At 40.5% G+C, this 72,089-nt stretch overlaps 1 protein-coding gene across 1 annotated transcript; it reads left to right on the forward strand.

Annotated features, from left to right (window-relative positions):
* The first annotated feature begins 16,251 nt into the window (after positions 1–16,251).
* On the forward strand, positions 16,252–56,448 carry siah2l (seven in absentia homolog 2 (Drosophila)-like). The gene is made up of 3 exons (XM_072271269.1): positions 16,252–16,574; positions 16,605–16,969; positions 54,823–56,448. Exons 1-3 carry the CDS (start codon positions 16,484–16,486, stop codon positions 55,372–55,374), a joined length of 1,008 nt encoding a protein of 335 aa, XP_072127370.1. The 5' UTR covers positions 16,252–16,483; the 3' UTR covers positions 55,375–56,448.
* The last annotated feature ends 15,641 nt before the right edge of the window (positions 56,449–72,089 follow it).

Raw genomic sequence — 72,089 nt, forward strand, 5'->3', positions numbered from 1 at the left:
GCCTAGTGGGAGATTTTGCACATATATTCTGGGACTGTCCCAAATTAAGGGAATTTTGGTACAAGGTCACTGAGGAAATAAGAAGACATACGTATACCCTTTGAACCTAGTCATTTAATTTTAGGCAACCTCCTGCAATCTGCATTAGAGAAGAATAAATTGTACATGTTTTGATTCTGATTGCCCATAAAATGATAACTGTCAACTGGCTTAAATCTCACCCACCCACTTTGGAACAATGGATACAGAGACTGAAAGAAGTGAACTGTATGGAAATTTACAACTGCAAGTTTACAACTGAAAATGGGCTCTTACTTGGAAAGATGGAACTCTGTTATAGTGCACCTGTCATAGTGAAAGGCCCATACAGGGGCCTGGTAAAATGTGGGACTTGAGTTGATTTACTGAGGACTGTGATTTTATTTAAAGTAGATGTAAATCTACATTGAGGGGTGATTTAAAGTAGGTAGATCATGTGTATGTATGTCTGTGTATGTATGTAATAGTATGTATGTGCTTTTTGTTTCTTCTTCCTCTTGCTCCTACTCTCTTCTACCCCTAGTATTGTTAATATGGGTATTTACCATTGTGCACTGAACTGTGGACTGATAGCCAATGCTTGTTTGTAGATATGTGTTTGTTCAATAAAGTATAAAAAAGAAGATAGTCTATGCCTTTATTCCTTCTATCAAAGTGCATGAACATACACTTCACTGCGTTATGTTCCATCTGCCACTTCTCTGCCTATTCTCTAATCTGTCTAAGTCCTTCCTCAGCCTCCCTCCTTTCTCAACACTACCGGTCTGTCCACCTATCTCTGTATTATCAGCAAACTTGGCCACAAAGCCATCAATTCTGCCATCTAAATCATTGACATAGATTGTGAAAAGAAGCGGTCCCAACACTGACGCCTGCAGAACACCACCAGTCACCGGCAGCCGACTAGGAAAGGCCCTCTTTATTCCCACTCTTTGCCTCCTGCCAGTCAGCTAATCTTATATCCATGCTAGTATCTTTCCTGTAATAGCATGGCTTCTTATCTTGTTAAGCAGCCTCATGTGCAGCAGCTTGTCAAAGAGCTTCTGAAAATTCAAGTAAACAACATCCACTGACTCTCCTGTATCTATCCTGTCTCAAAGAATACTTCCTCAAAGAATTCTAGCAGATTTGTCAGATATTATTTCCCCTTAAGGCAATGTGCCTCCAAGTACCCTGAAACCTCATCCTTAATAGACTCCAACATATTCCCAACCACTGAACTCAGAAAAACTGGCTTATAATTTTGATTCTTCTGCCTCACTCCTTTCTTAAAGAGTGTAGAGACATTTGCAATTTTCAGTCCCCCAGAACCATTTCATAATTTTGTAGTTCTTGAAAGATTATTATGAATGTCTCCACAATCTCTTCTGCTATGTCCATCAGAACCCTGGGGTTTAGTCCATATGGTCCAGGTGACTTATTTATCTTCAGACCTTTCAGCTTCCCAAGCACCTTCTCCTTCATAATGGCAACTACACTCACTTCGGCCCCTGGCACCCACAAATTTCTAGTATACTGTTAGTGTCTTCCACGGTGAAGACTGAGGTCTACAGAGGACGCCATCTCCACGGCACTTCATTCTGCCCTGACCCGCCTAGACAGCCCCAACTCTTCCGTCAGAATGCTGTTCTTTGACTTTAGTTCAGCATTCAATACTATGATCCCCTCCAAGCTGATCACCAATCTTCGCCAGCTTGGTATCAGCTCATCCCTCCGCAATTGGACCTTGGACTTTCTGACTAACAGACCCCAATCTGTTGTTAGACAACCTCTCCTCCTCCATTCTCACCCTGAATACCGGCGTGCCTCAAGGCTGTGTGCTGAGCCCTCTTCTGTACTCCCTTTTCACCTATGACTGTGTTCTTGTACATGGTTCTTACTCCATAATCAAGTTCGCAGATGATACCATGGTGTTTGGCCTGATCAGAGAGGATGACGAGATGGCCTACAGGGATGAGCTCCAGCACCTGGCTGCGTGGTGTGCCGTTAACAACCTGGCCCTTAACACCCAGAAGACCAAGGAGATTATTGTGGACTTCAGGCATGCTAGGAGCCACACTCATGTCCCCATCAACATCAACGGAGCTGTAGTGGACCGTGTATCAAGCTTCAAATTCCTTGGCGTCCACATTTCCGATGATCTCACCTGGTCCCTGAACTCCTCCATCCTGATCAGAAAGGCACAACAGCGGCTTTATTTCCTGCGGAGCATCGAGAAAGCTCACCTCTATCCCAGGATACTGACGGACTTTACCGCTGTATCATTGAGACCATACTCACCAACTGCATCTCAGTGTGGTATGGCAATTGTCCCATATCGGACCGCAAAGCACTCCCAGCAGGTGGTGAAAACTGCCCAGCGGATTATCGGCACCCAATTGCCCATGATTGAGAACATCTACCATAAACGCTGCCTGGGCAGGGTGAAAAACATTATCAAGGATGCATCTTACCCTATCCATGGACTTTTTACTCTCCTCCCATCCGGAAGGCACTACAGGAGCCTCCGCTCCTGCACCAGCAGGCACAGGAAGAGCTTCTTCCCTGAGGCTGTGACCCTGCTGAACCTCACATCACAGCACTAAGCAGTATTGCACCCATATTGGACTGTCTCAGTACTTTTATATTTGTATTCGCAGTGATTTTGTAATACTATGCTTTTGCACTTCTGGTCAGATGCTAATTGTATTTCATTGGCTTTGTATCTGTACTCGGCACAATGACAATAAAGTTGAATCTAATCTAATCTAAAATACTTATTAAATTTGTCTGCCATTTTTTATCCCTCATTACTACCTCTCTAGTGTTACTTTCCAGCAGCCCAATATCCACTTTTGCCTCTACTTTACTCTTTATATGTCTGTAAAAACTTCTGGTAAAAACTTTTATATTATTAGCTAATTTACCTTCCTATGTCATTTTTTTCTCTCCTTATGGCTTTTTTAGTTGTCTTCTGTTGTTTTTAAAAAGCTTCCAAATCCTCTAATTTTCCATTAACTTTTGCAATATTATATGCCCTCTCTTTTTCTTTTATGCTGTCTTTGACTTTCTTTGTAAGCCACAGTTGTCTCATTGTCCCTTTAAAATATTTCTACATCTGTGGAATGTATCTATTCTGCATCTTCCAAATTGCCCCCAGAAACTCCAGCCATGGCTGTTCTGCTGTCATCCCTGCTAGTGTCCCCTTCCAATCAACTTTGGCAGCTCCTCTCTCGTGCATTTGTATTTCTCTTTACTCCACTGTAATACTGATACTTCTGACTTTATCTTCTCCCTCTCAAACTGCAGGGTGATTTTTATCATATTAAGATCACTGCCACTTAGAGGTCCTTTGTCTTGAGCTCCCTAATCAAATCTGATTCATTACACAACACCCAATCCAGAACTGCCTTTCCCCCAGTGGACCCAACCAGAAGCTGCTCGAAAAAAGCCATCTTATCGGCATTCCACAAATTCCCTCTCTTGGGATTCAGCACCAACCTGATTTTCCCAATCCACCTGCACATTGAAAACTCCCAGGATTGTCTTAACATTGTCCTTTTTACATTTCTTTTCTATCTCCCATTGTAATTTGTACCCCACATCCTGGCTACTGTTTGAACTCACATCAGGGCCTTTTTACCCTTACATTTTCTTAACTCTACCCACAAAGATTGGACTAGACATCTTCCGATCCAATGTTACCTCTTTCTAAGAATTTCATTTCATTTTTTATAAACAGAGCCATCCTGCTCTCTCTGCCTACCTGTCTGTCCTTTTGATAGAATATGTATCCTTGAACGTTAAGCCTTGAACTATGATCTTCTTTCAGCTACGACTTAGAGATGCCCACATCATAGCTGCCGATCTCTACCTAATTCCATATACTGTGTGCATTCAAATATAACACCTTCACTCCTGTATTCATCACCTTTTTCAATTTTGCCCCTATGTTACACTTCAACTCATCCCATGGACTGCAAGTTTGCCCTATCATCTGCTTGTCCTTCCTCATAGTGTCACTTCACACTGATGGCACTACTTACATACTAACTGTCCCCTCTTCAGCCCTATCACTCCGTTTCCCATACCACCCCCCGCCCCCGCCAAATTAGCTTAAATCCTCCCCAAAAGCTCTACCAAACCGATCCACAAGGATATTGGACTCCTTGGGTTCAGGTGTAACTATTCTTTTTGTACAGGTCATACCTTCCTCAGCAATGCATTAATCTGACAAATCATTCTATTCTTACCCTCACTGGCTTGTGGCACAGGCAGCAATCCAGGGATTACTGACCTGGAAGTCGTGCTTTTCAGCTTACCACCTAATTCCCTATATTCTTTCTTCAGGACTTCCTCCCTTTTCCTAGCCATGCTGTTGGTACCAATATAAACCACGACTTCTGGCTGCTCTGTTCTGCACTACTGGCAGCAGCTTATCCACCATCAAAGATATTTATACAGAAAGGTGCTGGGAAAAGTTCAGGAATATCATGACCAATCATACACATATCCTACTTAAGGATTGTTTGTCCCACTCCCATCAGGGAAGAGGCTAAACCGTATTGATGCCAGGACCACTAAACTCAAAAGCAGTTACTTCCCCCAAGCCATCAGGCTGGTCAACATTAATCCGCACCACCAATCCCACTACTACATATACATCATTGAGCATCACTTTATGTACATACAATCAGTCCATGTATATAACAGTTACTTGTACATATTTGTATTGTATTTTATTGTGTTCTTTATGCTTGTGTTTTTTTATGCTGTGTCTGATCTGGAGTAACAATTATTTTGTTCTCATTTATATTTGTGTACTGAAAAATGACAATAAACAATTTTCAATCTAATCCCTAGTACAAACAAAACCTTCAATTAAGACTTTGTTCAGAGTAAACTTCTGTATTGTAATTCAGTGGAGGGTTTGTCTATAAACAAGAAAAGTTGGGCTTGCAAATTATTAAACTAGGACACATAGCAATTCTAAAAAGGAGTACTGTTGCAACAAGTAGATGGAGATATTGCCAATTTTCACATGAAGGGAGAGACTAATTTGAAAACATCAGCAACACACATCAAAGTTGCTGGTGAACACAGCAGACCAGGCAGCATCTCTAGGAAGAGGTACAGTCGACGTTTCAGGCCGAAACCCTTCGTCAGGACTAACTGAAGGAAGAATTAGTAAGAGATTTGAAAATGATTTGAAACCTGATGGCATGAACATTGACTTCTCTAACTTCCGCTAATGCCTCACCTTCCCCTCGTACCCCATCCGTTATTTATTTATATACACCATTCTTTCTCTCTCTCTCCTTCTTCTCCCTCTGTCCCTCTGACGATACCCCTTACCCATCCTCTGGGTTTCTGCCCCCCCTTGTCTTTCTCCCTGGGCCTCCTGTCCCATGATCCTCTCATGTCCCCTTTGTCAATCACCTGTCCAGCTCTTGGCTCCATCCCTCCCCCTCCTGTCTTCTCCTATCATTTTGGATCTCCCCCTCCCCCTCCTACTTTCAAATTTCTTACTAACTCTTCCTTCAGTTAGTCCTGACGAAGAGTCTCGGCCTGAAACGTCGACTGTACCTCTTCCTAGAGATGCTGCCTGGCCTGCTGTGTTCACCAGCAACTTTGATGTGTGTTGCTTGAACTTCCAGCATCTGCAGAATTCCTGTTGTTTGCGTTGAAAACATCAGGTGTGATGAAAGTTATCTCAACGACCTCGATTTTTATTTGATAATAGAAGTATGAATGATGACAGTGCTAAAAAGCAGCTACTGTTTATCTAAAATCCATGCTGGAACTTACGGAATGGATATGCTGAATAGTGGAGTAGATCCTTACAGGTCTGCATGTAGTTGAATAAGGAAATAAGTTTAGTGACATTGGGAGACGACCACAATAAATGTAAAAAGTACAATTTACCTTTACCATGGATCCAGCAAAAAAAAAGTTTATTTGCTAAAAATAAATTCTTAAAATCATGCAGAGAATTGATTATGCATGTATCTAATCATTATTAGACCATAAGACGTAGGAGCAGATTTAGGCCATTTGGCACATCAGTCAGCTCTGCATGACATCATGGTTGATCCACTTCACTTTCAGCTCCATTCTTCTGCCTTCTCCCCATAACTTTCATGCCTTGATTAATTAAAAAGCTATCAACCTTTGCCTTAAATATACCCAATGACTTGGCCAGCACAGCTGTCTGTGGCCAAGAATTCCACAAATTCACCAATCTCTGCCTACGGAATTTTTTTCTTTATCTATTCTAGATGGACATCCCTCAATTCTGAAGCTGTGCCCTCTGGTCCTAGACTGCCCCACTAAAGGAAACATCCTCTCCACATCCACTCTATCTAGACCTTTCAATATTTGCTAGGTGAAGTAGCAGGTTAATGAAGGAAATTCTCTGTGAACGTTCATATGGATTTTAACAAAATTGAAATTGATGGAATAATTAGGTCAATTACGACTCCCATGACAAGTGGGTTAAGGAAAGAAAAAATACTTTGGTGGAGATAGTTCTCAGTGTTGCTATCCGAAGACCAATACAATGTCCAGTGTTAATTTTGAACTTGCACAGTTTATTTAGATATTGCAATACAGAAAAGGATTTTAAAATCTGCTGATGAAACCAAACTTGCTTCAAGCGCATCGTGACACATGTACTGACAGAATGGGCAGACAACTGCAAAAGGAGTCTAATACAAGAAGTACAAAGCAATGTGTTTTGACACAAGGTTGGGAAAGAACCATAATAAGCAATGGCACAGTTCAGAAGTTTGTCCAGGATCAAATTTATGCAATTTATTTGCATGGAACATTGAAAGTGACAGCACAAACTGGGTCAATAGAAAAGCATACACAAAGTTTGGTTTCATAAATATGCATTGGTTGGGTCACATTTAGAATATTCTGTCCAGTTCTAGTTAGTCTAAAAAGAATATGAAGGTCTACAAGGTAATGAACAGAAAAACTGCCAGAATATTTTCAAGAATAAGGGGTTTTAGCTTCATGGTTTGGTTACAAAGACAATTTCTCCTTGGAACAAAACAGACAATAGACAATAGAAAATAGACAATAGGTGCAGGAATAGGCCATTGGGCCCTTTGAGCCAGTACCGCCATTCACTGTGATCATGGCTGATCATCCATAATCAGTAACCAGTTCCTGCCTTATCCCCATAACCTTTGATTCCGCTATCTTTAAGAGCTCTATCCATCTCTTTTTTGAAAGCATCCAGAGACTCGGCCTCCACAGCCTTCTGGGGCAGAGCATTCCATATATCCACCACTCTCTGGGTGAAAAGTTTTTCCTCAACTCCGTTCTAGATGACCTACCCCTAATTCTTAAACTGTGGCCTCTGGTTCTGGACTCACCCATCAGCGGGAACATGCTTCCTGCCTCCAGCGTGTCCAATCCCTTAATAATCTTATATGTTTCAATAAGATCCCCTCTCAGCCTTCTAAATTCCAGAGTATACAAGCCCAGTCGCTCCAATCTTTCGACATATGACAGTCTCACCATCCTGGGAATTAACCTTGTGAACCTATGCTGTACTCCCTCAATAGTAAGAATGTCCTTCCTCAAATTTGGAGACCAAAACTGCACACAGTACTCCAGGTATGGTCTCACCAGGGCCCTGTACAGCTGCAGAAGGACCTCTTTGCTCTTATACTCAATTCCCCTTGTTATGAAGGCCAGCACGCCATTAGCTTTCTTCACTGCCTGCTGTACTTGCATGCTTGCTTTCAGTGACTGATGTACAAGAACACCTAGATCTCGTTCTGCTTCCCCTTTTCCTAACGACTTCATTTAGATAATAATCTGCCTTCCCGTTCTTACCACCAAAGTGGATAACCTCACATTTATCCACATTAAACTGCATCTGCCATGCATCTGCCCATTCACCCTGCATTCTCATAACATCCTCCTCACATTTCACACTGCCACCCAGCTTTGTGTCGTCGGCATATTTGTTAATGTTACTTTTAATTCCCTCATCTAAATCATTAATATATATTGTAAACAGCTGCGGTCTCAGCACTGAACTCTGCGGTACCCCACTGGTCACCGCCTGCCATTCCAAAAGGGACCCGTTAATCTCTACTCTTTGTCTTCTGTCAGCCAGCCAATTTTCAATCCATGTCAGTACTCTGCCCCCAATACCATGTGCCCTAATTTTGCCCACTAATCTCTTATGTGGGACTTTATCAAAGGCTTTCTGAAAGTCCAGGTACACTACATCCACTGGCTCTCCCTTGTCCATTTTCATAGTTACATCCTCAAAAAATTCCAGAAGATTAGTCAAGCACGATTTCCCCTTTGTAAATTCATGCCAACTTGGACCAATCCTGTTACCACTATCCAGGTGTGTTGTAATTTCATCTTTTATAATTGACTCCAGCATCTTTCCCACCACCAACGTCAGGCTAACCGGTCTATAATTCCCTGTTTTCTCTCTTCCTCCCTTCTTGAAGAGAGGGACAACATTAGCAACCCTCCAATCCACAGGAACTGATCCTGAGTCTATAGAACATTGGAAAATGATTACTAATGCATCCACGATTTCGAAAGCCACCTCCTTAAGTACCCTGGGATGCAGACCATCAGGTCCCGGGGACTTATCAGCCTTCAGACCCAACAGCCTATCCAACACCATTTCCTGCCTAATATAAATTTCCTTCAATTCATCCATTACCGTAGGTCCTTTGGCCACTATTACATCTGGGAGATTGTTTGTGTCTTCCCTAGTGAAGACAGCTCCAAAGTACCTGTTCAACTTGTCTGCCATTTCCTTGTTCCCCATAATAAATTCATCCGCTTCTGTCTTCAAGGGCCCATTTTTGGTCTTAACTATTTTTTTTTCCTTTTCACATATCTAAAGAAGCTTTTACTATCCTCCTTTATCTTCTTGGCTAGTTTACCTTCGTACCTCATTTTTTCTCCACGTATTGTCTTTTTAGTTACCTTCTGTTGCTCTTTAAAAGTTTCCCAATCCTCCGGCTTCCCACTTGTCTTTGCTATGTTATGCTTCTTCTCTTTTATTTTTATATTGTCCATTACTTCCCTTGTCAGCCACGGCCTCCCCTTACTCCCCTTAGGATCTTTCTTCCTCCTTGGAATGAACTGATCCTGCACCTTCTGCATTATTCCCAGAAACACTTGCCATTGCTGTTCCACTGTCATCCTTGCTAGAGTATTGTTCCATTGAACTTTGGCCAGCTCCTCCCTCATAGCACCATAGTTCCCTTTGTTCAACTGTAATACTGACACTTCCGAGTTTCCCTTCTCCCTCTCAAATTGTAGATTAAAACTTATCATATTATGGTCACTACCTCCTAATGGCTCCTTTACCTCAAGGTCCCTGATCAAATCCGGTTCATTGCACAACACTAAATCTAGAATTGCATTCTCTCAGGTAGGCTCCAGTACAAGCTGTTCTAAGAATCCATCTTGGGGTCCAGTACCAACCTGATTCCTCCAGTCCCTTTCTTGGGGTCCAGTACCAACCTGATTCCTCCAGTCTACCTGCATGTTGAAGTCCCCCATAACAACTGTAGCATTACCTTTGCAACATGCCAATTTTAACTCTTGATTCAACTTACACCCTACATCCAGACTACTGTTTGGGGGCCTGTAAATAACTTCCATTAGGGTCTTTCTACCCTTAGAATTTCTCAGTTCTATCCATACTGACTCTACGTCTCCTGATTCTATGTCCCCCCTCGCAAGGGACTGAATATCATTCCTCACCAACAGAGCCACCCCACCCCCTCTGCCCATCAGTCTGTCTTTTTGATAGGACGTATACACTTGAATATTCATTTCCCTGGCCCTGTCCACTTGAAGCCATGTCTCTGTTATTCCCACAACATCATACTTGCCAATTTCCAACTGTGCCTCAGGCTCATCCACTTTATTTCTTATACTCCGTGCATTCATATACAATACTTTTAATTCATTACTCCCCTCACCTCCCATATCAATTCCTATTTCACTTGGCCATACTGTACGATCCCTTCCTGAGCTTTCTGCTCTGTTGATTCTGCTGTCTTTCTTAACTTTTCTTATTCTCACTTTCCCTTTATCTCCATCCTTATGTTTCCAGATTGTCCCCCCCCCCACTACTTAGTTTGAACACACCCGTGTTGCAGAGGCAAACCTGCCTGTCAGAATGCTGGTGCCCCGCTTATTAAGGTGCAACCCGTCCCTTTTGTACAATTCATCCTTACCCTGAAACATACCCCAGTGGTCCAAGAATGTAAATCCTTGCTTCCTGCACCAGCTCCTCAGCCACACATTCAGATCCATTATCTCCCTGTTCTTGACCACTCCAGCACGGGGAACTGGAAGCAAACCGGAGATAACCACCCTGGAAGTCCTGCTTTACAGCCTTCTTCCGAGTTCTCTGAAGTCGCACTGTAGAATGTATTTTCTCTTCTTCCCCCCGTCATTTGTGCCGACATGCACCACCACTTCTGGAAGTTCACCTTCACTCTTGAGGATTCCCTGCAATCGGTCCGTGACATCCTGGATCCCGGCACCAGGGAGGCAACGCACCATCCTTAAATCTCGCCTGTTGCCACAGAAACCCCTTTCTGTACCTCTCACTATGGAGTCCCCTACTACCACGGCTCTGCCTGACGTCTGTCTCCTCGACTTTGCCTCAGTGCCAATTATTGACTCGTAGACCCGTCCGCCTCTCAGACTGGCACTGTCTTCTGTCCCGACAGCTTCCAAGAGGGAGAACCTGTTTACAAGAGGCACATCTCCCGGGGTCTCCTGTACTTCAAGCATCCTTTCCTATCAAAACAGATTTGATAGGGGTGTGCAAAATTATAAGCACGATAGATAGAAAAATGATGAAAAGTGGTTTACATTAACTGATGCTACAAAGACTATGGACATGGGCTTTGGGTTTTTAGCAAGAAGTATAGAGAGTTTGTGAGAAAGAATTTTTCTTTTTGCAACAGGTGGTAATGACCTGGAACCCACTGACTATGGGAGTTGTAGAAATTGGATAGAGGTTTGAGGAAAATGAATTTGTAGGGTGATGGGGCTAGTTCATGGTAATTGGGCCAACTAGATTAATCCACGGAGAACTGGCATAGAATTGGGGGTGCAATGGTAGCATAGCAGTTAGCTTGACAATGTTACAACTCAAGGCGTCGGACTTTGGAGTTGAATTCCAACATCGCCTGTGTGCAGTTTGTACATTTTTCTTGTGAACATGTGGGTTTCCTTCACATTATAAGGACATCCTGATTAGTAGGCTAATTGTTCATTTTAAACTGTTCTATGATTAGGTTAGGGTTAAACAGGTGGATTGGTGGGCAGTGTAACTCGCTGGACTGGAAGGGCTGTTCGGTGCTATATCTCTAAACAAACAAATAAATAAATGGATAATCAGTGGGGCAGTTTATTTTCTTCTGTGCAACACGGCACATTAAATCTGTGTATCTTTTGAATGTGCATCACTCCTTTCCTGTCAGTAACTGACATTTTGCCACCAACCAGGAAGTTTCCAAATATTGATAAGTCTCTGTGTGCCTGAAATTATACTTAAACAGGCACAGAAAAGCGTAGTTCTCGGAAAATGTTGCTCTCATCTTTGAGCAACCAGGCACTTTGCTTCTATGACCAAGATCTCTTGAAAGGCTGAGTTTTTCCATTCAGGATGGTTGGTTATCACTATCACAGAAGATGCATTGGTCTCAACATATCTGAAGATATACAAAGGGCCAAATAGAAAATTCTGTTTCCCTTGCTTATCTGGCATGCAACTTTACTGCTTTTCCTTCACCATTGTCTCTAATTAACTATGTTCCTTGTCCAAACGTAGACCTGGGTGGGAGCAAACTATTTCTGATCACCGATTGTCTTTAGTCCCTATTACAAAAATTCTTCTTGAGAGATATAGCCCATCTATAAATGGATTATTGTCTGATTGATGCTGAACAGTCGAATGCAGACTTTAGCATCTTAATTGATTAGGAATGTTTTCTAAATTGCCTCAACATACAATGTCTCTTCATCTTCCTTAACTCCTCTGGTGCGAAGCCTTCATCTGTTATCATTAAATTTGGCAATTCTATAGCTCTGTCATCCTCCCTGCAACTCCTAATATATTTTGGTGCCAACTTTTGTTTGATAATATTTCTGTATAGTATGAAAAGTGAGGTATAAATCACAGTTGTTTTCTTCCTTCCATACGCTCACTGGCATTACTAAAGAATGTCTAGAGATTTACTGACCCAGTTTCCTCTCTGAAATTTTGATATCTTCCTATCTAAAAAAAACTTTGATCTTTGAAATGTCTAACTAAAATACAATATTATAAATGACAGAAAATATCACAAACAATTTTATCGATATAAGAAGGCAAGGTTACCTCGATACTAGAAAGCATTGGAAATAACTGATTCAGTCAATACAAGTTAACAGCTCAAAAATAACACTGAATAGAAGTCCTGTGATATATGAAAATAAATCAGTCTGAAATGAGCGCCTTAATTTGAGTTTAGAGATATAGTAAATAAACAAAAATTATATGGAAGTGGATTTGACAATTTCAGTTATGTGTGAAATTGCTGATTCTTACAGAGTACAGAATATTTAAAATGTATTTTGTTTGTAAGGTTGTTTGCTCAGCCTAGAGGTTAGATTGCAAACGTTTCCTCACTGGTCAAAGTGACATCATCAATGTGCAAAAGAGTGTTGTTTCTGCCGAGTGCTCATGTTTACATTGGTCCAACTTGTTCTGATTAGTTGGCTGTCACCTACAATCCTGCAAACAATGAACCAACCTGAGCCAGCAATCTTCTCTTTAATTTCAAAATGTTTCTGGGGGAATAACACCCTGAAACTTTTCAATTTCTATATATGAAGTAATTTCATCATTTCTTTCAAAGTTAATTTCCTTTTAATGGGTTAGTTACTTTAAATCTGCAGACAACTGTTAATAACTTGGCTTAGAAAGTCCACCATCACTGAAAAAAAAGTTTTAATGTGCTGGATTTGACAAAGTTCAACCATCAAAATCAAGTTTATTGTCGTATGCATCAGTACATTAGGCAAAGGTGCAACGAAAAACTTACCTGCAGCAGCATCACAGGCACATAGCATCCTATAAGCAGCGTTCAGAAAAAATATATAAATTTACATAAATTATACATATTTTTTACAAGAAAGAACATAATTAGCACAACAGCAAAACAACTTAGTGGACAGTAGTCATAGTGTTTCTAAACTGTAGTGGTTCAGATTTTGCTGGTTGGTTCAAGAACTGAATGGTTGAAGGGAAGTAGCTTTCTTGAATCTGGTGGTGTGGGACTTCAGGATTTTGTACCTCCTGCCAAATGGCAGCTGCAAGAAGATGGCATGGCCCGAATGGTTGGCATCTTGGATAATGGACATTGTCTTGTGTAGATATTATCGATGGTGGGGGAGGATGTGCCTTCATTGGGCAGAGTCCGCTGCTCACTGCAGCTTCTTATATTCAAAGTTGCTGTACCAGACCAGGATACAACCAGTCAGGATACTTTCAACAAAAGTTTGTTAGAGAGTTCAGTGATAAGCCAACCCTCCTCAATGTTCTAAGAGAGGAAAGATGCTGGCACTCTTATGATTGCATCTATATGCTGGTTCCAGGATAGGCCATCAGCTGTGTTAATGCCCTGGAATTTAAAGCTACTAACTCTCTCCACTATCCATCCTCCAAAGTAGTTTGGCACATCTTCGCCTCCTCCCCTTCCCCTTCCTGAAATCAACACTGAGCATTTAGTGAGAGGTTGTTTTTGTGCACTAGATATTTTATCTTACTCTGTTAAGCCAGTGCATTGGCACCTGTGATTCATCCAACAGCAGAAGTATTATTGACAAATTTGAAGATGACATTGAAGCCATATTTACCCAGACACTCATGTGTACATAAAGAGTAGAGCAAGGGCAAAGCGTACTCACTTTCCCACCAGATTATTCTAATCCTGTTCCCCCGATGTAAGGGGTTAACTCAGAAACAGCATTCTTTGTTTTCACTTTGCCTATGGAGAACAACGCCGTGGTGAATGTCCAAGTCTAGGAATGTTCCTGATCACCATCACTGATCTCTGCTCATTCTCCAAATCTGCAGCTCTGACATAGAATGATAACCAATAAAGGTGTATTAGGGTGATAACCAAGCTCAATACTCAGGGAGGAAACCTTCACCCAATTTTCCCTCTAGCTACAGGTGCAGCATTGAGATTTTCCTACATTGCAGGCTTTGTTAAAATGTTAGCATGTGAATATTATTCCTCACAAGGACCTGCCAAGCTGTCAGAAAGGCAGTGAGGATCTAAGTAGCCCATTAGACAAAGATCATACCTTCTGTATATGCAGTTGTTTACCAACCTACCTTGTCCACACCACCTCTGGGAGTCTCATGCAGCAATTGCAGAATGAGTCACCAGTAGTTAAGGATTGATTGCAATGTGAGTTATCCTTTTAATTGCAGTAGCTAGATGAATTACTTCCAACTACAAGAACCTGTATTAGGTCAAAACAATGCTAGGCACTAAAATTCACACAATACAGCATAATATGGGAAAACCTAAAACCCTGTACTGGGAAACTCACAAATGTTTCCAGGACTTTTAAAAATTGTGTTGAATCAATACGTTTTAATGCAAGTAACATTTCTAAAGAAATGCCTTAGCCAGTGAACTCTATTGAATTTCAAACAAAGTGTAAAGTTAGAATAATCAGCACAACTTTATATGCAGATTCAAAATTCAGTTAGGAATTGTACAGCCTGTTAGCCCATAAATGCAGCAGAATTACTGCAGTTCAATAGAGTCCCAGTGAGAGTGTATCTCGGATCCAATACACAGGTCTGATCTCAGAATTTGATGGCGGATGTACCTGTGACAGAGGAGAGTGCTGAAGACTCAGTTGGTTAATTCCTGGAATACCAGGTATGCTGTATAATATTTAGCAGATCGAGTTTAGACTTTTGAGAGTTTAGAAGAACAAGAGTTGATTACATTGAAATGAGCTTGACAGTGTAAGATATGAAGTTGACATTTCCAAGACCGGGGCTGTCTTAAAACAGAAATGTCTCCAGATGTTTCAAAACCAGGAATCAGCCATTCAACAAAATTAAGAAGAAATGTTCTCATCCAGAGATTAGAGAATCTTTGGAATACTCTATCCAAGAGAATAGTGACTTCCGGGAGTAAAGTTAAAATTTATTGCAGGCTGCATTTTAAAGGAAAACATAATTAAAACTGAGATATTTTGGACATTTCATGGTTATTAATGTTACATCTGGCATCGTATCTTGACTGCTCTGGTAGTAATATTGCAGGCTTTCTTCCGGATACTCCACAAGGAAACCTTCAAATATTTGTACAAATAAATTTAAAACAATTTTCAAAATTACAGAGCATAACCAAGCATTGTGAGTAAGCAAATATTTCAAGATGTTTTTCTAACATTCAGTCGGACATACTCCTTAAAGTTCTTAAGAGAAAAACTATTTTAATAATTTTACGAGTTATTTTTGTGTTATTTATTCAACGGCAGAATAAATCGAATCTCAGAATTTGTGACTCGCATTTAATTACAATCACCAAGTTAAGAAAGTGACATCTGGTGATTCCACTTTTCAACCGACTAATTATACTTGACAGTGATAAATAATGGATCTTGGAAAACACCGATATTGTTTGATTCTATCTTTTGCTTCAAAGGTTTATGGTTGACCGATGTTAACCTTTGTTTGGGTCAATACGATGACCACGATTTCCCACATACTCATTTTAAACAATGACTAACCGCCAATCGAACCATTCCTTTACTCAATAATTATTTTGATATAAAAGAAACGCATTTCCTGAAAACCCGATCTTCAAATAGAATCACGCTCAATGACGCAGACACACACTGAGCAAGGGTCGAGCACATAACAGCGAAGGTGCGAACATCAAACGGCTATGACAAGGCTTCCGTCCTCTCTGGGACTTGGAGTCCGATCCATTCCGAGCCCAGAGCCGAATGCGCAGACAGCGCCGCCTTTGAACTACTTTTCCCGAGAACCTCTGTGCGGCAGCCAGGCTGCCTCCTCCCGTTCACGTGACGCGGTGAACCTTCTGCTGACTGGAGCCACTCAGCTGGGCTGTTGACGAGCGCTGCTGCTTCTGATTGGTGGCAGTGACCGCGGGACTAAGCCTCCGCCCCCGGATTCGCTGGTGGGTTGCATCGGTGCCGCCATGTTTACGCACGGCCGTAAGAAGGGACGTAAGCTTCGGAAATAATAATAATAATGATGGCGTTAATGAGAAGAAAAGGACGAGGCCGCGAGGCTCGTGGTGCGATGTAGCTGGGAGTTGTGTTCGCTACGAGGCTCGCCTGCAGGTTTATATTGAAAGGAGCGGGGAAGACACTGAATGAGTTGCGAGCTGGCGCCTCGTTCGCCATGAGCCGACCTTCGTCAGCCGGCGGCGGGAAAACGGGGAAACACACGGCGACGGCCGTGGCTGCAGCGGGAGGTGGAGGTGGAGGTGGAGGTGGAGGTGGAGGGGGTGGGGGTGCTGGAGGAGGCGGCGGCGGTGGCAGCGGTGCTGGTGGCGGCGGAGGAGGAGCCGGTGGCGGCGCTGGCGGCGGAGGAGGCAACTCAGCAATCGCGGCAGCGGCGGCAGCAGCAGCAGCGGCGGCGGCGGCGGCAGCGACTGCCGCCGGAGGATCCACCCCACCTCAGCCCGAGCTCACTTCCCTGTTTGAGTGTCCAGTCTGCTTCGATTATGTTCTGCCACCCATCCTGCAGTGCCAGGCCGGGCACTTGGTGTGTAACCAGTGCCGGCAAAAACTTTCTTGCTGCCCAACCTGTAGGGGCCCGCTCACCCCCAGCATTAGAAACCTGGCTATGGAGAAAGTGGCTTCCACCATTCCTTTCCCATGCAAGGTGAGTTCACGTAGGTGCGGAGGAAGGAACAGGAGCGTTTTATGGGTAGCACTACTAAACCTATTATTATATTTATTATGTTTTTATTGCTGTGTTTTTAAATGATGCTGCTATAACGAAATAATTTACCACTCAGGATCAAGAAGTACGTTATTATTATTAAGCAGTACAGTTGTGTTTCCCGAGCTCGATTTCGGTAGGGAGATATATAAGTGTTGCACAGCTCTAACCTAGTTGTCAATACTTGGTGGTTCAAAATAAACTGGCTATCAAAGTATCATAGTGATTCATTTTCTTACAGGGTTGTTTTTAGATTTATTTAATTATATGTGGTATGACTATTTCATGATGAATGTAAATATCAAAGAAGATATGCAAAAGGTTAATATTTTGGAGTTCTAAATATGTTTTTTAATGTATAGAAGGATTCCATTGAAACTCTGCAGGTGTATAGCCCACGATTTATTGTACACCACCAGGTACTGAGACTGCATCTGTTCTGAGGTGATTTGGAGATTTGACAGTGTATGACATGTGTTTTATTGGTCATGTCTTGGATTGATAGTATAACATTTAAAATACATTTAATTTGGTATAAGAAGTCTCTAGCCTCTCCTTGGGATTATTTTGGATTGGCCTTTGCACTAGATTTGAGTCACACACACTTCTATATTCTTTGTTCCATGATCATTTTTGCTCCAGGTATCCTGAATGTTGAGACGTTCTTATTAATTGTCATGAGCTATAAAGTTAACTGACCATGTGCTTCTGGATGAGCTGGTAATTTTGTATGTGTATGTTTCGTAAGTCTATTGTTTTGGGTGTTGATTGTTGTTTGAATGAAGTTAATATCTTGTGGTGTTATAAAGAATGCTGCTTCCATAAATTGTATGGATGGGAGTCAGAAACATCAGCACTACAGATAGTGTAGACTTGCAACATATTGTGAAGAATAACTGGAGAGGAGAGCTAAGTGTATTGTTCATCTATTTGTCAGCTATCTTTCTCCTCTTAACGGATAACCTGAGAATGTTCTTCAGCCGTAAGTAGTAAGGAAAGGCTGTGGCTGAATTGGAGAATGCGAGATGAATGAGGTGAAATTGGGAGCGGGAATGAAAGTTGTGCACTTTGATGATGGTGGATGGTAAGAATAGTTGAACTTGTGCTCCAATGGTGTCTTTTGTGGCTTAAAAAATGGGAGAGAAATTGCTCAGTAATTGACAGCCAATACATTAACAATCAATGGAGATTAGGGAAATCCTAGAAAAGCTGGGCAATTACTGAATATGTGACATGCACTCCTGGTTGTATACCAGATTTCTGCTTGGCTCACTGCATTTCGATTTCAGTGAAATAGATTGCTTGAGTTTTATTTTCTTCAGGAAATTAGATGGGGTAAATCATTGAGTAGGAGGAAAAGCAGAGTGAAAATAAAATAATTACATTAAATGAAAGTAGAAAGGACAGTGAATAAAAGGTGATGTGCATTAACCTTGAAAGTTTGTCAACAGGCTATTTGGTCAGTGTTGGTATGTATTTTGTAGGTACAAAATAAATGCAGTACTCTTCCATCACAAAATCAAGGCCTGCAACTTTGATAAGAGCCCTTGGATTAATGGAAGAATAAAAACTTTGAAATTAAGGCAAATAGCAATGAATATCATGAAAAATACTCAATGCATTAAACTTTTTATATAAAATAAAAGTTACTGGCAGAAGGATCCTGATGAAGGATCTGGGTCCGAAATACTGACTGTTTATTCCTTTTCATAGATGCTGGATGACCTGCTGAGTTTTATATATGTTCTCAGATTTTTCAGCATCTGCAGAATCTCTTGTAAGTTACTGACATGGTGGTTGAGTCTGCAGATACAAGTGACAAAAGGCCAGTTGAAAGCAGCCAGGAGTAATTTAAGGGACTTTTTGCAATTTTTCAGGTGTTTTTGTAAGTCTTGTGGATCTTACGCTTTTAGCACTTGTTGAGTTAGTAATTAAGGAACTTGTGTATTTAAATTAAGTCTTGCGAGCAAAGTCTGAGCATCCATGCTTTGAGGTATTAAAAAAAAAGCACTTAGAAATGCATAACTAACATGATCTACTAATAGAAAGTCAAGTTGGTATTTTTGTTGGGGAAAGTTACTGAATGAGGAAGGAGGCGCAGGTATCAACGGTGCAGCAAATGTGTTGAGGAATGATTGGAATGCTTCTCCAATATTGAAGAAATGCAGGTGCCAGGAGGTTGAGAAAAAGAAATGAATGCGAAGTTTGAGGGGGCAAGATCATAAAGCAATTTGAAAATGTTGAGAATTTTGGAATAAGCTCAGACGAAGATGGAAGAAACATGTATCGTTGAGTGTAAAAGTACTGTAGGAGCAATTCTGATCCTGCTTTGAAGCAAGTGAGAATGTAGATCTGCCTGAGGAGTTCTTGGAACTGCTGCTACAGGAGCAACAAATTTCATGACATATGTCAAGTGATAATAACCTGATTTTGAGTTATTCTCAATTGTAGAAATGAAATTGTTGGATCTTGAACTAAGGGACATTTTCAGTAGTCTTGAGATGTGCATAGTCAGCCACAGGATTAAGACAGTTGTGCATGGAATCCTTTTAAGAATCAGAATCAGGTTTATTATCACCGGCTTGTGTCGTGAAATTTGTTAACTTAAGTTAGTAAGCTAGCTTGTACATTTGAGATGCTAGATTCCACAGTTCAAGAAAGAATTTTGTAGCTTTGAATTTCTATATGGAAGCAGAGTGTGCAATGTTACTGTTAAAAGTAGTGAAAAAATAGCAGATGTAGATTTTTAGGCATTCTGTGAGATGCTTTGCAAAAATAGTTTGAAGAGAAGAAAAATCAGGTCAATTGTGACCTAGTGAGCAGCTTCAAATTGCAAGGTGTCTATACTGCAGTGGATCTACCCTGGCCCCAAACCATTGATGCAATTATGAAGAAGGCAAGCCTGCAGCTATACTTAAGAGTTTGAGGAGATATGGTAGTCACGAAAGGCTGTAGTGAATTTCTAGTTGTAAGGTGAAGAGCACTGACCGGCTACATCACTGTCTAGTATGGATGCTCCGAAGCACAGGATGGAAAGAGGCTGCAGAGGTTGAAGTTTCACAGGCACATCAAGGATGTCTTCAAGTTGTGATGTCTCAAGAAGGCAGCACCCATCGTTACGGACTCTCGCCATTCTCTCTTGCACTGTACTGCTGCTACAATACTACAAATTTCATGACATGTCAGTGGTCATAAACCTGATGCTGATTGTATAGGACAAATTTAGCAGTATAAAGTAGCTAAGTGCATTGCAAATCCAGTATCAGCAATGCAGGCCATAACAGTACTGGATTGTTCTTTTATATAAAAAAAACTTGGCTGTATCTCTACCATTTGGCGCCCCAAACAGTCCTTCCAGGTGATACGACACTTCACCTATGAGAGTGTTTGGGTAATCTACTGTATTTGGTGCTCCCAGCATGGCATCCTGTATATCGTGAGTCCCAATGTAGATTGGGAGGCTGCTTCGCTGAGCACCTATACTCTAACAGAAACATTTACTCTATCGGAAAAAGCAGGATCTCCTGATGGCCACCCATTTCAGTTCTACTTCACATTCCCATTCTGACATGTCAGTCCGTGGCTGCCTCTACTGTTGCGATGGGGTCTCACTCAGCTTGGAGGAGCATTATATTCCATCTGGGTAGCCTCCATTCTGATGGAATGAACATCAATTTCTCAAACTTACGGTTATTTCCCTCTCACCTTATCTCCTTACTCATCACCTCCCCCTTTCTTTCTTCCATGGCCTCTGCCCTCTCCCATCAGATTCCCCTCTTTTCCAGCCCTGTATCTTTCACCAATTAACTTCCCAACTCTTTACTTCACCCCTCCCAGTTTCGACTGTTGCTGGTGTTTTTTTCTTCTCCTCCCCCCACCTTCTTACTCTTACTTGTCTTTTTTTTCTTCAGTCCTGATGAAGGGTCTTGGCCAAAAATCTTTCCCATAGATGCTGCCTGGCCTGCTGAGTTCCTTCAGCATTTTGTGTGTTTTGCGTGGATTTCCAGCATCTGCAGATTTTCTCTTGTATGTGATTGGACTTCCTCACTAATATTCTTCAGGGAAGGTTTGTTGTCTTAACCTAGTCTGGTCAATGTGTGAATCTAGAGCCACAGTGTCAAGATTGACCTGTAACTGTCCATTAACTGAGAGTCTTTGGGGATGGGGATTGTGTTCTCCTTTTGCCAATGATACACACATCCCATATGTATTTTTTTATTTAACGAAAGTTGTTAACAGATTGGTAATTGGGTTTGCTTCGAATAGTTTGGAGTGTCTGTAGCTACCATTTGTACTTGGATTCTCAGTTTTAATTCTTTAAAATGCAAGTACACATGGGTAAATATTTTAAAAAGGCAATGCCACTTATGTTTGATGTTAGAGTAATTTTTGTGTTTAGGTCATTTATACTTAGCAAATGGCTTTGGCCACCAGTCTTCTGTTCCTTGACAATGTACTATGGATTGAGTTTGTAACAATGCATTTCCTAGAAGCTGTGAATACAAGTCCAGACGCTGCTGGCACCGGTGGGATGGATGTAATCAGAAGGTGTGAACTTTGAATGTAGCCTCAAAAGAAAGCATTGTCTATACTTTGTAAATATGGATTGCCCTTTTGTGTTTAGCAAATAAATATTGAGCCCCCACATTAGGCCAGCAGAGTTTTCCACTGGAAGCACCTCGGTATGATGATGCCTGCTATACCTGGTTTTGTCGAATAAAGAAGCTGCTTTGTATCTACCAGTAACTCTCTGTCCAGTGATTTCATTCACGCAACAACATTTGGTGTTAGGAGTGGGATACCTTTGTGACCCATCGTGTGGCCATCCCTCTTAGCAGTCTAAGTGGGTGAGTATTTTCTAAAATAGCACTCACACTTGGATCTGCTTGGGTTGGTGGTACACGGGAACACAAGGTATCATGAACGCGGAGAGCTGAACTGGTAGATATAAAAGTGGTGTGTGTTTATGTAAGTGAGGAAACTTTTCGTGTTAACTTGGTAAGACGGAGCCACCAGTTGCGAAAGCTGGTAACCGATGGTTCGGGACACCAGAGTGGAGGCGTGTATATTCGTTCGGGGAGCCGTGTTTTAGTGTATACGTTTTGCAAGTCTGATGCAAAGGAATACAGCAGGCATCATGAGTTCAGGTACTCAAAAGTGGCAGATTGCAGAGTACATGCTTTGCACTGTTTAACTGGTACCCATCTTTTATATTTTGTGTAGTGTTGAGGAATTTCAGGGAGAGGTTTTACCCAGATATATCTGTCAGGATAGCACCTACTGAGATCAAGCAATGCCAGGTTGAGAACCCTGATGATCCAAGCCAACCCTTGACAATGATTACGACCATTCATAAGCCCTTCACCTCCGGGGAGAAACAGAGCATTTTGTCAGAGTTGTCTTCATTTAAATTCACATGTGGGAATTCAGAATTCTGGCGTAAGCTTGAGGAAATGGTTGAAATTCACCAGATGCACCCTGAAGATGTACAAGTGTTGGTAAAAGTGAAGTGCCCAAGGAATATGTGGACAGGATGGCCCAGGGGGTCCGGGATGGTACCTGGGCAACTACCGGGAACACCAGCAATGAAGAAAGATACTGCTTTTTTAAAGGGGAAGTGAGGCAGTAACTGGAGGAGGCGAGAGTAACTGGGAAGTGATAATGGCAGAGATTCAAAAAGCAGATGAGGCAGCCATAGTTTATTCAGAAGGTAAATATCGAGCATGTGAGGATTATTCAGGGTTGGATAATCCAGGGAAGGACGATCCAGTCTTCCTGAAAATGCTGAAGGAAGGCCTGAGCTCAGCCCACAAGGAAGTTTTAGATTTAGGCATAACGTTGGGGTCGACCTACTTTGTGATAGTTTCCTGGGCCACTGAGATAGACCGAAGAAAGTGCAAGAGAGATCGTAAAGTGGCTATAGTGGATGCAGCTGCTGTGATGTCCCAGAGGGTTTGTTTTGCTTCCCGGCAGCCAGGGCACAAAGTGAGGAACTGCTGGAATAGACGTGGGAGGGTAAAGGAGTTGATATGCTACAGGTGCAGCCTGTTGGGACATGGTTGGAAGCAATGTCCAAAACAGAGGAAAGGAAAACAGGTGAACGTCACAGCAGACACACAATCTCTCACCCCATCATTGCCCGGTCTGACCACTCTGACTGTCGATCAGATCATAGAGCGAGTAAAGATGGCTCCTAGGTCAGAACCCCGCTGCCAGCGCTGGTGACCCATGGATGTACACAACAGCAATGTTAGGGGGACGGCAATGCAATATGTTAGTGGACACGGGCTTCGGTATCGATAACAGACAGGCCATTTATATTAGGGGTATAGGAGGGAAAACAGTGAAAGCAGAAAGAAGCGAGTCGCAAATACTCAAAATCAGGGGAGTGCAGCTTCCAGTGTATTTCTGGGTATGTCCAAATAATGAGGGCACGATCCTTGGAATAGACATCGTAAGGAAGCAAGAGCCGTTATAGATTCGGGAAAGGGGGAAATAATATGGACAAGTTAGGGGCAGCGAACGCATACAACCAACAGAATACACAAACTGGCTAGCATAGTTGCAGCTGCCCCAATCACCAGAGACCGGAGCCAGGATGGTGTCTGTGGGTTACTTTGTCAGCAGTTCCCATCAGTGTGGGCTAGACACAAGCAAGATTGTGATTGAGTAAAGATAAACCCAATTAAAATAGAGGAGGGTCTGTATTAAACCCCAGAAGCGATACCCTATAAAAACTGATGCACTGACTGCTGTTCAGGGTATAGTGAAGGAACAAAAACACCAGGGGATACTCAGAGAGACTGCGGCCACTACTAACTCGCCTATAAGGCCAGTAAAGCCCGGTGGATCATATCCATTAACAGGCTATACCGCCCTTAAGACCAAGCCGAGATTGTATCCCATAGTGGCAGGCCCTGCAACAATCCTGAATGGCTTGTCTCCAGAACATAAAGTTTTTCCATTTGATCCTTACCCACATGAATTGGGCTCAGAATGAGCTTTAGGGATAAGAAATGTCTGCTAACTTTTCACTATATAGGAGCATGCTGTTTTTCTCTAAGTAGATGGTTAAATGAGGATAGATCTTTACAGGAAATGGTTACAGTGAAGATTAATACAAAATTTAAGGGGGGGGAGAGGGAATTGATTGTTTGAAAATGAAGGATAGTGAACCTGTTGTGAGGGTTAGGCTCGGATTCTTAAGTCATTGATGTGCTGTAAACTTCATTAGTTTCTTTATCTTCCACTGACTTTAACCATCTCACAGCACGAAGCTTTAAGCCCAATGTCCTTTTTCTGCCTGCTGAATTTTCTTCAGCACTGTAGACAAATTGTTCTACCATGCTCTTATTTTAGTTCTGACTTTGGTTTCTTTTGGATTTAGGCCTTGCTGACCCAACAAGATAGTTTCTCTTTTTCCAAGATACTTGACTTTGGTCTTGGTGCAGTGCTGCTGCTTTCATTCCAAACACTAAACTTTTCAGTAATGTCATGGAATTAATTTTAAAGGCAGGTGAAGTCTTTATTTAACTTATTTGAATGACACACTGCAGTTATGTTTTAAATTGTCAAATTAGATTGTATACTGAAATATCTCGATTCATCTGAGGCCAAAGCCTAGTACTGAGATTGCCACAGTTAGTCCAGAGCTGGATACAATATTAAATTTGACTACCATGGTTTCAGTTTTTTAATTATTTTATTTAATTTACAATTTTTGTGCCTCCATTCCCATTGCTTTAGCTTGGTGTCATTTATTTGGATGCTCCTTGTACCCTCAGATGTGTTTTATCCGGTCTCTTGTTTCTCTGCCATAAATTAGGATTACTTAATTTGTATCTGTTGGATAATCTGTGGCACCAGTAATGACTATGAATGTTCTCTGTCATTGAATCTTTATTGTTACCCTGTTTTTTTTCTCAAGCTGTCCCTCTAGAACTGCTGTGAACAAAATTGGATTACCTTTTTTAGCTTTGTAAAAGTTATTTCTGGTTCTAAGCCTTTAGACTTCCATCTTCTGATCGTAGACATTCCAATCGCCATGTACTGAAGTATCATTCCTTGTACTTGCTGACTTTGAGCCATGATCTTCTGCTAAACAATCTTTAATACTAAGTTCCATTTCTTTTGCATCATGTTCATCTTCCTTGTGCTCAGTTTTGAGGTTTGTGCTAACAGTTGCTTCTGAAATAGTCTATCTGTATCTCTTTGTTCTGATATTTCCTTTGGCCAGTCTGTTTCATTAGAGCTAATTGCATGTTTTTTAAAATTTGGTATTGGCTTTCTTGAGTTAGATTATCTCTTTATTCTGTTTTTTGTCCACTTTTGGGGACAAGCAAATCCCAGTGGTCACATAAAAGGAATAATGGGGAATTTTTTTTTTGGAGTTGCTGATTTTTTGGATGAAGTTTTAGACTAACGGACTAAAAAGGCTTCACAGAGATCTTGCTTCACATCAGATATTACATGAAAGATGACCTTTTCTGGGATGGTGAACACATGGCTAGATGATAAACATGTTCCAATTCCATTAGTTTCACACTTAGAAGTCCCATCTAGCTCTGCGTTAAAATGAAATCTAGTTCCTTCACTTGCCATTCTTTCTTCAGATGCTGATCTGTTTTAACTTCCACCATTATCTGTTAGCCATGTCATCAAGGTCTTGAGGTTTTTTGAGTGGGTTTCCTTTAGTTTATTCCTAAGCTACTTTGCTTGTGTTCCACCACCACATTATTTCTGAAGGTTGAATCTTTTGCCATAGCTAAGATGAGCTCAGGGTACAGGCCAATATCTGGTGTTAGTTATTTAGATTTTAGAAGGATTTTTCTTGATCTTAAACTTTTGACAAGAAAAATCAAGAGACTGAGTTAAGTGCAAAAATTGAGTGGGAATAATTTTTAATGAGGTTCAATTATTTTGCCTGATTTGACTATCCATTAAATCAGTGATAATATTAATGAAGTCTGCCATTTAGTGATATTTGTATTGATTTAAAATGATTGATCTGTCATACCACTCTAGCAGTTTGAAATATTTCTAAATATCGTTGTCCCTGAAAGATTCTGTGTGGAGGCGTTATAGCAGTACCACTAGCTGGAGAGTATAATTGTAATCTGCTTAGTTTACATTGACTGTTTCTATTAAAAATGTAGATATGGGAATTCAAAATGCAGCCACTATTGCATAAGCACAGTTTTTAAAAACTTACTGGCAATTATTGTTTAACAGTCTGTGTTCAGATGGGCATGGTACAGTATAGATCTGTTTAAATTGAACTCAATAAACTGCACAAAGCCCTCTTTAACTGAAGGAGAACTGTGCAAAACAACCACCACCTGTTCAACATTTTTAATGGTCCGAGGGTTTACCAAAGCACTTCACACTTTCTATGAATGGGCAAGTATGACACAAATCTTAATGTTGTTTTAGTCTACGAAGTATAGTGATAAATGATGAGCTGATTCACTTTAGTGGTATTGTGTGGTAAAATATAATGAATTTCCTTGAGTAATCTTTGAATAGTGTTGAGGATCTTTTTATTCAGTTCATCAAACAGATGGATTTTGAGTTTAACATCTCACCAGAAAAACGCTCATTTAAACATCGAAGCACTCATTGACAACTTGGATCACTTTGTCTAGAGAGTGAGAGTTTTGAGTAACCCAATCATTTGACACCACATGGTTATTGAATGACACATCACCCATTTGGTGGTATTCTGTTGTGCACAATGATTGTTTATTAACCCTGGCTGAGAAATAAACAGACTTTTAATCCCATATATGGCTTGCTTCTAGATTAAATCAATGTCTAATGTTTTGCTTTTGCTGCACCCATGGTCTTCTGGAGAAGTGCTTCGCCTGTTGTAACTTCTACTGGGATCAGGAAAAAGGGTTATTAATGTGTAATATTGCTTTAGATTTGTGATTGTAATGACAGTGAAATTTTCGGTGCTGCATTGTCACCACTATGAAGCTGACTGCAGCTTTTGGGATGCATGTGTAGTTTAGTGTTAATTCAAATTGTCAGTAGTTCCACATTCCTTAGGTTACACCTTTTTTCAGTTTGAAAGCCAGAGTATAGACTGGAAGGGGTGTAAGTGGATTTTTAATGGTGAACTAATCCATAATTAATTCTTAGCAACTTTCTAACCTAACTTTAAAAAAAAAATAGTGGATTGGAATTCTTGAAGGTGAACATTTCAATATCTTCTGGATTTTCTTTAAATGAGCAAAAGTATTTGAAGATTCTGTCAAACTCCTGTCAATTAATTTGTGTTCTGTACAACCTTAGTTTTTTGCCTCCTGTGTGCTTTGTGAGAATTTTTTAGTGAGATGCTGTGTTCAGCAACTTTATAACATTATCTAAGGAAGTGAGGGAATCATTCCACTAATTGACATCAGGAAACAAAGGAAATTCACAATTAGCAATACTGGATCTTTGTAGGCTAGTTTCTTCCTGATCAGTGACAAGTGTTATTATTTCACTGCTAAACACACAAGAAAATCCTTGTGACAAGAGTTTCATTAGCTGTAGTAAAGGACAGTCAGGAATGGAGAAATTCTCATTTTGCCTGTGCAGGAAAAAGCAAATCTGATCTGGTCCATTGGTAATTTTGCATTTTGGTCACCATGTGGTGCTGTTTCACTTGCTGGCTTTATTCCTTGATTCCAAAATCTAAATGTTGAAAGCTGCAAATTTCATTACAAATGCAGAGCTTCTGCTATCTACAGACTATGTCCTAACGCATGGATATTAAATTTTAATTCCCGATTCTTCATTTTAGGCCAGTAACGTGTTGTTAGAATATTACGCTGTTTTTTTTTGGATTTCCAACAAGTGCAATACTTTGAGATATTTTTGTCTTTGGAAATCTGGTGGTCGCCATCAGTTTATGGGTGGATTATATTGTTTAAAAATTATATTTATAGAAGAGTTATGTAAGGTACTTTAAGTAGTTACATAATTATTAACTGACCGTAAATTAGTGTGGAATGCTAGCATATTTTTTTAGAAAGAACGAAGAATACAATAGAATCAATTAAAAACACTCAAGCAAAAACAAACAACCAATGCGCTAAAGTAGACAAACTGTGTAAGCAAAACAAAGTAAGTAAATAATACTGAGAACGTGAGTTGGAGTATACTTGAAAGTGAGTCAGTAGGTTGGGAAATTAGTTCAGAGTTGAGGTGAGTGAAGTTATCTACTCTGGTTCTGGAGCCTGATGGTTGAAGGCTAATAGCTGTTCCTGAACACGGTGGTTTGAGACCCAAGGCTCCTGTACCTTCCTCCTAAACATGGCAGTGAGAAGAGGTGATTGATGCTGCCATCTTGTGGCAGTGCTGTTTGTGGATGTGCTCAATAGTGAGGAGAGTTTTTCCTGTGGTGGACTGGGCTGTTTCCACACTCTGTGTTGGCTTTTTTATTCTTGTTAGCATTAGTGTTTCCATATCAGGCTGTGAGGCAACCAGTCAGGATACACTCCACTGTGCACCTGTAGAGGTTTGTCAAAGTTGCTGGCCTTCTCCACCTCTGATCTCCTAAAGAGGACTAGCTCATGGACCTCTGGTTTCTTCCTCCTGCAGTCAATAATTAGCTCTTTGCTTTTCCTGACATCGAATGAGAGGTTGTTGCAGCACCATTCACCCAGATTTTCAGTCTCCTTCATGTGCTGATTCATCGCCACCTTTGATTTGGTTAACAACAATGATGTCAGCAAACTTAAATATGACATTGGAGTGATGCTTATGTTTGGGTATAAAGCAAATAAAACGGAGCTAAGGGCAACATCGTGATGCATCTGTGCTGATGGTAATTGTGGAGGGGATGTTGCCAGTCCACTCTGGGTGACTGCAAGTGAGGAAATCATGGATCCAGTTGCACAGGGAGGTATCAAGGGCTAGGTCTTGGAGCTCAGTGACGGTATGATAGTGTTGAATGCTGAGTTGTAATCAATGAAGAGCATCCTGATGTATGCATCTTCAGAATCAGGTTTATTATCACCAGCATGTGATATGAAATTTATTAATTTAGCAGCTGCAGTTCAATGCAATACATAATCTAGCAGAGAGAGAGAAAAATAATAAATAAAATAAAACAATAGTAAATAAACAAGTACATCAATTATGTATTTGAATAGATTTTTTAAAATGTGCAAAAACAGAAATACTGTATATTTAAAAAAGTGAGGTAGTGTCCAAAGCTTCAATGTCCATTTAGGAATCAGATGGCAGAGGGGAAGAAGCCGATCCTGAATCGCTGAGTGTGTGCCTTCAGGTTTCTGTATCTTCTGCCTGATGGTAACAGTGAGAAGAGGGCATGCCCTGGGTGCTGGTAGTCCTTAATAATGGACGCTGCCTTTCTTAGACACCGCTCCCTAAAGATGTCCTGGGTACTTTGTAGACTAGTGCCCAAGATGGAGCTGACTAGATTTACAGCTGCAGCTTCTTTCAGTCCTGTGCAGTAGCCCCTCCATACCAGACAGTGATGCAGCCTGTCAGAATGCTCTCTACGATACAACTATAGAAGTTTTTGAGTGTATTTGTTGACATGCCAAATCTCTTCAAACTCCTAATAAAGTATAGCTGCTGTTTTGCTGCCTTTGTGACTACATTGATAAGTTGGGGCCAGGTTAGATTCTCAGAGATCTTGACACCGAGGAACTTGAAGGTGCTCACTCTCCACTTCTGATCCTTCTATGAGGATTGGTATGTGCTCCTTCGTCTTGCCCTTCCTGAAGTCCACAATCAGCTCTTTCGTCTTACTGATGTTGAGTGCCGGGTTGTTACTGCAGCACCATTCCACTAATTGACTTACCTCACTCCTGTACGCCCTCTTGTAACTAGCTGAGATTCTACCAACAGTGGTATCATCAGCAAATTTGTAGATGGTATTTGAGCTGTGCCTAGCCGCATAGTCATGTGTATATAGAGAGTAGAGCAGTGGGCTAAGCACACACTCTTGGGGTGCGGCAGCGTTGATTGTCAGTGAAGAGGATATGTTATCACCAATGTGGTCTTCTGGTTAGGAAGTTGAGGATCCAATTGCAGAGAGAGGTACAGAGGCCAAGGTTCTACAACTTCTCAATCAGGATTGTAAGAATGATGGTATTAAATGCTGAGCTACAGTCGATGAACAACATCCTGACATAGGTGTTTGTATTGTCTAGGTGGTCTAAAGCCATGTGGAGAGCCATTGAGATTGCGTCTGCCGTCGACCTATTGTGGCGATAGGCAAATTGCAGTGGGTTCAGGTCCTTGCTGAGGCAGGAGTTCAGTCTAGTCATGACCAACCTCAAAGCATTTCATCACTGTTGATGTGAGTGCTACCGGGCGATAGTCGTTAAGGCAGCTGGTATAATTGTTGCCTTTTTGAAACAAGTAGGAACTTCTGCCTGTAGCAGTGAGAGGTTGAAAATGTCCTTGAATACTCCTACTAGTTGGTTGACGTAGGCTTTCAGAGCCTTACCAGGTACTCCATTGGGACCTTCTGCCTTGCAAGGGTTCACTCTCTTTAAAGACAGTCTAACATCAACCTCTGAGATGCAGATCATGGTCATCAGGTGCAGCAGGGATCTTCACAGCTGTAGTTGTGTTCTCCCTTTCAAAGTGTGCATAGAAGTCATTGAATTCATCTGGTAGTGAAGCATCACTGCCATTCATAATAGTGAGTTTCGCTTTGTAGGAAGTAATGTCTTGCAGTCCCTGCCAGAGTTGCCGTGCATCTGATATTGCCTCCAACCTTGTTGGAAATTGTCTCTTCACCCTTGATATAGCCCTCCGCAAATCTGGTTTTCTGGTACAGGCCTGGGTTGCCGGAGTTGAATGCCACAGATCTAGCCTTCAGCAGACAACGTACCTCCTGGTTCATCCACGGATTTTGGTTTTGGAATGTACAGTAAGTCTTTGTAGACACACACTCATCCATACAGGTTTTAATGAAGTCGGTAACAACTGCAGCATACTTATCCAGATTCAAAGATGAATCGCTGAATACAGTCCAGGCCACCAATTCAAAGCGGTCATGTACGCACTCCTGTGCTTCCCTTGTCCAAGCCTTCTTGGTCCTCACTGCTGGTGCTGCAGTCTTCAGTCTCTGCCTGTACTTGGGGAGTAGAGGTACAGCAAGATGATCAGACTTCCCGAAGTGAGGGTGTGGAATAGCACGATAGGCATTCTTGATGGTGGTGTAGCAATGGTTCAGTGTGTTGTTTCCTCTGGTATTGCGAGTGATCTGTTGATGGTAATTGCTTAGTGATTTTTTTTCCGGACTGGCCTTGTTAAAATCTCCCGAAATGATGGTGAAGGCGTTAGAATGCACTGTTTCGTGCATGTTGATCCCATTGTTTAGATCATCTGAAGCCTGCTTGATGTTGGCCTGAGGTGGAATGTAAATTGCTACTAGAATGACCCCAGAGAACTCCTGTGGTAGGTAAAAAGGACGACACTTTACTGCTAGATACTCCAGGTCTGGTGAGCAGAACTGGGACAGCATTGATATATTTGTGTACCAAGAAAAGTTGATCATGAGGCATACTTGTCCACCTCTGCCTTTGATCTATTGTGACAGTGAACCCGTCGATCTGAATTGCTGCATCTGGTACGGAAGGGGTTAACCAGAATTCCATGAAACAAAACACACATGCGGTCCTAATGTCCCTCTGATTCAGCACCCTGGCTCTGAGATCGTTGATTTTATTATCCAGATGTTCCAGAGCTGAGTGAAGAACCAGTGAAATAGCATCTGCTGTTGACATCTTGTGACTGTAGGCAAATTGGAGCAGATCTAAGTTCCTTTTTGGGTAGGAGCTGATGACCTCTGTGACTGGTCTCTCAAAGCACTTCATCAGTGGTTGATGGTTATGAATGAATTAATATTTTTAATATTTTCTATGTATCAAGCTGTTTTTACTGCAATAAAATTTACCTGGAAAGCTCAGGACTTTGTTGCAGAGTTTCTGAACTGTTCAGAAATTTATTGTCAAAATACATGTATATAATCACACCATATACAGCCCTGAGATGCATTTTCATGTGGACATGCTGAACAACTCTAGAAAAATAACTATAACAGAATCAGTGAAGGACCGTCCAGCTAGGGTGTTCAACCAGACTGCAGAAGACAACAATCTGCAAATCCAAAAAGAAGAAATAATAAATATCAAGAACATGAGATGAGGATTCCTTGAAAGTGAGTCCATTAGTTGTGGGAGCATTTCAGTGATGGGGTGAGTGAAGTTATCCCCCTTGTTTCAAGAGCCTAATGCTTGAGGGGTAGTAACTGTGCCTGAACCTGGTGGTGAGAGCCTTTGAGGTTCCTGTACCTTCCTGATGGCAGTAGTGAGAAGAGAACTTGCTTTTGAGTATTGGAGGTTCCTAGTGATGAATGCTGCTTTCCTGTATTTTATTGGATTTTATTTCACAAATGTTCCAACCCAGAGTTTCTTAAAAAAGATATTGCACGGTAACATTCCAATGAACCTGGTATGTTTTTGGAGGATGTAGCTAACAGAACCAACTGAGTTTTAGGGAAGTGCTAAGCTGCAGCAAGTGTATAGGAGGGGCCAGAGGCACTGGCAGATGGACTGGGTGTGCTTGGAACCAGGGCTCCAGTGAGTCGATGGGATGTGGCAAACAAGAGCTGGTGAGTCAGGTGCTGAACTATTAGGATTTCTAAATGATTAATAGAGTTTTACTCTGCAGTGCATTTATCTTGCCTGCTCTTAGACATAAACCAGTTCATAGTGCATGTAGATGTATGCTATCTGATCATGTTTTTTTTCTGGATTGTTCCATGAATACTTAGAGATGACTTGCACTTTTACCTCCCTGGAAACCAATAGTATAATAGTTCCTAGATGGTCTAAGGGCATTACAATATTTTGATTGTGATGGTTTCTTTGGCAATCTTACTTTGTCTGTTTCAGAAACTGTATTAAGTTGTAATTCGATGGGGATGGCATTTTGCACTTCAAGATTGTAAAATGTAGTTCTACTCAACTCATCAGTCCACAGTTACAGATCAGTTTGCAGGCTAAATTCATATTTATTTCTCATGATTTCAGGATAAACTCATATTAATCTCAAGCTATAAAACCTTTCAAGAGACATCTGGTTTACATGTTGTAAATTACATACATTTTGTGAAATTGAATTTTACCATTTGGCAAATGTGTATAATTGAGAAACTGGTTTATTTGTTTCTCAAACTAGAGCAGGTTTGAACATCAATCTACAATACCCTGAATCATTTGGAAACGCTAAATGTTTACTTTCAGAAAATAGAAGTTCCTTAATTATTATGAGCAATCAGAATGACAAGGTTGTAGGGGAAGCAGACCTAAGTGTACAGCTACTGCATTTTGTATAATTGCATGTGGACAATAACTCCTCATTGGTTTAAGTGTTTGTTTTTCCTTGATGTCATATCTATTTTGAAATTCAAGCCTTTATTGACAAGCTGTGCAAGCTGCCTGTGATCATCTCAACTATTGTGAATGATTTGGTTGTCTGCTGTATCCAATGATGACAGGCACAAAGAAAACTGCAGGTGTGTTTTTGAAGTGGAAAAGTCATTGCACTGGGGAGTTCTACTCTTGATCTCAGAAGTCTGGGTTCATGATGCCAGTAGTCATTACAAATGGGGTTTTCCTTGGTTGCAGTGGATGACCATGACTATATCTGTGCCATGTCGTGCCCTTCACTGTTCAGGAGGTGTTGCAGAGTTACCTTCCTGGCCATTGAATCTCATCTGCCCAGTCTGCTGGAGCTGACTTCACATGCTCGGCAGAATGTCCTTAATTCACTGGGGGTATGAGGCCCACCGGCTACCCTGACCTGGTTTAGCCCGACTTGAAGTGTACCCGGGTGTGATCTTGGAGTTACAGGTAAGAGCTGAGTGTCCAGTGGGGACCAAAGGTGTGTAATCTTCCCCAGAATGGACATGACAATCCCCTTCTCAGTGCTACCCCTCTCTGGTCACTCCATATTCCCCACTGTATTCCATTACCAATTGTCAAAGTTTCATTGTGGTCTGTGAATTGAAATTCCTTCATTCATATTTGATTGACTTGTAAAGGTCACCTAATTTTCTATTTGAATCATTCTGTTGTTGATTTACTCCTGTCTTAGATCATTCACTTGTTGCATTATCTAACTTCTATTAAGCTTTAGGTGATGGACTGCTGCCCTGACATTCTCCTGTAAAATAGGAATTCATTGTTTCCTCAACAATTGCAAGCTGTTCAAGCCCTGAGTTAGCAAAGCAGCCCCAAACCATTATGCTGCTTCCACCATGCTTCACAGTTGGGATGAGGTTTTGGTGTCGGTGTGTAGTGCCATTTTCCTCCAGACATAGAATGTGCATTTCTGCCAGAAAGTTCAACTTCTGTCTTATCTGCCCACAAACATTGTCCCAGAAGTGTTGTGGAACATCCATGTGGTCTTTTGCAAACTTAAGACATGCAGCAATTTTTTTTCTCTTTTTGGAGAGCAGTAGTTTCTTCCATGGTGTCCTTCTATGAAAACCATTCATGTTCAATGTTTTTCTTATAGTGGACACATGAACAGGTTCTGGAGATTTCTGCAGGTCTTTTGCTGTTACCCTTGGGTTCTTTTTCACCTTCATCAGCATTGCACGTTTTGCTGTTGGTGTGATCTTTGCAGGATGCCCACTCCGAGGGAGAGCAGCAACAGTACTGAGTTTCCTCCATTTGTAGACAGTTTCTCTTACTGTGGACTGATGAGCATTTGGGTCTTTAGAAATGCTTTTGTAGCCTTTTCCAGCTTGAAGCATCTCTACAATTCTTCTAAGGTTCTCTGAAAGTTGTATTGATGGAGACATAGTGCACAGGTAATATGTGTTAATTTTTCTCAATAGTAAATGAACAAGTGCGATGTTTTGTGTTAATTGGGTTCTCAATCTAGTTTTATGACTTGTGTGAAAATCTAATCACATTTTAGGGTTCACAAACTTAATAGCACCACTGTAATAACCAACTGAAGTTTACTTTTATTGTGATGGTGGTTAGATTTTGCTTCTGCCATCTATTTACTAACAATTTTTCTTATTCTTCGACAGTAAGGTTGAAATTTAGTCTTGGGAGGGCTTTCAATTTTGTTCATTAGGTAGACTTTTTAAAAAAAGGATGTGAAATGTAATTGAAAAAATTTCAAAGTTTAAACAGCAAAATTGTTTTCAAGGATTCTTTTGATTTTTTTACATGTAGCTGCTAATGAAACAGCTAATTCATCTCAATATGTTATCAGAGACTGGGGGAGGAGGAGAAGTGTAGTGTAAGTTCGTTGTTCCTCAAATAGCCTGTAGCAGATAAACCTATTAAGAATGTGACAAAAGAAAGTCATTTTGAATGTTTGTATACAGTTGCATTTGCCACTGTTTGTTCTATTTAAATATTGTTTGTGTTTAAGTAGAAGCCATGTAAAATAGAACCCAGTCCTCACTAGTTTCATCTTCTTTTTGTGACCTTTCTTGATTAAAAGTAGTTAATTTCATAGTTGGGACTCTTATAGAACATCAAGCTGTGGACTTCAGTGAACACCTTAACTTAGTTTAGCAGAAAAATTAGGCCATTCAGCTACAAGTCTGCTTTGCTATTTTGTGTGATTGTATTGGTAGTTGAAACATGAGGCATATACAGTTGAAAGAAAAAGTTTGTGAACCCTTTGCAATTACCAGTTTTCTTGTCTGTGGTCTGATCTTCTGAACCGGGTCAGGTCACAGATCTCTCAGTGGGTGAGCATCTGGGGAACAGTGACCACTGCTCCCTGGCCTTTAGCATTATCATGGAAAAAGATAGAATCAGAGAGGACAGGAAAATTTTTAATTGGGGAAAGGCAAATTATGAGGCTATAAGGCTAGAACTTGCGGGTGTGAATTGGGATGATATTTTTGCAGGGAAATGTACTATGGACATGTGGTCGATGTTTAGAGATCTCTAGTAGGATGTTAGGGATAAATTTGTCCCAGTGAGGAAGATAAAGAATGGTAGGGTGAAGGAACCATGGGTGACAAGTGAGGTGGAAAATCTAGTCAGGTGGAAGAAGGCAGCATACGTTTAGGAAGCAATGACCAGATGGGTCTATTGAGGAATATAGGGAAGCAAGAAAGGAGCTTAAGAAGGGACTGAGAAGAGCAAGAAGGGGGCATGAGAAGGCCTTGGCGAGTAGGGTAAAGGAAAACCCCAAGGCATTCTTCAATTATGTGAAGAAAAAAAGGATGACAGGAGTGAAGGTAGGACCGATTAGAGATAAAGGTGGGAAGATGTGCCTGGAGGCTGTGGAAGTGAGCGAGGACCTCAATGAATACTTCTCTTTGGTATTCACCAATGAGAGGGAACTTGATGATGGTGAGGACAATATGAGTGAGGTTGATGTTCTGGAGCATGTTGATATTAAGGGAGAGGAGATGTTGGAGTTGTTAAAATACATTAGGACAGATAAGTCCCAGGGGCCTGACGGAATATTCCCCAGGCTGCTCCACGAGGCGAGGGAAGAGATTGCTGAGCCTCTGGCTCGGATCTTTATGTCCTCGTTGTCCACGGGAATGGTACTGGAGGATTGGAGGGAGGTGAATGTTGTCCCCTTGTTCAAAAAAGGTAGTAGGGATAGTCCGGGTAATTATAGACCAGTGAGCCTTACGTCTGTGGTGGGAAAGCTGTTGAAAAAGATTCTTAGAGATAGAATCTATAAGCATTTAGAGAATCATGGTCTGATCAGGGACAGTCAGCATGGCTTTGTGAAGGGCAGATAGTGTCTAACAAGCCTGATAGAGTTCTTTGAGGAGGTGACCAGGTATATAGATGAGGGTAGTGCAGTGGATGTGATCTATATGGATTTTAGTAAGACATTTGACAAGGTTCCACATGGTAGGCGGAAGGTGTTGCCACACCAACAAAAAAACCTCATTCCAACTGTAAAGCATGGTAGAAGGAGCATCATGGTTTGGGGCTGCTTTGCTACCTCAGGACCTGGACAGCTTGCAATCATGGAGGGAACAATGAATTCAAAATTGTTAGGGTAGTTGCCCGTTACCTAAAGCTTAGTGGAAGTTTGATGCAACAAGACAATGATCCAAAACACCATGGTTTAAAAAAAAAAGAAAACTTGTGTTGTGGATTGTCCAAGTCAGAGTCCAGACCTTAATCCAATTGAGATTCTGTGGCCTGACCTGAAGAGGGCTGTTCATCCAAGGTATCCCAGAAATATTGAACTGAAACAATTTTTGGATGGAGCAGTTGTCTAAAATTCCTCCTTGTGCAAGTCTGATCAGTAGCTACAGGAAACAATTGGTGGGGGTTATTGCTGCTAGAGGAGTTTCTACCAGTTATTAGATACAAGGGTTCACATACTTTTTCCAGCCTGAACTGTGAATGATTAAACAATGTGTTCAATAATGACATGAGAAGTACATTTAGTACTAATAGTTAAGGCAAATTGTGTTTGTCTATTATTGTGACTTGGATGAAGTTCAGACCACATTTTATGAATAAATAATACTGAAAATCAGGTAATTGCAAAGGATTCCCAGGCTTTTTCTTGTAACTGTACACCCAAATTGGAATAAACTTGTCAAAAGGATGCAGACAAGATTTAGTTGTCCTCTGGCTCTCCAATCTAAAGAGTTTGAGCTAATATTAAACAAAATAAATGAATAATGTAACAGGGTTTCAGTAGATTGAAGATAAAAGTTGGGATGTTGCAGGGGTCCTCTACATGCTCTGAAAATAAACGTAGAAAAGTCTGATGTTTTGCCAATGAGAAACGAAATGGTTGAGGCAGATATTTGTCCGACCTGTTTTTTTTTACTGGCCTTGTCTTGTTTAGGGTTACCTTTGTCCCTCTAGTTCTGGCATGTTCCCCGAACTGTGCACACTGTAGTGCAGTAGGGTTTTCAGTCATGCTGTGCCAAAGAGCGTAATACAAAACATCAACACGAGGAATTCTGCCGACGCTGGAAATTCAAGCAACACACATCAAAGTTGCTGGTGAATGCAGCAGGCCAGGCAGCACCTCTAGGAAGAGGCACAGTCGACGTTTCGAGCTGAGACCCTTCATCAGGGCTAACTGAAAGAAGAGATAGTAAGAGATTTGAGAGGGGGAGGGGAAGATCGGAAATGATAGGAGAAGACAGGAGGGGGAGGGATGGAGCCAAGAGCTGGACAGGTAATAGGCAAAAGGGGATACGAGAGGATCATGGGACGGGAGGCCTAGGGAGAAAGAAAGGGGAGGGGAAGCCCAGAGGATGGACAAGGAGTATAGTGAGAGGGACAGAGAGAGAAAAAGGAGAGAGTGAAAAAAAATTAATAATAATAAATAATGGATGGGGTACAAGGGGGAGGTGGGGCATTAATGGAAGTTAAAGAAGTCAGTGTTCATTCCATCAGGTTGGAGGCTACCCAGATGGAATATAAGGTGTTGTTGCTCCAACCTGAGTGTGGCTTCATCTTTACAGTAGAGGAGGCTGTGGATAGACAGATCAGAATGGGAATGGGAAGTGGAATTCAAATGTGTGGCCACTGGGAGATCCTGCTTTCTCTGGCGGACAGAGCGTAGGTGTTCAGCGAAATGATCTCCCAGCCTGCGTTGGGTCTTGCCAGTATATAGAAAGCCGCACCGGGAGCACCAGATGCAGTATATCACCCCAGCCGACTCACAGGTGACGTGTCGCCTCACCTGGTAGGACTGTCTGGGGCCCTGAATGGTGGTAAGGGAGGAGGTGTAAGGGCATGTGTAGCACTTGTTCCACTTACAAGGATAAGTGCCAGGAGGGAGATCAGTGGGAAGGCATGGGGGGTGGGGGCGAATGGACAAGGAAGTTGCGTAGGGAGCGATCCCTGCAGAAGGTGGGGGGGGGCGGGGAGGGAAAGATGTGCTTAGTGGTGGGATCCCATTAGAGGTGGCGGAGCTGGTGGGGTGGTAGGTGAGGACAAGGGGAACCCTATTCCTTGTGGGGTGGCGAGAGGATGGAGTGAGAACAGTTGTGCGTGAAATGGGAGAGATGTGTTTGAGAGCAGAGTTGATGGTGGAGGAAGGGAAGCCCCTTTCTTTAAAAAAAGAGGACATCTCCTTCGTCCTGGAATGCAAAGCCTCATCCTGAGAGAAGATGCGGCGGAGACGGAGGAGTTGCGAGAAGGGGATGGCATTTTTGCAAGAGACAGGGTGAGAAGTGGAATAGTCCAGGTAGCTGTGAGAGTCAGTAGGCTTATAGTACACATCAGTAGATCAGCTGTCTCCAGAGATAGAGACAGAAAGATCAAGAGAGGGGAGGGAAGTGTCGGAAATGGACCAGGTAAACCTGAGGGCAGGGTGAAAGTTGGAGGCAAAGTTAATGAAGTAAACGAGCTCAGCATGCGTGGAGGAAGCAGCGCCAATGCAGTCGTCGATGTAGCAAAGGAAAAGTGGGTATAGGCTTGGAACATGGATTGTTCCACAAAGCCAACAAGAAGGCAGGCATAGCTGGGACCTATATGGGTGCCCATGGCTACACCTTCAGTTTGGAGGAAGTGGGAGGAGCCAAAGGAGAAATTATTAAGAGTAGGAAATTAGGACTGAGATTAGGAAAAACTTCTTCACACAGAGAGTGGTGAATCTGTGGAATTCTCTGCCACAGGAAACAGTTGAGGCCAGTTCATTGGCTATATTTAAGAGGGAGTTAGATATGGCCCTTATGGCTAAAGGGATCGGGGGTATGGAGGGAAGGCTGGTACAAGGTTCTGAGTTGGATGATCAGCCATGATCATACTGAATGGCGGTGCAGGCTCGAAAAGCCGAATGGCCTACTCCTGCACCTATTTTCTATGTTTCTATGTAGGGACTAATTTTGCTAGACTAGGTCTGGAAGCCAAAAAGAAGCGGAAAGCTTTGAGACCTTCCTGGTGGGGGGTGGAAGTATATAGGGACTGGACATCCATGGTGAAAATAAAGCGGTGGGGGCCAGGGAACTTAAAATAATCGAAAAAATTCAGAGCGTGAGAAGTGTCACGAACATGGGTAGGGAGGGATTGAACAGGGGAGATAAAACAGTGTCGAGGTATACCGAAATGAGTTTGGTGGGGCAGGAGCAAGCTGAGACGATGGGTCTACCTGGACAGGCAGGTTTGTGGATCTTGGGTAGGAGGTAGAAATGGGAAGTGCAGGGCGTGGGAACTGTAAGGTTGGTAGCAGTGGATGGGAGATCTCCTGAGCGAATAAAGTCGGTGATGGTGTGGGAGACAATGGCATGGTGCTCCTCAGTGAGGTCATGATCGAGGGGTAAATAAGAGGACGTATCTGCGAGTTGTCGCTGTGCCTTGGCAAGGTGGAGGTCAGAGTGCCAGACTACAACAGCAACCTCCCTCCCCCCCCCCCCCCCCCAATCGGCGGGTTTTATAGTAAGGTTAGGATTAGTACGGAGGGAGGGAGTGGAGAGCAGAGCATTCGGAAGTAGTGAGGTTGGAATGGGAACGAGGTGTGGTGAAGTTGAGATGGTTGATGTCCCGTCGGCAGTTAGCAATAAAGAGATCCAGAGCAGGGTGTCCATGAAGATGAGGAGGGTTGAAGACGGGAGAAAGAATCATCAGTGGGGGTGGGAGAGTCCTTGCCAAAGAAGAAGGCTCGAAGACAGAGCCGACGGAAGAAGAGTTCAGCATCATGGCGAACGTGGAACTCACTGAGGTGTGGGTGAAGGGGGACAAGGGTGAGGCCCTTACTGAGGACAGAGCGCTCTGCCTCAGAGAGTTGAAGGTCGGAGGGCATGGTAAAGACCCGGCACAGATGAGAGCTGGGATCAGAGGGGGGAGGAGGAGGGAGGCTGGTGGTGTCAGTGGAGAGGGGAGGGTTGGGTTGAGAAGAAGAAGGAGCCTCCGACGGCCCAGGAGTAGATGATGGGATGTGAGGGAGTCGGGGTTGCAGAGTGGTGGTGGGGGAAGGGGAGATGGGAGTCACAATAGCAACATGTGAAGACCCGGCCTGGAGTTCAAGGCTGGAATTGCAGTTGGTGGTTGCACAATCCCTTTGAAGGTGTCCATGGCCGTTGCTGGAGTCCGGGTTTTGAATATGCCCTGGGGTGCTGGAGCCGGTGAGATCAATGGCGGGGACCGTAATCTGAAGTTCATGCCTGCTAGCATCGGGGCCAGCAGGCTCTGGGGTCTGCAGATGGAAGATTTTGTGATCTTTGCCTAGCATGACAAAGTCAAAAAAACGGCAATTGCAGGCATGGATTCGATGGAGGATGAAATAATGGGCAGGTCCATTACAGATGGCGAAGAAAGTGTCCCGAAGATGTGGAAGGGTCTGGGATAGGGACACCAAGTACCTCCTCATGGCGGAGAGGGTCGCCTTCAGAGCTTGACGGGAGAAGCGACTGGAGGCAGAGTCAATAAAATGTGAGCACCTGGGATCCTCAGAAGGTCCAAATTGAGAGGCTCGAAAACGAATCCTAAAGCCAACTGGAGTAAGTTGGCGGCGGAGACTCATTCCAAGAAAGGATATATGGCTGTAATAGCGAGTCTGAGTCAAAATGTAGTCGAAAAGTTGAATGGCTGAAGAAATTATAGATGGGGAGCAGTGAGAGATGGTTTCACTAAACTCCCATCGAAGAGCAGATTTAAACTACTTCAGTGTAGGCATCACCGGATGAGGCTTCGCAGTAGCAGGGCCTTGAAGTTCACTGTATATAACTTATACTGGTTTGTTTCACAAAATAACTTCACTTTTGCCATTCCTTGGTCCAGTTTCCCAGTTGATCTAGATGCTGTCCTACTCTGTGACTACTTAGGTTTCCTCTGGGTGTTCCACTTTCCTCCCACATTCCAAAAAGGTGTGGGAATGAAAGGGTTACCGTATGAATAACGTCTGGCAGCTCTTGGGCTGTATTCCCTGGGGTTCAGGAGAATGAGCGAGGATCTCATAGAAACATTCCGAATGTTAAAAGGCCTGAACAGATTAGATATGGCAAAATTATTTCCCATGTTAGGGGATTCTAGGACAAGTGGGCACGACTTTGGGATTGAAGGACGTCCATTTAGAACAGATGTGGAGAAATTACTTTAGTCAGAAGGTGGTAAATCTCTGTGGAATTTGTTGCCATGAACGGCTGTGGAGGCCAAGTCATTGAGTACATTTAAGGCAGAGATAGATAGGTTCTTGATTAGCCAGGGCATCAAAGGGTATGGGGTGAAGGCAGGGGAGTGGGAATGACGAGAAGAATTGGATTAGCCATGATTGAATGGCGGAGCAGACTTGATTGGCCGAATGGCCTACTTCCGCTCCTATATCTTATAGGTTAGGGTTAGTAAGTTGTGGGCATGCTGTGACATTTGAAGACTGCTCCCAGCACATCCTCAGACTGTTGTTGACAAAAATGACACATTTCACTTGGGTTCAATATACATTTAACAAATATTGCTAATCTTTAAACAAACGCTAGCATGTCCTTGCATGCCTTGAATAAAGGCATTATATTAGCAGTCATGCTGTGTGTAGTTAATTTAAGTGGGTTGATTGATTGGAAAATCTGTGCCAGTACCACAAAGAGGCAGGACTTGTCACTGACTTTAAGGAAAGCTGCCCACATAAATCTCCTTGTGTGCATTTGCTCTTTCTGCCTCCACTGTTTCTGTATTCAGAAATGATTTTTATTAACCAAGCTAATAAATCTCATTGGGGAAAGCAAACTACAAGGTTTAAAAACCTTTTTTAACAAACTGTTTGAGAGAGAATAAAATCAAATTTGGGATGTATAGATAAAAGTGGAAATTCTACAACAGTTTATGTAGTTTGGACTATATTATGATATTGCAGTGTGTAGTTCATTGCCTTATATTGTGGATATCCTTGTAGGGAAACATAAAAGTAATTGCATGGCATAGATGATTTAAATGTGCTTTCTCTCTTGGTCTAATGATTAACAATTATGCTGGAGTTTGTTTAAAAAAATTTGCCTGCTAATGCCTGTTGCTTATTATAAAATGTTTTAAATCTTGAAGGTTGATATTGGCCTTCTGATCTCTAAAATTTCCTCTTAAATGGTCACAATTAGACCTTGGGGGAGGAGAATCATTTGGTAAAAGTCGAAGGGTCAAACTGTTGTCATGAATTCATAGCATTAGATAAATTTGAGCTCTATTTAATTGTTATTAAGAAATTATATAATAGCTAGTGTATTAGTATATGGTCCCAGTCTTGTCTATTCAACAATCTGCATTTATTCCAACTACATCAGCTTATCTCCAAAATGTGCAGAAATTATTACCTAAAATTACCCGGTATGACACCAGTAGATGTAATTTCTGAACTCCCTGGAACTGCCACTTTTGTGAAGTCAATTGCTAATTTGTTGAGTGTGGATTAGAGGGAAAATCATGGTTGCTGAATCTCCAGAAAACCCTGTTCTGACAAATTTTTTACATCATTTAAGTGTTAAATGGGGATTTTTGGAGTTCAGGACCTATTGGAGGCATTTGTTGTATTGTTTATTAGATGATGTCTGATGTGTACCTCAGTGCTTGATTTGACTGCTCAGACAATTCCTGGAATTTGAGTTAGTCATAGTCATACTTTATTGATCCCAGGGGGAATTGGTTTTTGTTACAGTTGCACCATAAATAATAAATAGTAATAGAACCATAAATAGTTAAATAGTAATTTGTAAATTATGCCAGTAAATTATGAAATAAGTCCAGGACCAGCCTATCGGCTCAGGGTGTCTGATCCTCCAAGGGAGGAGTTGTAAAGTTTGATGGCCACAGGCAGGAATGACTTCCTATGATGCTCTGTGCTGCACCTCGGAGGAATGAGTCTCTGGCTGAAGGTACTCCTGTACCCACCCAGTACATTATGTAGTGGATAGGAGACATTGTCCAATATGGCATGCAACTTGGACAGCATCCTCTTTTCAGACACCACCGTCAGAGAGCCCAGTTCCATCCACACAACATCACTGGCCTTACGAATGAGTTTGTTGATTCTGTTGGTGTCTGCTACCCTCAGCCTGCTGCCCCAGCACGCAACAGCAAACATGATAGCATTTTTGGGTTATTTGGGTAGATAAACTTGAGCACTATTTACAAAAATAGTTTGCCTAAAATTTATGTAGATATTAGTCTCTGAATCAGAAATAATTTGACCCCTTGTTTTCATATGCCTTTTGCTGGATAATCTACTCATTTGTACCATTTGAAAAACAGCAAGATTATCAGTGCTCCAAATATATTGGAACAAACATGACAAGTGATTTCTGCAATAAATTAATTTACAATTTGAAGTGAAATGTTTTTAGAGGCTCAATAACATGCAAGACTTACAGCATAGGAATATCATTTGGCCCACAGTGTCTGTCCCCAATGATGCCAAACAAAACAAATCCCATTTGTTTGTAAGTGGTTTATATCTATCCATTTCCTACCTGTTCATCTGCCCATCTGAGTATGTCTTAAACATGCTATTGTATCTGCTTTACTATCTGCTGGCGGCACATTCCTGGCACAAATATTTAACACAGATATGAAGCATTTAGAATTTTAAACTGAGTATTGCAGTCAGTTATTGTTTGTGAAGTAATTGCATAAGTGGAGTGCATTTTTGAATATTTATTGTTCCTTTGTGATACTCCCTCGTTGTGACTAGTTTACAACATTGAGCTTTTATTTAGAAATGTTTTTATATAAACTGGGAGTTACCTTGGGTTTGAGAAACTTAAGTTCTTGCAAGATGTGACAGTGGCAAATGTTTTATCAAACTAGCCATAAATTCATAGCATGTTTTGATTCTTCTAAAGTTTTTTTTTGTTTTAATTTGTTCTCATTCTGAGTACAATGCTGATATCTTTGGATGTGGGAAAGGAGTGAAGCATTCATGGATTGTAGTTCTTTCAGGAATTCATACTGATTCCATCAAGTAGTCTATCCTGTTTTTCTTTTGCTTTAAGCACCAACTCAATTCATTTTGGGGACTTGAAAGAGCTTGGCTCTTTTATTTTAGCTTATTAGTCCCCCCCCCCAGTAAGATGATTGGATGGACAAAGAATGCGAAGAACAAATACAAAAGTCACTGAAGTTATACCACAGATTAACGAGGACATTTTTAAAAAAATGAATAGTTTGATCATTTTACAAGGACGCTGGACGGGCATATGGGGAAGCAAGTAATAGTATGCTGATACTTGACTCTGTGGTTAAGAAAGCATACGGTGCATTGGCCTTCATCAATCGTGGGATTGAGTTTAGGAGCCGAGAGGTATATAGGACCCTGGTCAGACCCCAATTGGAGTACTGTGCTCAGTTCTGGTTGCTTCACTATAGGAAGGATGTGGAAACGATAGGAAGGATGCAGAGGAGATTTACAAGGATGTTGCCTGGATTGGGGAACATGCCTTATGAGAATAGATTGAGTGAACTTGGCTTTTTCTCCTTGGAGCGACGGAGGATGAGAGATGACCTGATAGAGGTGTATAAGATGATGAGAGGCATTGATCAAGTGGATATTCAGAGCCTTTTCCCAGGGCTGAAATGGCTAGCATGAGAGGACACAGTTTTAAGGTGCTTGGAAGTAGGCACAGAGGAGAAGTCGTGGGTAAGTTTTTTACGCAGAGAGTGGTGAGTGTGTGGAATGGGCTGCCAGCGACGATGGTGGAGGCGGATACGATAGGGTCTTTTAAAAGACTCCTGGACAGGTACATGGAGCTCAGAAAAACAGAGGGCTATGGGTAACCCTAGGTAAATTCTAAGGTAAGGACATGTTTGGCACAGCTTTGTGGGCCGAAGGGCCTGTATTGTGCTGTAGGTTTTCTGTGTTTCTATTTAAATGGGAAAAGATTAGAGGTTTGAACAGATGACAAAACCACCAGAATTGACGGGCCAAGCAGCTGATCTGTGTTCTGTAAATCCAATGTAACTCTGTCTTGAGAGGCCATTCTAAGCAAAGTTTTGAACAAACTTGGAATTTGGCTGAACACTACTGGGACCTGGAAAGTAGAGCTAATGGGGAAATAGACAAGTAACTCTGTTCATTTAAAGATACACTTCTGAAGAGATTTAGTAATTGGTCAAAAGTCTGTCAAATAGATTTAGATATAGATGAGTGCAAGGTCATCCATTGTGAATCAAAATATATTTGCATTCTAGTTAATGAAAAATTATTTAAGGAAAGCCCATAGAAGTGTGTCTTCTGTCTAAAGGATCATTAAGTCTTTTCACAATTCCCTCATCTCTGCCAAATTTCTTCCTAGGATGAAGTTTTCCTTTCCGGAACATTAGAGGTGTCCTCCTTCAAAGAACAGGGTTTTCCTTCCTCCACAATTGATACGGCCTGCATCTCTTCCATTTCCCAGATATCCGCACTCACCACAGCTTCTTGCCGCTTTAGCAGGAATAAGAGTTCCTCTTGTTCTTGCCTACCACCCCGTGAGCCTCCACATCCAGCACATCATTCTCTGCAACTTCCGCCATCTTTGCCTTCACCCCACCCCTGCTCTATATTTTCCACAGGGATTGCTCCCTCTTTGTTCATTTGTCCATCCCCACTAATCTCCTTCCTGGCACTTATCTCCACAAGCGGAAGAAGTGCTACCCTTGCCCATACACTTGCTCCTCCTTCACCTTCATTCAGGGCACTAAACAGTCCTTCCAGGTGAGGCAACACCACATGTGAATCTGTTGCGGTTGTCTACTATATGTGATGCTTCTGTTGCAGTCTCCTCTGCAGTAGTGAAACCCGACAGACATTGGAGGACTGCTTTGTCAAGCACCTTTGCTCCATCAGCTACAAGCAGGGTTTCTGCTGGCCAACCATTTTAATTCCAATCTGCATTCCCAATCCAACGTACCGGTCTATGGCCTCTGCTTCCACAATGAGGCCACTCTTAGGTTGGAAAAGCAACACCTCATATTCCATCTGGTTAGCCTCAAACATCGACTTCTCCAGCTTCTGGTAATTTTTCCCCTTTTTCCCCCTTTCATCTTCAATTCCCCACTCTGGGCCCGTCTGACTGCTTCACTTACTCATCACCTCCTTCGGGTGCCCTTTCTCCTTCCTTTTTTCCCATGGTCCACTCTATCAGATTTCCTTCAGTCCTTTACCTTTTCCACCTTTCACCTCCCAGCTTCTAAACTTCATTTTCCCCCCCCCCACCCCTAACCTGGCAGCTTTCCCCTTCCTTTCCAATACTAGTTAAGAGTCTTTGCCCAACAGTCTGCTCTCTGTTCCTCACCATAAATGCTGCATGACCTGTTGAGTTCCTTCAGCATTGTGTGTGTGTGTTTCGTTAGGGTTTTTGTTGTCAACGTGTTAATTTCTTTGTTATCATTTTGGGTTAAATGAGCCAAAGATGATACCTTCTTTAAAAGAATTCTCAGGTTTACCAATGGTGATTTAAAAAAAATATATATTCTAATTTCAAAATAGAAACTGTAGAATGGATTGAGTTCATTGTGGGAAAAGAACTCCCATTTCCCATATGGAATAAATAATGCAACTGACAGCAGAGTAATAAATTTATTTAATGGACCATACCCTTATGGCATAAAAGCAAAGTGCTAGCTTTAGTAAAGCATTGTGATAGGCAGCTTTTTTCATTCTTCAGCAAGGGTGTAATATATATGACCTGCAGTTGATGCATTAATGGTAAAAGACTTTTGGAAGATGGCAATGCAAAATTCATAAGATAATGGAATATATAATATATCGTAACAGGGAAAGGTGATACTAATGCTCAGCATCATTGCAAGACAGTACATCTTCCTCACTGTGGTTTACAGTAAAATTAACTCTAAAATTCCATTGTTATTGACAGTGGTGCAGTAGTGAAGGATTTTTTTTCCAATGAAGTTAGTATGTTATTCTGGCGTGCTTCTGAATCACAAGATGTATTATCAGTTCTTCAAAATTATCTATGCTGCTTCTGTAGAGGTATATAATAGTCACCATTGCAGATTTGGCATTGGCAAACAATGGTAAACTTTCCCACTTTTGACCTCGTGATGGAGGGAAACTTATTGGTGAATCAGCTGAAAAGTGTGGCCTTAAGACACTTTTCAGAATTACCCATAGCAGTGGCCCATGGCTTGAGAATGAACAACCACAACCACCTTCCTTTTGAGCTGGATAGAATTTTTTCCCCTTAACTGTAATTTTGTTAGGAATTGTGATCAAATGCTGCTCAGAAGTTGAGATCAGTCATCCATTTGCACCTGAAATTTAACATTCATCTATGTTTGGACAAGGGTGTTAAAAGGCACCTTGTGAAACGCAAACTGAGGTGGGAGAGTATTTCCGAGACACTTGAAATGTAGGTGGTAATTAAGTTATGAGTATCCTTACCTCTTTATTGAAAATTCTTTTACATTTATCTTTTTTAATATTGGTTCTGAAATTCACTTTGTACTTTGACCTTGGTACACAAATGTTAGGAAGTTATTTCAGAAGTTAATACATCATCTTCCAATGTTAAAATTTAAATTATTGTGACTCCATTGTAAAACATCATTGGATCTTTCGTATAGCATCAATGGAATTTCACACAGCTGTGAGTTAAAATTCTTAGGTGGGGGGAGGTGTAGGGTAAGAAATGTCTATTTAGTTTTAGTTAGTGTATTAATTGGATCAGTGCATTAACAATTTAAATCTGTGGTTTGATAGTTTTCCATATCTGCAGATACCTAGGAGACAAGCTAAGTGCCATCAGTTTGTGACATTATTCACTCTATTTATATAGAGATACAGTGTGGAATAGGCCCTTCAAACCACACTGCCCTGCAATTTCCGACCATCCCATTTTAACCCTAACCTAATCATGGGACAAGTCAAAATGTCCATTACCCCAGTATGTCTTTGGACTGTGGGAGGAAACTGGAGGACCCAGAGAAATCTCCTTACAGATGACATGGGAATTGAACTCTGAACTCCGCCCTGAGCTGTAATAGCATTGCGTTAACCACTACGATACCGTACTGCCTAAATTTTTTAATACGTTAGTATTTTCTGCAGGTGACATTGAATCCTAAACAGGTCTTTGCAATTAAATGGTAACTTTGAGATGCCACTTTTTAAAATAAAAAAAAAAGCTGTGTTTACTGATTGTACTGTTCCAGTGACCTGGCTGGTGGCGTAGTGGCATCAGCGTCGGACTTCGGAACGAAAGGTCCCGAGTTCGAATCCAGCCGGCTCCCCTGCACGCTTTCCATCCGTGCTGGGTTATAAGCTGGTAATCTCTTTGGAAACTCACCCAGCAGAAGGCAATGGCAAACCACTGCTGTAACTTGCCTCGTACGCGGTTCCCCACTACGTCAGAGAGGCGTGGAGGGAAATCGTCCGCTAACCGGAGAAACTCCGGATGCGACATACCTTTTTTACCGTCCCAGTATTCCCTCTTAGTTTCATGTTCCATGATGCATGATCCCATGAAAATTGATTATCCTCCAGTTTAAAATGCTTTTACCCAATTTACAAATTAAGCCCTTTTGAGCAAGTTATCTTCTCGTTTAGTTGTTCCACCTTTTGTTAAGAGATTGATCACTACCCAGTTGTAATTTTTCTTTCATCCACGTTTCATTCAGAGAGGGAATGCATTTGCATCTGAGAAGAGTAAATTCTTTTGATTATTTTTAATGCACACTTTTGAAGGCTATATTCTAATATTCTTTTATTTTAGTGATTCATTGAGTATTAGAGTAGGAGCACAATTTACTTGTATCAAACCCTTGCTGACTTGCCCTAATCAAAATATGTCCAAGTTACTGCTAACTCTGTACCTAATTATCATTTCTGAAACTTTACCTACTATTACAGTTAAACTAACTTGCTTGTAGCTACTAAATGAGGCTGTAGTATTTACAGTTAGCAGATTTTTGGAAAGCTAAATTCATGGATATTAATGGGTGGGGATTTTACAATTTCATCCTCCCTTGTCTCAAATGTAACTGCATTCCTTCTCAACCAGGTGATCTGTGCAAATTAAGTACAGTCAGCCTTTCTAGATCTTTCTTGTCTTCCTTTTGAAAGTCCAGCAATCTTGATAAAATAGTAAGTACCTTGGCCATGACCTCTGCCTCCAAGAATATATTTGGATTTTGTTTTTTTTAATCAACCTCTGTTCTAACAGTTCTTTCACCGCATAGTTTTTTAAAATTCCCTTTATACTTGCTGCCTATCTTGTGCTTTTTTATTATTTTTGTTTTCTCCCTCTATATAATTGGCCTGGTTTTCCCTTGTTAATTCGTCATTTGTCCTTGTTTTCTGCTGTATTTTACTCCATTTTGGTCATTCAGTGACTTAATTTCCTTGCCCTTCAACCTCTGAAGAATGTATGTTGACTCTATCTGAATTATCACACATTATGCCTTTGTTCTTTTAGAGTTCTGCTGCCAATCTGTGTAATTTGCCTGGTTCAGGTTGGCAGATGAACTGTGGCACATAACAGTGCTGTGGCAGGTAGTGTAGGTGTCCCACCATGCCAGCCACCCAGCTTTGATCTGATCCCCTTTACTATGTGAGCTTTTTAGGTGCTCTCATTTCCTTCCACATCCCAAACATGCTAGTAGGTTAATTAGCCTTGTGCAATTGCTACTGCAGGCAGATTGGAATCTGAGGTAGTTGTTAGAAACATGAAAGAATGGGTTACAGGGAAAAATGAGAGAAAAGGATTTGTGAATTTGATGGGATGAGCAGCTGTTGCTTATGTGGTAAGGAAGTGTACTTCTAAGTGTGTTTTAGGTTGGCATTATCAATATCCTTTTTTTAAATGTGGAGCAATAATTGTTCTCCCTTCCCTCCCTCGTCTCACCTCATTCCCTAGCAATATGTCCAGCAGTGTCCTCATTGGGCTGGAAATATACTAATCAAAAGAATTCTCCCAAATGTTATTCAGAAATGTCTCCTTCTATTACCTTCAATGTTTATATTAGGGTAATAAAGGTTCCCCATTATCATCACTGCACAGCTTTACCCATCTCTAATTTCCCTGCAGATTTGCTGTTCAATATCCTAATTGCTAGTTGGTGACTAAAAGAATTTTCCCCTGTAGTGTAATGGCTTCTGTTTCGTATCTCTAACCAAGTAGATTCTAGACATCTTCTTTCTGGAGTTGCAATATTTTCATTAATACTGACCTGCATTTCCACTTTTCTACTTTCCCCTGTCTTTTCTGAACAACTGTCCAGATGTATTTAAAACCTAATCCTTACTTTTTCAACCAGATCTCCACTATTGCCGCAGTTTAATCCCATGTGGTTAATTGTGCCTGCAGCTCACCAATCTTGTTTAATATTCTTTGTGTAGAATGCTTGCAACATTTCAGAATGTTACCATTTTCACATATTAATAAATTAATACTTTGTATTGTTTCTTTTGGAATATTGTTTCTGTTGTAGGTATGCACCTGCAGATGTGCGTAATTAACAGGTGGAATATTATTTTGTAGTTCTGGGCATTCAAAGTTGTGCCTCGCGTCAATCATTTCCACTATTAACAGTATATCAGAGCAATCCACTTCAGTTGGAACCAGTTCACATATGTGATTAGTCTCAGAGGTTAGGATTCAACAGTGAATTCTCTAGGGTGTTCTAAACATCACATTTAAGATGGGAGGTCTAATTAGATGGTTTTTCTCTTGAAGGATCACATGACTGTCAAACTCTACTCTCGATTGGTTACCTTGCTGCTGCAGATATATTCCAATCCCTAGTTTTATTTAGGGAGAGAAAGCAAAAGTATACTATGCTGTTGAGGAAGGGATTGTGAATATTTATTTCAAATGTACTGTTTCTTTACTCAGCCTTTGTAAGTCTTGATACCTCGATCGTTGTGATGTTCTGCTTTGCTCAGTGTTTCAATCTTGTGCTGGATCTTATGCATTTGCAATGTCAGTTCAACAAAACAAGACGATCACTGTCATCCTCAGCACGACATGTGTGCAAAGTGCATCCAGAGCACAGGCATCTGGTGAGTCCTTGTAACAACCAGAAAATGTTCTTTTTATTCTGTTGTGGTATCAGTAAGCTTTGCATTCGATGCTTTAAAACACAATTTACATTATTTTTGCTCTGAAATATCTTCATTATTAATGAGGTGCCATTACAGGGTAATGACTAATACATATTAACAAGCTAACCTTTTGTGTGCCTTTTGATCAAGACTCTGGATTAATCATTCTTCAGTAATGGTAATTAGCATAGAAGATGAGACTTATTGGCAATCTTAAATTATACTTGACAGTTTCTCTTTTTGTTAGAATAGTGTGTTAGTATCTAGTTGAAACAGTGGGTGCATTGGACTAATTTAGTTGCCTCATTAAAAAAGCTGTTATGTAAATTGGAAGTAAACACCTTTTTTAAAAAAAGCATTGCTTTTCCTCCAGAGGTCGGTTCATATAGCAGAGTCACTAGGGAGTATGTTTCTAAGGAATTTTTATGTCATCCTTTACGCCAGATAGTAAGCAAACAAGAAAAGTAGTCTCTGCCTTGCTGATTTAATGTCTGTGTTGGAACTGTTTAAGACTGATGGGCTACCTCAAAGATAAGTAGAGGAGTTCAGAGAAATAAGTATTTGTATAGTAGATGTTAAATTATATACATATTTACAACTATTTAAAATTAAGTATGTGTTTTTGATTTAAATTATTTACAATACTAAATGTTTAACAAATCCAAGTGTTCAGCGAGAAGTGTGTATTAGCCTTTTTTTTCCAAAGCTTGGTGCTTGCATTCTATGGACAGACACCCAGTTTTGTTTTCCTTTTAACATGTAGCTCATTTAGGCAAAATAATACTTGTAGTTTAAGTATTTTGCTATGCCAGATATTGTCTATCTCTTGACAGTATGCAGAATTAAAGCTACTTTAGGTACTTTTCAAACAGTTATAGAAATTAATAATCTTTGACTGCACCGTTTGTGCAACAACTAATGACATGTTATTTTACTTTCTGTGTTGTCTTCATTATTAGGAAGCTAATGAATTGAGATTATTCCCTGAAAACTAATATTTTGGCTGTTCCATTTGTGATTTTTATAGCAGATGATGCTATGTCTCATCTTTAATTACAATAAAGTTTTAAATTTTCTATAAAAAGTGCTTTTTATGCACTTATAATATTTTATTGCACTTCACCCTCAATATTTTTTTAAAAATTCTGTGTGATAGAGCATGTTTCCTTTCTTTACACCATTAGGATAGACTGTTCCCTTTGTTACTTGACATGTCTGACTTCTAATTTTTGTTTCCTAATGGATCTTCTAAAGGTATCATTGCCTTTTGGGGACAGCTTGTACTGATATCTTCAAATGGATGCATAAAATGGCAAATGAACTTTACAAGTCAGACACAGGAATCATGAAGGACCAAACTTAAGTTCTTATAGTGCATCATTTCCTTTTCAATTGAAATATAAATTGCAAGTGCTTTCTAATTCAGTTTGAATCAGGAAATGTAGAGAGTTTTTGAATACACCTGCATTGGTCCATACAAGAATAGAACTTTGAATGTTAAAATGGTAGGGATTTAAGAAGTCTTATTTTGAGTAATTTTGCTTTAAAAGCGCATTTAAACAGAACTAATGTTTTAGTTGCCCATTGAAAATTGTAAAAGAATACGAATATTTTAAAATGGCTCCAAAGAAAATGATTTGCTGTTTTTAAAATAAAATGATTCGGTCATTGGGGTAGAGGACAAGTGGTAGTTATCTGGGACGAGTCATTTAGTCTACACTTGGTCTCACTCATGTTAAGAAGCTCACGCTATGAGCTCAAAATGTGATTGCAGTTGGATTGCCATCTTTGCCACACCTGGAAGCACTGTTTCAGTTTCTGGTAGGTGGTGAGAGAGGAGGTGTTGTACCTCCTGTGGTTACAAGGAAAATTGCAAGGAGTGAGACAAGGGAATAGAGTTGAGCAGCCCAGGGAGTTGTTGACAGAGTGGTCCCTGCAGGGGGTGGGGATGAGAGAAGTGATGAGAGGTGGACGATTGGAAATGAAAGATGAAGTGCTGAATGTAGCCGGTAGTATTGTGAAAAATGAGGCCTAAGGAAACTATTGTTCATTAAGATTTACTTTACTGTAGTTCATGTTTAGTATTTACCTTTTCATGGGTACAGTATTATTTTCAGTCTGGCTAAATCTCAACTTACTGAGCTCATCATAATTTGTGCATTATAGTTTTGTAGAAATGAGTTCAAAACATTCCATTTTCCAGTGTTGTACTAACTTGGTTTTCATGTGAACGTTGAATAAATTTGTAGAATAAGCAGTTCAGAGATGTTATGTTATTGTGGTTTCACTTTTTGTTTAAAATGGTACATCTTCTCTTTAGAAATTAACCCTTGGTGCTGAATTGTTTACCTAATAAATTTGGAAGTTTTTTTGCTTGTTTTGTTTTTTTTTACTGCTTTCTGTAGCAGCTGTGATTAAGATCTGGTGCAGTGAGACCTGTGTATATTTAATGTCTTGGAAAGCTGAATATGCCAGGAGAGATGAACAATTAACTGCCATCCATATTTTAGATGCCAAATCAATTTGAATTTGATTTTGATGCTGGGTCTGTGTGTGCAATTTCCCTCTGTAGTGTTAACTTTTAACACCATTTTTTTCCACACCTTGAAAATTGTATTTTATTTTAACCAGAACTTAAAAATAACATACTGAATTTTGAGTTTTGTACCAATTTTGCTGTTTTGTTTCTTGGAAATGCATTGTAAAATTATTTATTGTATTCATCTTACTAATTAAACACTTTTCTCTCCTGTCCCACCTTTCTGCTTCCAAACACCAACATCTACCCCCCTCCCCCACCCCACACCCTAATGTAGTACGCCTCAGCTGGATGTCTCTTGTCATTGCACCATACAGAAAAGCCAGAACATGAAGAGGTGTGTGAATTTCGCCCGTACACGTGCCCGTGTCCAGGAGCCTCCTGCAAGTGGCAAGGATCATTGGAGGCAGTCATGCCTCATCTCATGCATGCACATAAAAGCATTACAACGCTTCAAGGCGAGGACATTGTGTTTTTGGCAACTGACATCAATCTTCCTGGTGCCGTGGATTGGGTTATGATGCAGTCCTGCTTTGGCCACCACTTCATGCTGGTGTTAGAGAAACAAGAGAAGTATGAAGGCCATCAACAGTTTTTTGCTATTGTCCTTTTGATAGGCACACGTAAGCAAGCTGAAAACTTTGCCTACAGACTAGAATTGAATGGAAACCGTAGACGCCTCACGTGGGAGGCTACTCCAAGGTCTATCCACGATGGGGTTGCAGCGGCGATCATGAACAGTGATTGTTTAGTTTTTGATACCTCCATCGCTCATCTGTTTGCAGACCATGGGAACCTGGGTATTAACGTTACTATCTCAATGTGCTGAATTGCATTGTTATAACACAGCTGTTCACATGCAACCAATAGAATGTTTTTTATTGAGGATGCAGTAGGCAAAAGAATGCAGTTCTATATACTTCTAAGCACCTTGCTCGTGTAATTGGTGCTAGCCCATTTGACTGCTCCATGCGTGCATGTTGTGGAATGTAATGCTCAGCACGTTCAAGGCCTGACTAAAAGAAGGTGGAAACAAAACCAAGTTGATGCAGCTGTTTTATAAAATGGTCCTTTCAAAAACAGATGTCTTTTCCTGCTTTGTGTTTCTTTAAATTTACTTGAGGCAAGTTATTCAAGATGTATTTATATTACGGGTCCAGTGTATAGAACTACATTATATGCCACATCAGTACTTAAATGCAAAGCCAGTAGATGCTTGTGCCTATCCTAAATATGCTTCAGGACAACAGTATCTTAATAGATATTTATGAAAATCGGTAATGTTGAATTATCATGGAATGAGTTTATTCTGTGTTCATTGCAACAAAATCCGTTTGACATGGCAATTTTTTTTTTGAATGAAAGGGCAAGAACAAAATTGTGAAGAGCAGCAATGAGGTTTTTTTACACTTATTGATAAATCAAGCTTCAGCATTATTCAATGCTGTTTTATTTACAAAAAAACTTTAATTTCTGTTGTATCAACTTGTATCAGATTAGGTTCGAGTCAAATTATTTTTTTATTAAATTGCCTATTAAAGTATGAAAACAGTGACTGCAGTTTCACATTTTGAATAATATGTTCATCGTTTGTAGCTTAAACAGAAGCTGGTGGAGCCCATAACATGTAGGCATATTGCCCAGCTTCATGGCTGAATTACATAAGTCACATTTGCTTTGCTGATTAATTTTTAAATAAGATTGAAATGCTAAAAAAATTGTGTAGGACCAGCCAGTATTCATTAATGAATTAGCTGTTAGCTTTAAGTTTTCTGACTTCTGAACTACGAGGGGTGATTGATAAGTTCATGGCCTAAGGTAGAAGGAGTCAGTTTTAGAAAACCTAGCACATCTTTTTTTCCAGCATAGTCCCCTCCTACATTTACAAACCTAGTCCAGCGGTCGTGGAGCATATGGATCCCTTCTTTGTAGAAATCAGCATCTTGGACTTCCAGAAAGTGGTCCACAGCAGGGGTGATTGATAAGTTTGTGGCCTAAGATAGAAGGAGATGAGTTATACAGCTGTCTTTACATGCAAGTGCAGTTCAATTCTTTGAGTGAAAATGCAGAAGATTTGAAGTTAACTCATCTCCTCCTATCTTGGGCCACGAACTTATCAATCACCCTTGCTGTGGACCACTTCTGGAGGTCCAAGACGCCGACTTCTACAAAGAAGGGATCCATATGCTCCACGACCACTGGACTAAGTGTGTAAATGTAGGAGGGGCTATGTTGAAAAATAAATGTGCTAGGTTTTCTAAAATGGACTCCTACCCTCGTCCATGAACTTATCAATCACCCCTCGTATATTGAGCAAAACATTGTTTGAGTTGAAATTGTTTTGAATTTAACCAACGTGCTAGCAGAACACTACAGAACCAAGACTAAGGGCTTGGAAACATGCTTGATTTATCTACTTCAGTTGATTTAACTTTGTAAATGTTAAAGTGGTGAATTAAATGATCTGTGACCTCCTCTTGCTTTATTTTCATTCCCCCCACCCCCACCTGCCTCCTTAGGGAGGGGAAATAAAACCATCTAATGCTGCACATCCAGTGGGTTAATAACCCTTTGAGACTATAATTCTGGTACACATATGACCTCACTTTGTTTTATCAGTTCTCACAACCTCTTTACCTTCAATGCCTCTCTTCCCTCACATACATTCTTGACTTTAACTCTCACAGTTTAAAAAAAATTGCACCAAACCTGTTTTGATTCATTTACTATTTCTCTGTATGAATGATATCCCTTCACTCTGATTTAAAACTAAAAAGAGTTTTTCAAATGTATGTCCTTTTTTTAACATGATGGTATGGAGTCTGGGAATCACACTTATTTCCCAGCTTTGTAAAGAACAACTGGAACAAATGATGAGCCTGTTAACTCTAATGAAAGGGAGTTCCTTTTCTACTGTCATCTGGAGAACATACTTATAGCACATTCTGCCTGATATAATTTGATCTTTCTAATGTTTGTTTCAGATCCAGATCCCTGACACAAAGTCTATATAATATAAAATATAATTAAAATATGTAATGTAAGGCACATTGGTCCAAGCAAGTGGTATGAAATTCTTGCAACTACATTTTATTAGTCCTGAAATTTTGCCATTTTATGCTGAATGCTAGCTTAATTTTGGTGATTATCTTTTGAGATCACCTAAAGTTCTAAACAATCTTTGGGTATCTCTTAATACCCCTGGGTAATTTGACACACACACAGACACACAGACGCGCGCACACCCTTGAAAATAATCAAATTTTCTGCATACTTAAGTCTAAAGCTGTAGCTTGGTAACATTAGTATCAGTATATGATTGATGCATTGACAGTTTATCATTGTGAAGTAAAGTACATAATTAAAGATGAGTCAAATAGATTGAAATAATGCTGTGGCAAAGAAGATGAAGTCACTTTATAACAACATCTGATTTTTGTTTCAAATGGGTGCAAGATTTTCCTATTAGCACGTGATCTGGTAAAAATCAAGTCTATACAATATTTGCAGCTAGGGCTAACTTAAAAAAAATTGATGCTCTAACACATCTTGGACTAGAACTAGCAATAATTATTATGCTCTTGTTATGTTTAATTGTATCTGTTAAAACCACACCCTATATTGTGGAAATATTTTGCACATAGGGAGAATTTTTAAAAATGAGATGTTAGATTATTTAATCTTGTGTATAGTGTGATCATTCTATCATTCCCCTCCACCTACCTTATGTTTTACATTCTGGACAGGTTCTCTGTAGTTTTGCAGGATGGTAATCTGTAAGAGGGATAATTGTGTTTAATAGATATTCGCTAAAGATTTCAATAAACTGCTTTTGTTTAACTTTAATTTTAAGATTTTAAGGCTGTGTGAAATTTAGCTAAAATAATATAATTTATAAATTACTTCTGCAGTCCAAACAGAACAATCGTTATCTTGCCCTCCATGTTTTAAATTGCTGATTATGGCATTCTTGGTTTGAATGAACAAGTTTCAATTCTAATGGCCACTTATCTGAGAAGCCAGTCTTCTAAATAGAGCAAAGTGTATTTTCAGGCTATATGCCTTTCATACAGGCAATTTCTCCTCCCCTACATATCTTTTGCTTTCTCCCCCCTCCCCCCCCCCCAAAACCATGATCAGTTTTTCTCTCCCCAATTATTGATTCTGTGGCTTAGCATGACTCCATATTTGAAATGCACCATTATGTAAGCAATGGTGTCCTCTAAATTTTAATCTAACCACCTATCCTTCCAGGCACTGATGATGAAGAATCCAACCGAGATATGAGTAGGACATTCATACTTTCCTTACTAAAACAGTCCATGAAGCTACTCAATTGAAAATATTATCTGTTGGTTGGACCATGAAAAATTAGTAAATCAGTACTCAGTCTTGATGTAGTGATAATATTTTTGAGATTTGTGATTTGCAGAATATGATCAATTTTAAAGAATTAAAGATTAACCTAAACACAGTGAAATCATAAATATCAGTGTTTAGTCCAGTTTATTACTTTATTCAATTGCAGTACACCTAGTCCAATAAAAACTCAACAGGATGTCTGTTGCTTTAAATGTTGTCAAACATGGTAGTTTATACTGTATGTTTTTAAAGAATTACTTTTAGTAATTATGCTAATGTGCATTTTTGAATTCAAATTTGGATACTGTGGATTTCCTGTTGAGCAGGTGTTAACATTTGTATTGTAAATTTTTTGTTTTGTTCTATTGCTATTTTTCCTTTCTATGTATATTTTTGTTGTACTATAGGAACAATTAGCTCTGTTTAAAATAAATTTGTTTAATCGTTATCAAGAATGGCTGTTAAACACAGTAAAACTTTAGTTTTGAAGTGACCACTCTTTTTAATCAGGAATACTGTTCTGTACTAGTATAAGCCCATTTCTTCGCTATGTATCCAAATTGCAATGAAGTAATTAAAACAATTTAAATGGATATTATCTATGAATAGTTTCTGTTCATAGTATGTAATTTTTTCCTGGGTTTCTTACTAAAGATGTTCAATATTCCTGTGTATATGTTGTGATATGGTTGATGTAACTGAGCTCAGGTTTGAGGAGCTGTGCCACAAAGCAGAAATAATTCCAGGTTGGATCTCCCATCTTAATCTTACTGAGTTGTTTTATAGGGCCGTACAGTTGATATCAGTGTTCCTGACTGAAACAAAAATTACCTAGATTCTTATACCCATTTATCTTTTTTGTGAACAGGAGGCAAGATTAGTCATCTGGCGATACTGATTATTTAAACATAAATTTCTTGAACAGTAACCTACTCAGCAATTGCCGTAACTTTTGCTGGGTTAGCTGAGTCCACTACAGAATTTCTGGCAGAAGGGGATTTCAAGAACTAAATTTACAGTATCTTTCCTGAAAGAGGATAAATTCTGCAGAACCTGGTTATTTTGGAACAAATACTGATAGTTTTTGTACCAGTTTGTTTTTCAGAGTAAAACTATATTTTTGTATGGAGTAGGGGGCGGCATAGAACCATTAAGATATGAGAAACGTGCAGTTCCTCATTGCCCTTGCTCATTTTAAATGCTTTGGAAGTATGTGCAACCAGCATTTACCCAAATATTTATCCTTGCTTTTGATGCAGCCAGGATTTTTTTTTGTTTGTTTGTTTTGTCTTTTTAGATGCTTGGTTTAGTGTTCCAGTCACAAGCCAAAATCTGCTAGATAAATCTAGATCATTTTTTTCCAATGAGGAAGAGGCTCAACAGCAGGATGACTTCAATATTCATTTTGATTTTTGCATCGTATTGATGATTGAACAAAACAGATTTATTCAAATACACTGCAACATTTGAGTCAAAGTTGATATGTTGGTTTTAATTTGGGAACACTCACTCTGCGTACCCACGTTCAAATGATGAATTCAGAGCTCCAGGTTTTGGAACTCTCAGAGTACGCAGATAAGAGCTCTGTCTTGCTTGGAGATGTTGTGCATTGTGTACTGTATCACAACTATTTAATCACATTGAATTATTCACATTGCTTTTGTATAAATCATATATAAATTGATTTATTTACATCATTGTTATTACATAAATCACTTCACTTTTGTCTCAATATTGGGAAACGTTTTGCATCACTTTGGTACTGAGTAGAAAAATACACCAGTGGCCACTTTATTAGGTAAAAGAGATGAACCTGTTGTGGTCTTCTGCTGCACACCACTGTTGTAACACATGGTGCTTTTTCTTTTCCTCCTTTGTTTTATGGCTACCTAGATAATTGAAGAATTTGAGTTGTATACTTCAATAATAAAATGAACCTTTGAGTAACGGTCATCTTACTGTCAGCTTGAACCAATTTGGACATTCTCCTCTGACTTTTCTTGTTAACAAGGCATCTTTGCCCACAGAACTGCCTTTCGCTGGATTTTGTTTTGTTTTTGTTTTTCATGCCATTCTCTGTAAACTCCATGAACTTGTGCATGAAATTCCCAGGAAATAAGCAGTTTGAGATACTCAAACCATCCCGTCTGGCATCAACAATCATTCCATGGTCAAAGTCACTTGGATCACATTTATTCCCCATGCCAGTGTTTGGTCTGTACAACTGAACCTCTTGACCATGTCCATATGCTTTTATGCATTGAATTGCTGCCACATGATTGGCTGATTACATATTTGCATTGACGACTAGGTGTACCTAATAGAGGTCACTGAATGTAAGTGAATGCGATACTAGACGAAATAATGGAATAGATTACCTTAAAGGAATTAATAGCATGAAATTATTACAAGAGCATAAGAAATAATTTAGCACTTGATCCCTCGAATACAGTACCGTTTATGGGTGATCTTTTCCAGACCTCATTTTCTTTGCTATCTTCCCAAAGCCCTTTCAAACTTATTCAATAACTGATTTTTAAAATCTTAGCTTTCAAGCAAATTTATTAAAACTAAAGCTATAATTAATATAATAATAAAACCTATATAATGTTTTAGTTTCATCAATTTTGTTTTCAAATGGAATTCAAATTATTTGTATATATCTACATTTTTAAACAGTTTGAACATTGTATTAATTCTGAATGGCTGAACTTAATAGAAATATGAAAAGCCAGACAAATTCTGAACTTCAAGCTGAAAGTTAGTGTATTATAGAGTTGGTTCATTCTGTTTGAAATTTTCTTTAGTGTTTCACTTGCCAAAGTTCTACATCATGTAACTTGTCAGCCTTGAAATGGAAACCATTTTGTCTTTTTTCTTTTTTTGCTTTTGTAAGGATTTGTAGAAAGTTGCTGAAGTTTAGCCATTAAAATCTTGGGTGAGACTGTGCATACAACAACTGTTGCTTGGGTGCTTCACCAGTTGCAGCTTTGTGGGAGAGTGTAAAGAAAAAGCCACTGTTTGGGGGCAGGGGGGAGTCACTCACATGAAATCTCAGCAAGAGTTTACCAGAAGACATGGTGTAGAGACTGAAGTCAGCTGGAAGAAGGTGCTGTGGTCTGATGAGGGCCTTTTGACTATCAGACTAAACACTAGTGCAAGCCAAACACAGCACATCATCAAAAGCACACCATCCCCACTGCGAAGCATGGTGGTGGCTGTGCCATGCTGTGGGGATGCTTCACTACAGCAGGCTGTGGAAGGTAAAATAAATATGGTAAAATACAGGGAAATCCTGGAGGAAAACCTAATGCAGTCTGTAAGAGGACTGTGACTTGGGAAAAGATTTGTTTTCCATCAAGACAATGACCCCAAGCGTAAAGCCAAAGCTACACAGAAATGGATTCTAAACAACAAAGTTAATTTCCTGGAGTGACCCAGGCAGAGTCCTGACCTCAATCCAGTTGAGAATTTGTGGCTGGACTTGAAAAGGGCTGTTCACTCACCATCCCCATGCATTCTGGCAGAGCTTGAACAATTTTGTAAAGAGGAATGAGGAAAAACTGCAGTGCCCTGATTTGCAAAGCTGATAGAGGCCTAACAACAAATTCAAGGCTGTAATTGCTGCTGAAAGGTGTATCTGCTAAATACTGACTACTTAAGCAATCAATTATTTTATGTTTTGTATTTGTGATTAATTTATATCACTTTGTAGAGATCTATTTTCAAGTTGACACGAAAGAGACTTTTTCTGTTGATTAGTGTCAAAAAAGCCAAATTAAATCCACTGTGATTCAATGTTGTAAAACAATAATACATAAAAACTTCCATGGGTGGGTGAATACTTTTTATGGGCACTGTATATTAAAAAGTTGGTTCATTAAGCCTATGCTAGCTCTGTTGCAGCCCTAATATCACTGAATTGCTGTCTCCAAAATTTCACCATCCAATTCTGCTTCAAATATTTATCATTTTTGTTTAATGACTGCTGTGCTCAGAGCATCTTGCTTTAACAACCCTCTGTGTAAGTAGATTATATTTTATTCTGACTCATTACTCTTAATATTAAATTGACCCTTCTTATCATTAATTCCTGAAGTTGTTTTTCTTTGTACTCTATCCAAGCTCTTCATTCAAAAATTTCCATTAATACTCCTCCACTAATTCCATTCTTATTCTTCAACAAAAAATGAATATTGATATGAGTAATATTGCTTTAATTTTAACAGTTACTCTGAATTCAGAAGTGCTCTGTACTTGACAACATGGCTATTTCCCAAATCTCATGCCATTTAATTAATTTAAGTGGTATCACTTGGAGAGCTCACTATTCACCAAGTGACACTGCTTAATTGAATGTAAATATTTGCATACACTTAAGCGTCATAGAACACTACAGTATGGAAACAGACCCTTTGACCCATCTGCTATGTACCAAACCATTAATCTGCCTGCTCTCATCAACCTGCACCCAGACCATAACCCTCCATACCTCTCCCATGTGCTGATCCAAATTTCTCTTAGATGTTGAAATTGGTTTTGCATCCACTTCTTGTGCTGGCAGCTCATTTCACGCTCACCACCCTCAGTGAAGAAGTTACCCCTAGTGGTACCCTATCTACCATTTTCAATGAATTATTGATCTGTATTCCCAGATCTCTCTAGTCTAACATACTTCTCAGTGCCCTACTTTTCACGTTGTAAGACCTACCCTGGTTTGTCCACCCAAAGTGCAAAACCTCACACTTCTCTACATTAAATTCCACTTTCCCAGCCGGTCTAGATCCATTGCAAGCTCTGATGGTGTTTCTTCACTGTCCAATACACTCCTAATCTTGGTGTCATGAGCAAACTTGCTGATCTGGTTTTCCACACTATGATCCAGATGGTTGATATAGATAACAACAATGGACCTGCAGCACTCCACGAGTCACAGGCCTCCAGTCAGAGATAAACATCTACAACTATTTTCTGGCTTCTTCCATGAAGCCAATGTCTACTCCAATTTGCTACCTCATCTAGAATGCCAAGTGACTAAACCTTGACCAACCTCCTATGTGGGACATTGTCAAAGGTCTTGCTAAAATCCATGCAGACAACATCCACTGCCTTGCCTTCATTTACTTTCCTGGAAACATGCTCAAAAAACTCCATAAGATTGGTTAGACGCAACTTGCCATGCACAAAGCAATGTTGACTAATCAATCCCTGAGAATATCTTCCAATAATGTTCCTACTACTGATGTCAGGCTTACTGACATGTAATTGCTCAGCTTATTTTTAGAACCTGTGCTAATGATATTTTAAATACCTCTATTAGAGCCCATGCAATTTCAGCACTAGCCTCCCATGTGGTCCAGAGTGAACACCTTGTCAGGCCCTGGGGACTCATCCATCCTAATTTGCCTCAAGACAGCAACAACCTCCTCTGTAAATTGTTTAAGAGCCATAACTTCACTGCTGCATTGCCTTATATCTCTAGACTATGTGTCCATCTCCAGAATGAATATACTGTAGATGCAAAAAAATCAATTCAAGATCTTCCCTATCTCTTTTGGCTCCACACATAGATTACCACTCTGATCTTCCAGATGACCAATTTTGTCCGTTGCAACACTCACAACACACTGGAGAAACTCAGCAGGTCGGGCAGCATCCGTGGAAACGACCAGTTGACGTTTCGGGCCGGAACCCTTTGACAGGGCTGTAGGGTTCTGGCCTGAAACGTCGACTGATCGTTTCCACGGATGCTGCCGGACCTGCTCAGTTCCTCCAGCGTGTTGTGAGTGTTGCTTTGACCCCAGCATCTGCAGATTATTTTGTGTTTACAATTTTGTCCCTTACTACCTGTAGAAGCCTTTAGGGTTCTTTTTCACCTTGTCTGCTATAGCAATCTTGTGTCTTTTAGCCCTCTTGATTTCTTTCATGTTCTCTTGCTTTTCTTGTACCTCATTTGTTCCTACTGCTATACCTGCTACATACCTCCCTTTTCTTAACCAGGGTCTCAATAGCTCTCAAAAATCAAGGTTCCCAGAACCTGTGATTCTTGCCTTTTGTTCTGACAGTAACATGTAAACTCCATAGACTCAAAATTACACTTTTGAAGGTCTCACACTTAACAATTTTACTTTGCCAGTAAACAACCTCATCCATACCTGCCAGATCCTTTCCAATGCCATCAAAATTGGTCTTCCTCAAATTTAGATTCTCAACCTAAGGACCAGACCTATCCTTTTCTATAATTACCTTGAAAGTAATGTCATTATGATCACTAGATGTAAAATGTTCCCCTACATAAACTTGTCACTTGCCCTGTCCCATCCCTAATAGGAGATTATCACACTCTCTCTAGGTGGAACTTCTATGTACTGATTAAGGAAACTTTCCTGAACACACTTGACAAGCTCTTTCGCATCCAATGCTTTTACAGTATGGGTGTCCACCTACTGTAACAACCTTGTGTTTCTTGCAACAGTCTGCGGTTTCTGTCCAAGTTTGCTCCTCATAATCCTGTGAACTGTTGGATGGTCCACAATATAATCCCATTAATGTGATCATCCTTTCTCATTCCTCAATTCCACCCATAAAGTCTCACTAGACATGCTCTGTTGTCTGCCCTGACTGTAAGCACTGCTGTGACATTTTCCCTGACTAGTAATACCATCTCTCCCTCTTTTGTTCCTCCTGCTCTGTCACATGTAAAACTATGGAAGCCCAGAGCATTGAGCTGCCTGTCCTGCAACCAAGTCTTACAAATGATGATGGCTACAATACTCCACTACCAGTTCTGGGGCTCTGGTTCCCATCCCCTTGCAACTCTAGTTTAACACCCCACTCAACCCTGCTCCCGTGCAGGATTAACAAACCTTCCCGCTAGGCTATTATATAGGTCCCCCTCCAGTTTAGGTGCAAACTATCCCTCTGTACAGGCCACACTTTCAATGGAAGAGAGACCAATGATCCAAAAATCTGAGCCTCTCCCTCCTGCACCAACTCCTTAGCCATGTGTTAATCTGTATGACCTCCTTCTTTCTGGCCTCACTCGCACATGGCATGGGTTGCCATCCTGAGGGCACAACCCTGGAGGTCCTGTCCATTAACTTAGGACCAAACTCCATGAACTCACTTTGCAGGAACTCATCACCCCTCCTACCCATGTCATTAGTACCGACATGGACCACGACCTCTGGCTTCTCATCCTCACACTTGTCAATATCTAGTTTTATGATGCATCAAATTTAAGAATTGACTATTTTGAATAATTTTTGCCTAAGTAAAAATGTGGCCTTTCCATCATGCCTTTCTCAACTTTTGAATGCCTCAATGCAACAGTGTCAGGTTATATTCACCAAGAAAGGATGAACTGTCCAAGGTCTCTTCTGTTGAAATGAGAAGGCTAAACTCTTTAGATTCAAAAATATTGCATTAGTGTGGGCAAGCATGGAGTTGATAGGTTAATTAGCCATTGGAAATGGTTCTTAATGTGTTGGTGAATGGTGACTAGAGTATGAACTATTGATGAGGATGTGGGGAAAACAAAATAAGAATAATGTTAATGTGTGTTAAATGATGTAAGGATCTCCCCCTCCCCCTCCAACTTTCAAATCTCTTGCTCACTCTTCCTTCAGTTAGTCCTGACGAAGGGTCTCAGCCTGAAACGTCGACTGTACCTCTTCCTAGAGATGCTGCCTGGCCTGCTGCGTTCACCAGCAACTTTGATGTGTGTTGCTTGAATTTCCAGCATCTGCAGAATTCCTGTTGTTTGAGCTTGATGGGCCAATGGGTTTGTAACCACCCTTGCTGTTTCTGTGCTATTTGGTTACTGAAATTTACTCCAAAATACAAAACTAAGGCAGCTCTTCAGGTTGCCTTTGAAGCAATTTTCCCATACCCACAGCTCTCCATAAAAGGCGAGCTTGAGTAGGATGGCAATTTAATTTAATTTATCTACCATTCTTTGGATTGTGTCTCTGTGTTTATTCTTTTTGTACTAAAGATGGTGTTGTCGCTGAGTAAATAGTATGTAAGAAGAGTCCATGGCTATTTATTCATCCCATTCATGGTGTTCATTATACTTTCATTTCCTCCAGCTCTAATACTGAAATCCCTAGTACTGTAAGTTCATCACCTGCAGATGTTGACCTGAGTATGAAATCTCGATCAGAGTAGAACCATGCCTTATTTTATTCTGTTCTGGATAGTAAAGCTACTTGGGTAGTAAAGACCATGATGGGATGAATTGTGGAGAAATTCAGATGAGGTTCCATTAGCCACTGCTGAAAAGGGAAGTTAGGAAATGTAATGATTGCATATCCAACTCTATACTTTCCCTTTCAAGAAGAAAGTGTGATCAGTAGAGAAACCTCCCAGTCTATCTAATCTCACAAAGTGCTGCATTTCTAGTGCTGTAGCAAACAAATTCTCTTGGACATTTCTGGTTCATCTTTGTCCATGAGGGTTGGGACATTCATTTTACCTCGTTATATTTTCCTTTATCTCCATCACCAATAAAAGACTTGAATCATGTCTATGTGATTCTCTTTTCAAGCTTTAACATTCCAGAACACCATTTTGCTTTTCTTTGAACACCACAACGTTTGAATGCAAGGAATATAAATCTGCTTTGTAACTAGAAGTGTTTTTGTTAATGGAAGTTTAAAATAACCATTTAAAGCTTAGGCAAGTGTCCTTGTCTGACACACAATTTCAATGCTGACTGCTAGATGTATATCATATTTTTATAAATGTAATTTTTGGTGAATTGTGAGCTTATAATTTTTGACAAGAATTATTGCTGAAATCATTTCACAAATCTTCATCTCATTTGAACTTGAGGGGAAATATTCAAGCTCAAAAAGAAAATAATCAGATGATCTGAATTTGTTCTCATTAATAATTGATTATAAGTTCTATCAGTCTTTCCACTCATCTGATAGTAATATTAAATTACAAAATTGGCTGTACTAATGAAGCTATTTATGGATAAGGAAATGCATATCTTGAGATTTACTGGAAAGTTTCCAAAATATCACTATAGAAAATCTTGCAAAATCAATGGAGACTCAGTTGGTATCAATTATCAAATCCTCCTGTACGTAATGTGAGAACACTGAGCAGTCTACGTTGGTCAAAAGTTATAAATGTAATTTTAAAAATAGCTTTAGTATTTTTATGATATGTGTGCAAATCAATTAATATATGCAGTAGAACACTAAAGAAAAAGAAGGACTAGAGGATAAAAACCTGATAGGCAAACTATAGAAAGCAAATTTAATTTCCATATAACTGGACTGGGAAAGTGGTAAGAGGAATAAGACTGACATAGAGGAAATCTTGAAGTACAAAGAAGATCAGTAGGTCTTCCAGTTCTTTGTGACAGCAATAATGATGAATCCAGAACTGGTTAATGAAACATGGCATGTTTCATTCACAAGATATTTGACAATAAGTGATTATCATGTCACAAATTAGAAAAGGACAATTAACTAATAGAAAGATGGAGGGCTTCAATGAAATGAATAACTAGTCCACATTAACTGTTATCAAACAATGGATTATTGGGTAAGGCGTAGACATCTCTTGTGAAGGAGGATTGACGTCCGGGTAAGGAGCTTCTATATGACCAAAGATATAGATGTTAAAATGAGATATTAGAAAAAAAAACTTCAACTGTAAGCAAAGAATAGGAAAGAGCCAGAAAAGAATTTGAGAACAGATTATGTTGTTTTGATGTCTTTGACCTTTTGAATATTTATGTATTTATTAAAGGGTGTGTGGGCCAATTAGTGTAAAGTTAATCCTCTTTAGAGATGGATTTAAGAAGCATAGAAAACCCACAGCACAATACAGGCCCTTCGGCCCACAATGCTGTGCTGAACATGTAATTAATTTAGAAATTACCTAAGATTACCTATTGCCCTTTATTTTTCTAGGCTCCATGTAACTATCTAGGAGCCTCTTAAAAGACCCTATCGTATCCACCACCACCACAGTCACCCGCAGCCCATTCCCCGCACTCAGCACTCTTGCGTAAAAAAAAACTTACCACTGCCATCCCCAGATTTAAATCCTCAGATTTATTACTGAGGTATTAAATGCTTAATTGCATCTCATTATATAGGTAAAGATGTTGCTAGTGAGACAGTAAAGGTAAAAACAGACAATATTGGATAAGATAAAGTCAAAGGAAGTGTGATAAAAGTTCAGCCATCCTCATCAGCCAGGGTGGATGTATTCTACAAAGTGTACATTACCAAGGGAAGTTAGGTTTGAAAATGCAATCATCGAAGTACTTGGATAGGCAGATGTCGCCATGCCAGAGTAGAACCAATACTTGGTTTAGTTGTCTATTATTGTCATATGAACTGAGGTTCTGTAAAAACATGACTTGCACCTCATCCGTACAGATCAATTCATTATAACAGTGCCTTTGAGTTAGAAACATAGAAATATAGAAAATAGGTGCAGGAGTAGGCCATTCGGCCCTTCGAGCCTGCACCGCCATTTATTATGATCATGGTTGATCATCCAACTCATAACCCTGCACCAGCCTTCCCTCCATACCCTCCGATCCCCCTAGCCACAAGGGCCATACCTAACTCCCTCTTAAATATAGCCAATGAACTGGCCTCAACTGTTTCCTGTGGCAGAGAATTCCACAGATTCACCACCTCAGTCCTAAAAGGCTTCGCCTTTATCCTCAAACCGTGATCCCTCGTTCTGGACTTCCCCAACATCGGGAACAATCTTCCTGCATCTAGCCTGTCCAATCCCTTTAGGATTTTATACGTTTCAATCAGATCCCCCCTCAATCTTCTAAATTCCAACCAGTACAAGCCTAGTTCATTCAGTCTTTCTTCATATGAAAGTCCTGCCATCCCAGGAATCAATCTGGTGAACCTTCTTTGTACTCCCTCTATGGCAAGGATGTCTTTCCTCAGATTAGGGGACCAAAACTGCACACAGTACTCCAGGTGTGGTCTCACCAAGGCCTTGTACAACTGCAGTAGTACCTCTCTGCTCCTGTACTCGAACCCTCTTGCTATAAATGCCAGCATACCATTTGCCTTTTTCACCGCCTGCTGTACCTGCATGCCCGCTTTCAATGACTGGTGTATAATGACACCCAGGTCTCGTTGCACCTCCCCTTTTCCTAATCGGCCACCATTCAGATAATAATCTGTTTTCCTATTTTTGCCACCAAAGTGGATAACTTCACATTTATCCACATTAAATTGCATCTGCCATGAATTTGCCCACTCACCCAACCTATCCAAGTCACCCTGCATCCTCTTAGCATCCTCCTCACAGCTAACACTGCCGCCCAGCTTCGTGTCATCCGCAAACTTGGAGATGCTGCATTTAATTCCCTCATCCAAGTCATTAATATATATTGTAAACAACTGGGGTCCCAGCACTGAGCCTTGCGGTACCCCACTAGTCACTGCCTGCCATTCTGAAAAGGTCCCGTTTATTCCCACTCTTTGCTTCCTGTCTGCTAACCAATTCTCTATCCACATCAATACCTTACCCCCAATACCGTGTGCTTTAAGTTTGCACACTAATCTCCTGTGTGGGACCTTGTCAAAAGCCTTTTGAAAATCCAAATATACCACATCCACTGGTTCTCCCCTATCCACTCTACTAGTTACATCCTCAAAAAATTCTATGAGATTCGTCAGACATGATTTTCCTTTCACAAATCCATGCTGACTTTGTCCGATGATTTCACCGCTTTCCAAATGTGCTGTTATCACATCTTTGATAACTGACTCCAGCAGTTTCCCCACCACCAACGTTAGGCTAACCGGTCTATAATTCCCCGGTTTCTCTCTCCCTCCTTTTTTAAAAAGTGGGGTTACATTAGCCACCCTCCAATCCTCAGGAACTAGTCCAGAATCTAACGAGTTTTGAAAAATTATCACTAATGCATCCACTATTTCTTGGGCTACTTCCTTAAGCACTCTGGGATGCAGACCATCTGGCCTTGGGGATTTATCTGCCTTTAATCCCTTCAATTTACCTAACACCACTTCCCAACTAACATGTATTTCGCTCAGTTCCTCCATCTCACTGGACCCTCTGTCCCCTACTATTTCTGGAAGATTATTTATGTCCTCCTTAGTGAAGACAGAACCAAAGTAATTATTCAATTGGTCTGCCATGTCCTTGCTCCCCATAATCAATTCACCTGTTTCTGTCTGTAGGGGACCTACATTTGTCTTTACCAGTCTTTTCCTTTTTACATACCTATAAAAGCTTTTACATTCAGTTTTTATGTTCCCTGCCAGTTCTCTCTATAATCTTTTTTCCCCTTCCTAACTAAGCCCTTTGTCCTCCTCTGCTGAACTCTGAATTTCTCCCAGTCCTCAGGTGAACCACTTTTTCTGGCTAATTTGTATGCTTCTTCTTTGGAATTGATACTATCCCTAATTTCTCTTGTCAGCCACGGGTGCACTACCTTCCTTGATTTATTCTTTTGCCAAGCTGGGATGAACAATTGTTGTAGTTCATCCATGCAATCTTTAAATGCTTGCCATTGCATATCCACCGTCAATCCTTTAAGTGTCATTTGCCAGTCTATCTTAGCTAATTCACGTCTCATACCTTCAAAGTTACCCTTCTTTAAGTTCAGAACCTTTGTTTCTGAATTAACTATATCACTCTCCATCTTAATGAAGAAATCCACTATATTATGGTCACTCTTACCCAAGGGGCCTCTCACGACAAGATTGCTAATTAACCCTTCCTCATTGCTCAAAACCCAGTCTAGAATAGCCTGCTCTCTAGTTGGTTCCTCGACATGTTGGTTCAAAAAACCATCCCGCATACATTCCAAGAAATCCTCTTCCTCAGCACCTTTACCAATTTGGTTCACCCAATCTACATGTAGATTGAAGTCACCCATTATAACTGCTGTTCCTTTATTGCACGCATTTTTAATTTCCTGTTTAATACCATCCCCGACCTCACTACTACTGTTAGGTGGCCTGTACACAACTCCCACCAGCGTTTTCTGCCCCTTAGTGTTATGCAGCTCTACCCATATTGATTCCACATCTTCCCGGCTTATGTCCTTCCCTTCTATTACGTTAATCTCCTCTTTAACCAGCAACGCCACCCCACCTCCTTTTCTTTCATGTCTATCCCTCCTGAATATTGAATACCCCTGAACATTGAGCT

The sequence above is a fragment of the Mobula birostris genome, chromosome 10 (genome assembly GCF_030028105.1).
Source record: "Mobula birostris isolate sMobBir1 chromosome 10, sMobBir1.hap1, whole genome shotgun sequence".
In the NCBI taxonomy this organism is placed as follows: Eukaryota; Metazoa; Chordata; class Chondrichthyes; order Myliobatiformes; family Myliobatidae; genus Mobula; species Mobula birostris.

Excerpts from the sequence above, each read along its gene's own strand:
- siah2l (XM_072271269.1), top strand. The coding sequence starts at position 16,484 with ATGAGCCGACCTTCGTCAGCCGGCGGCGGGAAAACGGGGAAACACACG. Across the intron at positions 16,575-16,604 it reads AGGTGGAGGTGGAGGTGGAG|GAGGCGGCGGCGGTGGCAGC; the intron begins GTGGAGGTGGAG and ends GGGGTGCTGGAG. Across the intron at positions 16,970-54,822 it reads CCATTCCTTTCCCATGCAAG|TACGCCTCAGCTGGATGTCT; the intron begins GTGAGTTCACGT and ends ACCCTAATGTAG.